Source organism: Coregonus lavaretus (assembly GCF_964263955.1).
Source record: "Coregonus lavaretus genome assembly, contig: SUPER_35_unloc_2, whole genome shotgun sequence".
NCBI lineage: Eukaryota > Metazoa > Chordata > Actinopteri > Salmoniformes > Salmonidae > Coregonus > Coregonus lavaretus.
Window position 1 is genome coordinate 5,011,664 of NW_028167180.1, and position 72,089 is coordinate 5,083,752.

The 72,089-nt window shown below is 42.4% G+C and overlaps 1 protein-coding gene across 1 annotated transcript; it reads left to right on the forward strand.

Annotated features, from left to right (window-relative positions):
• The first annotated feature begins 3,148 nt into the window (after positions 1 to 3,148).
• On the forward strand, positions 3,149 to 33,185 carry LOC311110120 (uncharacterized protein). The gene is made up of 11 exons (XM_084188689.1): positions 3,149 to 3,207; positions 7,546 to 7,591; positions 7,779 to 8,045; positions 8,171 to 8,437; positions 13,724 to 13,993; positions 14,576 to 14,845; positions 17,681 to 17,764; positions 17,853 to 17,999; positions 31,999 to 32,123; positions 32,209 to 32,318; positions 32,517 to 33,185. Exons 1-11 carry the CDS (start codon positions 3,205 to 3,207, stop codon positions 32,647 to 32,649), a joined length of 1,722 nt encoding a protein of 573 aa, XP_084044815.1. The 5' UTR covers positions 3,149 to 3,204; the 3' UTR covers positions 32,650 to 33,185.
• Positions 33,186 to 72,089: the final 38,904 nt, after the last annotated feature.

Below are 72,089 nucleotides of genomic sequence, written 5' to 3' on the forward strand. Positions count from 1 at the left end.
ACACTTTAGTTAATAGATAGAAAACAGTCGTTATCAGTAAAGTTATAGCAGTACCAGAATTGACCACTAGAAGGGTTGTGTCATCCATGGACATGTGACCAGAGCCCGTATTCACAAAGCATCCCAGAGTAAGAGTGCTGATCTAGGATCAGTTTTGTCTTTGACCTCTCTCTGGTAATGTTAGTTGTTTTATCTTTTTACTTAGCTTACCCAGTACAAAGGAACCGATGGGATAGTCCCAAAAGAGCAAACTCTGCCCAACTAGCAACACAATACTCCTGTTGGATGAAATATTCACATTTAGAACTTCTGTGCAGTATTCTGGAACTTGAACTTAAAACCTAGACATGTGCATCTTCTAAGGCTCGCAACCTTAGCTATACCCACTGGATACCATTATGGACCTATAGCGTTCACATAATAATGGAGTCAGATTGATAAATGTAGGTTATTATTATATTCAACATAATTTCTACACATCTACACCTTAACAGGTGTCTTGAACATACTGAAGTCTGAGATTTCTGAGTTCCCAGGTGTTTTGAATGCAGCATTAGGGGATCTGTTCTCCACCACCCACAACCTATCTGGGTACATCATTAGGGGATCTGTTCTCCACCACCCACAACCTTCCTGGGTACATCATTAGGGGATCTGTTCAGATATGTTATGATATGATATGAGATCAGATCAGATATGATACTGTATGAGATCAGATCACATATAATTTATTAGATATGATATGGTAATTTATTAGCTCAGATATGATATGGTACTGTAGGAGATCAGATATATGGTAATTTATGAGATCAGATTTGATATGGTAATTTCTGTTTGGTTAAATTTGAAGACATCTTCTGCAACACAAGTTAAATATCCAGTAACAATTTCTATGACGCATACACATATAATTCCCTGTAAAACATTTATAACGCCTTAATATTCACTATAAGATATTAGAATTGCTCATAAGTAAATGTGTAACATACAACAATAAATGTAAATAAATATGGTAACAGGGATCCCTTTTAACAAACATTAAACTTTTTGCCTCTGTCTCAAAATCCGCATCAGCCAATTAAAATTGTGAATGTAGTTGTACACTGTCAAACACTACATACAGTGCCTGCAGAAAGTATTCACACCAATTGATGTTTCCACATTTTGTTGTGTCACAGCCTAAATTTAAAATGGATTAAATTCAGATTTTGGGTCACTGGCCTACACAAAATACCCCATTATGTCAAAGTGGAATTATGTTTTCAGAAATGTTTTAAAATTAATTAAATGAAAAGCTGAAGTATTCAACCCCTTTGTTATGTAAAGCCTAAATATGTTCAGGAGTAAAAATTTTCTTAACAAGTCACATAATAATTTGCACGGACTAACTCTGTGTGCAATAATAGTGTTAACATGACTAATAGTGTTTTGTCATCTCTGTACCTCACACATACAATTATCTGTAAGGTCCCTCAGCCGAGCAGTGAATTTAAAACACTGATGTAAGCACATAGAAAAGGGACGTTTTCCAATTCCTCACAAAGAAGGACACCTATTGGTAGATGGGTAAAAAAAAAAGAAGCAGATATTGAATATCCCTTTGAGCATGGTGAAGTTATTAATTACACTTTGGATAGTGTATCAATACACCCAGTCACTACAAAGATACAGGCTTCCTTCCAAACTCAGTTGCCGCATTCAGAGGGGTTGGGTTAAATGCGGAAGACACATTTCAGTTGAATGCGTTCAGTTGTACAACTGACTAGGTATCCCTTTCTGTTTGCAATAAGGCACTAAAGTAAAACTGCTAAAAATGTGGCTAAGAAATGAAATGTATGTCCTAAATACAAGGTGTTATGTTTGTGGCAAATCCAACACAACACATAACTGTATACCACTCTTCATATTTTCAAGCATGGTGGTAGCTGCATCATGTTATGGGTATCCTTGTCATTGGCAAAGAAGTACAGAGATTGTTAGGATAAAAAGAAATGGAATACAGCTTTATCACAGGCAAAATCCTAGACAAAACCTGGCTGTCTGCTATCCAACAGACACTAGTTGTCACGATCGCTGACAGATGCGGACCAAGGCGCAGCGTGATAGGCGTACATACTTTATTGTGTACACACCAAGAACCAAACAACAAACGAAACATGAAGTCCTAGGTTAACACAAACCTTCCGGAACAAGATCCCACAATGACTAGTGAAAACAGGCTGCCTAAGTATGGTTCCCAATCAGAGACAACGAGCTACAGCTGCCTCTGATTGGGAACCACCCTGGCCAACATAGATCTAAACGATCTAGAATGAAAACATGGAACAACTAAACATAGGAAAATCCACACCCTGGCTCAACATTTAAGAGTCCCCAGAGCCAGGGCGTGACACTAGTAGACAAATGCCCCTTTCAGCAGGACAATAACCTAAAACCCAAGGTCAAATACACTGTAATTGTTTACCAAGATGCCACTGAATGTTCCCGAGTGGCCTAGTTACAGTTTTGGCTTAAATTGGCTTGAAAATCTATGGCAAGACTCGAAAATGGCTGCCCAGCAATTATCAACAACCAACTTGACAGCACTTGAATACAGTGGTGCGCGTCGTCAGCCTGTTCCTGCTCCCCGCACCAAGCCAGTGGTGCGCGTCGTCAGCCCGGTCTGGCCTGTTCCTGCTCCCCGCACCAAGCCAGTGGTGCGCGTCGTCAAATGTTGCAACTGTGGTGGGGATCATATTTCCGAATTCCCTGAGTGCCCTGTTAGGGTGAAAGAGGTTGAGCTATCAAGCAAATCTCCTATGTGGAGGCGGTGAAGAACGTTGAAGGGGAAAGAGGCCACAGTTCTGAAGAAGATATGGCGGTGGATCCACCACAACCAGTTGCACATGTTATACATCAACCAAGTGATCTGGATACACTTATTGTGAAGAAGGTGTATTTTGTAGTATTTATAGCCACAGTTCTTAATTGTACTGCACAAGTGTCCAAGAAGCTGGACAGCATTATATCTGCAGCCGATAAGTTTTTGGGCCTCCAAGACTTAACAGCAGAAGCACTGCAAGGATCCTTATTATCCACATGTACAGTAGGTGGCAGAATGCAGATACAATTGTTGCGAATGCCATTATACCAAAGAAGAAGAGGAAAGTCAATTCGACAACTTTTTTATGTGGCTTCACCCGAGGCTTCTCGACAGCAGGAGAAATGGTAGGTTAATATTTGTATTTTTAAAAAGGTCAGGTGTAAGATTCTTTAGGAGTCTATTCTTATTTATCCCAACAAAACGTGAACATAATAAGTCCCGGTTTTTAACTTCTCTTTCTAATAAATGGCAGGTAAAAATATCAAAAACCCAACTAGACCCACTATGGCGGAGTGCGCACAAGGAAGTCTACGAAAGGTGTTCTCTTTTACACAGCGATCTGACGCTACGATGTAATCTATTAAGCCGATATATTTATCCTAAAATAATACATGCTGATGTTGAAAGAAACAATAGGCAATCGTGCGTATACAGTGTATTTCTTTCAAACTTTGATAGGTGGTCATGTCGATGAGTGCTCTGTAGGCCTAATTGACTTGCAGTACATTTTTACAGTGGTTGTGTCCGAATACTTGCGTTTAATTTTAGGTATGCGAAAATAGTCAGTTTTTTATATTATGTGAAATTTCGAAAATAATGAGTGCTTTAACTACTAGGATTGTATACTCATTTCGGCTTTGGTAGAATTCGCTCCACACTTAAGGAAGATAATCGTCTTTACAGATTCCGTTGTTTGACAGATGGTTATTAGCTGAGGGGATGCAGTGTACTTAGTGCATTCATTTTTACAAAACAGTAGTTTCTAAATAGTATGTATTACGATTAGTACACTATGTAGTTTTAGTAAGTAGTGGGCAATACAGATTTCAGACATGGCCTATGACTTCCCGTCGCAGCTGCACCCAGTCAAACCGGACAACATGGACGGGTAAAAACGCATCCACTTTCGGTTTCAGTTGGGACCATAGAGCTAGATAGAGGACTCACCCTTGTATCTATTCTATTTAGCATCTCTGACAGCGTGGGCAGCGCCGATGAGGCTATCTCCATTTTAAAGGAGTACATTTTCTTCTTCAGCCAGTGATGTTGGAAGTCCCACCCAGTTCACTACATTAATATGATGGCATCCCTCAATGGCGCTGCCCATTCTAACGTGGCCTTTTGGCCGCTAGAGGCCTCTATCATTCTCTATGGTTGGGGCGTTTGGGCTAGAAGGGATACCATTTGTCAGAAATGACCAGGTTTGACTTTTCGTAGCAGGTTGGTTAGGATAAATTATGCAGCAAGTTAGGATAATTAAGGTTAAGGTTAGGAAACGGGTTAGGGTTAACTTAAATGCAAAAGGAAATTATCTTTTGACGTCAAATTCGACATAAACTGTATCAGGTTAGGTCGAATTGGTGTCCAGCCTAGGCCTGGATCATTTCTACAATGCGTTTTCTGTCTCCAGGAAATATCAATTCTTATTTAGTTTAACATGTGGATTCCAAAAGGCTTTAAATTAAGGTCCGGAGTCCTTAAAAACACCAAAATAATGATCTTGAAAGGGAAGTGTATGTATTTTGAACACTTTTCTTCAGTGGATGTTGGTGTTTTTGCCATGTCCCCGGGTGTGATTCATCAAGTTCCACAAGAAATATAAGCTATAAAATATTTGATCTTTCTTCATTATTTTACAGTCCAAGTAAAATTTTCTCATCAATAATGTTTTTTATTAATTATTATTGTATTTAAGATGTTATGTGTGTCCCTGATATCACTTTCCACCCTGTTAGTTTGTAAATCTCCATTTAAGAAAACCACCCTTTCCTACAATGACCCCACATTCAGGAATTGTCATCATTTCTTTGGTGGGAAAACAATGGTCTAAAGCTACATGAAACTGTACCACATTTCAAAATGTTAAAATATGTTTGATAGAGAAGTTAAAATCATGTTCAAGGGTCCAACATTATGCTAGCTCAAACTTGATCACTCACAAAACTATGGCTAATTTAGCCAACAAATGTCCACCCCGTTAGTTTCCACCCTGTTAGGATTATGCACCTAACAAGTTGGAAAATGCACCAAAAAAATTAAGTGCCTGAGTTTGACCAATATATTTTTCTGAAAGTCAGACATGTCATTTTTCTGATAGAATACTACACTCAATTATTATTGTTTTCTCCAATAGTTATGAGGTCCAAAATGCACCACATTTGTAGGAATGACACGGCTAATCCAATTTCCTAAAAGATGGCCGACATGACAAAAGACAACGAAATAACCTAATTACATATTGACTATAATTATTTATATGAAGTGGGCTAAACTTGCACATTTATTTCAACTTTGGCTACCGTTACAAGATGGCCTAGGTTGCCATTACAAGATGGCCTAGGTTGCCATTACAAGATGGCCTAGGTTGCCATTACAAGATGGCCTAGGTTGCCATTACAAGATGGCCTAGGTTGCCATTACAAGATGACCTAGGTTACCATTACAAGATGGCCTAGGTTGCCATTACAAGATGGCCTAGGTTGCCATTACAAGATGGCCTAGGTTGCCATTCCAAGTTGGCCTAGGTTCCCATTACAAGATGGCCTAGGTTGCCATTACAAGATGGCCTAGGTTGCCATTACAAGATGGCCTAGGTTGCCATTACAAGATGGCCTTGGTTCCCATTCCAAGTTGGCCTAGGTTGCCGTTAGAAGTTGGCCTAGGTTGCCATTACAAGATGGCCTTGGTTGCCGTTACAAGATGGCCTAGGTTGCCATTACAAGATGGCCTAGGTTGCCATTACAAGATGGCCTTGGTTGCCGTTACAAGATGGCCTAGGTTGCCATTACAAGATGGCCTAGGTTGCCATTACAAGATGGCCTAGGTTGCCATTACAAGATGGCCTAGGTTGCCATTACAAGATGGCCTAGGTTGCCATTACAAGATGGCCTAGGTTGCCATTACAAGATGGCCTTGGTTCCCATTACAAGATGGCCTAGGTTGCCATTACAAGATGGCCTAGGTTGCCATTACAAGTTGGACTAGGTTGCCGTTACAAGTTGGCCTAGGTTGCCATTACAAGTTGGCCTAGGTTGCCATTACAAGATGGCCTAGGTTGCCGTTACAAGTTGGCCTAGGTTGCCATTACAAGTTGGCCTAGGTTGCCATTACAAGTTGGCCTAGGTTGCCATTACAAGTTGGCCTAGGTTGCCATTACAAGATGGCCTTGGTTGCCGTTACAAGTTGGCCTAGGTTGCCATTACAAGACAGGTAGCTACTGGGTTTCATCTTGTTTCATTACTCAGGGTTGTACAGTACAGTTCTGAGGACGCTGAAAAGTTAGATCAGGTACAGTATCAGCAGAACTATTGTTGCAATGTGTGACGGCACCGTCAGTGTTTTATCCGAACATGTCTTTTTCTTTTAATGCAATGAAATGTGCAATTGTGCTTGTTTCTTTCACCGTGGCAAAACGTTCAGGAGAACTTCAGTGCCCGTATAAGTCGGGACGCTGTGAAGGAATATGTATGAAAATGTATGCACTCACTAACTGTAAGTCGCTCTGGATAAGAGCTTCTGCTAAATGACTAAAATGTAAATGTAAAGTGAATATACAGGTATCTGCCTAAATAAAGTATCTTAATAGGGAGTTGGGCCCCCACCAGCTGCCAGAACAGCTTCAATGCACCTTGACATAGATTCTACAACTGTCTGGAACTCTATTGGAGTTCTTCCACAATAAATTCTAGAATTTGGTGTTTTGTTGATTGTAGACCTCCCGAGTGGCGCAGTGGTCTAAGGCACTGCATCGCAGTGCTAGCTGTGCCACTAGAGATCCTGGTTCGAATCCAGGCTCTGTCGTAGCCGGCCGCGACCGGGAGATCCATGGGGCGGCGCACAATTGGCCCAGCGTCGTCCAGGGTGGGGGAGGGAATGGCCAACTGCATTCATATCCAACTGCATTCCAGGAACAGACCCCCTCGCAGCCATTACAGGGATGTAGCTCAGTTGGTAGAGCATGGCGTTTGCAACACCAGGGTTGTGGGTTCGATTCCCACGGGGGGCCAGTATGAAAACTAAAAAAAATAATGTATGCACTCACTAACTGTAAGTCGCTCTGGATAAGAGCATCTGCTATATAAGTGTTCCACCCTGGCGACAGACACACACCCTTTAAAGCCCCTGTGCGCCGTTGAGACCCCTCTTTCAAAGTCACTGAGATCTCTTCTAGCCATGGTAGCCAAAATAATGGGCACCTGGGCATTTTAATACATGACCCTAAGCATGATGGGATGTTTTAATCACTTAATTAACTCAGGAACCACACCTGTGTGGAAGCACCTGCTTTCTAAATACTTTGTTCCATCATTTACTCAAGTGTTTCCTTTATGTTGGCAGTTACCTGTATGTCAAAAGCAGTTGATGTATCTTGATTTTAAAATATCTGTTGTACATTTACCAAAGTAACAAGTTCTGTGTTTTTAAAGAAATGACTGATTCATATTTTGTTCTCACACTTTAAGAGTTGTGTTGGCGACCATCACACAATGCTGGCCTCATATGATGATGGTAGGTATATGTGGAAACACATAATAAACTGACCCAAACAATATTATTTAATTTAAATCTCAATTTAAGAGGATACATTTAGTAAGATATCAATTGTTGTCCCTTAACTGCTGGGATGAATAATACACATGTTTATGTAATTTTATTGTCAATAAAGTTTGTTTCTCTCTCATTATTCCTTCACCAGTGCTGCCCCCTCCTGGGGACATCCAGGTCCTGTTGCTGACATTAGATTCAGTGTCTCTGAGCTGGAGTTCTCCTCAGGGGCTGACAGGACCACAGACATTCAGAGTGACCTGGGGGTGTGACGGTGAAACAAGCTCAACAAGAGTGAAAGGTGGGCATCATCTTGAAATAAGCAGTCTCCAACCTGGTAAAAAGTACCAGTTCAGTGTGGCTATAGAGGGAGAAGATGGAAGCCAAAGCAAATGTGTCTCAGCATCCCTATCCACAGGTACAGTAGGCTAACTTGTGTTTTTATTCAGACTACATCATTAATTCATTCCTAGAGACATTTTTGGACTCTCTGTCAAAAACAGCACATCCTCTATTCTAAACAAATCTTGATTTTTGTTCCAGTGGTCCCACCCATAGATTTCAAGATAGACCATTTGGAAGAGTCCTCCTTCACTCTCCACTGGTCCAAGGCTGAAGGGATGGAGAAAGTCCCACAGCGCTTCTTCATATCCAACTGTATCCCAGGAACAGACCCCCTCGCAGCCATTACTGACGACTGCCACAAAACCTTCTCAAACCTGCAACCCGGCACCGAGTACACTGTTAGTGTTGCAACTGTGCTGAGCAATGGGGAACAGAGTGAACCTGTCTCTACAACAATCTGCACTAGTAAGAGATCTTCCCCCAATTACAGCTCATCATCTCTTTACTAGAAACTACAGTGATTTTGTTGCATTACAAATAACATTTTTGTTTTGTTGTTAGTGTTCTGTTCTGTTTTTTCTTTGTTTCGTTTTTTCCCCATATCAAAAGCCCTGGATTTTTGTACTTTTCCACCTGTAAGGCTATAAACATTTTATTAAATTTTTTGAAAATGAGGTGAGCTAAAATTTAAGGTAGAACTAGGGCTTGCATGTACAGTAACAAACAGTTACATGACCTTTCAACATCTTCATATCAGAACCATGGACAGTGTCGTGACTTGACTTCAACATTAACCTGAGGACTGTTATTTATCTAATCAACTATGATTAATTGTTACCCGATTAAATTAATAATGTAACAATTAACTCATAGGGATCTGGGGCACCATGAGAGGAGTTCTTTAAAGTCACCATCTCCCAAATTAAACTCTAAAAGGTCTTTACCTATCACATCTATAAACAATCAACGTATTATTTTTTTTATTTTTTTTATTTCACCTTTATTTAACCAGGTAAGCCAGTTGAGAACAGGTTCTCATTTACAACTGCGACCTGGCCAAGATAAAGCAAGTAGTGCAATAAAAACAACACAGAGTTACATATGGGTAAAAAAAAACATAAAGTCAGAAATACAACAGAAAATATATATACAGTGTGTGCAAATGTAGCAAGTTATGGAGGTAAGGCAATAAATAGGCTATAGTGCAGAATAATTACAATAGTATTAACACTGGAATGCTAGATGTGCAAGAGATGATGTGCAAATAGAGATACTGGGGTGCAAAAGAGCAAAATAAATAACAATATAGGGATGAGGTAGTTGGGTGGGCTAATTTCAGATGGGCTGTGTACAGGTGCAGTGATCGGTAAGGTGCTCTGACAACTGATGCTTAAAGTTATTGAGGGAGATAAGAGTCTCCAGCTTCAGAGATTTTTGCAATTCGTTCCAGTCATTGGCAGCAGAGAACTGGAAGGAATGGCGGCCAAAGGCGGTGTTGGCTTTGGGAATGACCAGTGAGATATACCTGCTGGAGCGCAGACTACGGGTGGGTGCTGCTATGGTGACCAATGAGCTAAGATAAGGCGGGGATTTGCCTAGCAGTGATTTATAGATGGCCTGGAGCCAGTGGGTTTGACGACGAACATGTAGTGAGGACCAGCCAACAAGAGAGTACAGGTCACAGTGGTGGGTAGTGTATGGGGCTTTGGAGACAAAACGGATGGCACTGTGATAGACTACATCCAATTTGCTGAGTAGAGTGTTGGAGGCTATTTTGTAAATGACATCGCCGAAGTCAAGGATCGGTAGGATAGTCAGTTTTACGAGGGCATGTTTGGCAGCATGAGTGAAGGAGGCTTTGTTGCGAAATAGGAAGCCGATTCTAGATGTAACTTTGGATTGGAGATTCTTTATGTGAGTCTGGAAGTTGAGTTTACTGTCTAACCAGACACCTAGATATTTGTAGTTGTCCACATACTCTAGGTCAGACCCGTCGAGAGTGGTGATTCTAGTGGGGTGGGCGGGTGCTAGCAGCGTTCGATTGAAAAGCATGCATTTAGTTTTACTAGTGTTTAAGAGCAGTTGAAGGCTACTGAAGGATTGTTGTATGGCATTGAAGCTCGTTTGGAGGTTTGTTAACACAGTGTCCAATGAAGGGCCAGATGTATACAAAATGGTGTCGTCTGCGTAGAGGTGGATCTGAGAGTCACCAGCAGCAAGAGCGACATCATTGATATACACGGAGAAAAGTGATAAACTCCTTTCATCTGCAAAAACCCGAGCCTTACTTATGATTCAGTACTACAGAAATTAGTTTATAAATGTAATGTAAATGTAATTGACTGGAAACTTAATGTGATGAAAACAGGTCCCTAGTGGAATGACAACAACATTGATGCTTGTTAAAGAAGAGAGGGAGAGAATCACTTAACATTGCCACATTCGGAAACTACTCTCCTCTACTGTAACCATATACTTTGCACACGAACCGCCGCCCTCTTTGATATGCCTGGTTCGCCATGTACCTCTCTCGGTGGACAGGGCCGCCTTGGAAAGGTAGTTGGGCCTTTTCGCGGCACGTTTGTAAGGCTTTGATTGTCCAAAAGGGTTCCAACAAGTCTTGTTTTTCTCCTCTGTAGTTGTCTGGTATCCGGTGACTTGTCATGTAGTCCTGAACAGAACTACAGAATTGATTCTCCTTCCATACGCTCTTGAAGTTGCTTCTTTGAAGATAGGCTAGCCAGCCGTATCGATGGTTCCCCAGTGGGGTGATGAGAGTAGCGTAATACGGTGGTTTGAGCAGGGTAGCAGATGGTCCTACTTAAATTCGCTTTCGAAGATGCCTTAATTAGGGCAGCTAATCAGCCGTACTAGTGACTGTCCGGGAGGTGAGTATATTTTCTTCACCTCGTGTTGAGATTCAAAGTTCCAACCATTTGAAACATGTAGTGGCTGCTTCACATTTTTCTGGTCTAGTATGTTCATTTATTTTCCCACCATTTATACACTCTGCTCGAAAGGGGCCGTTCCGTCAGGCTGACACGCTCTCTGACCTCACTTCGGGCGGTGACTAGTAACTGCGAAGTTGTGAAAAACATTTATCTCTCAGAGCTTCTCAAATCACATCCCTCTCTTAACACAAATACTTTCATCATTTTTCATATTACATGCACAACGCATATGATGGACACTTCGTAAATGTAGTGGGTATACTTTCCAAGTTACAGTATTTCCTTTAAAATAACAAACAGAATGACCTTAGTGTCCATCATATGGATCGCCTCTGACCATTCCCCACGTTCTACGTTCTAAATATTGTTCCAGTATTCACTTTTGAAAGTGTTAAAGTTTCAGCTGGAAAAAGTCTGTTGAAACAGACATTCCTTTGGTGAATTTTGAGAGGGAGAGCCTGAATGTTCTCCTTTGATTTACTACAGGGCGTGAGCTGTTAACCCCTCCTAGTTCTTTCCTTCCCCCTCTACTGGTGATTGGTCTGATTGAAGTTATTCATTTCAAACCTGATCTGACCTATTTGTATTCTCATGGACAGTCATTACAACAACCACATCATATTTAGCTTACGTTGATTGGACAAAATCGTTTTTTGGTATCTTTTAGTTGTCACTGTATTCAACTAAGCAGAGGTGATTTGATGTTGAAGTTGAAATGGTGCTGGAATAGTGGATGCAGCTCCTGTTTTCTTTGCAACTTGCGGTAACTCTCCATGGTTCTAAATCAATAGTTGTTTAGCGGTCCTAAAATGTTAAACATTAACTTGCTTGACCACGCTGTAGGTCATGTCTGTTACTGTACATGCAATATGCTTTGTGGACTTCACTGGACAGAGGTTGCTCTTTGGGGGGGGGGTTCTCCTGTGATTTTACACACCACAGCTACATATTATACTCAACAAAAATTAAATGCAACAATTTAAACAATTTTACTGAGTTAAAGTTCTTACAAGAAAATCTGTAAATTGAAATAAATTCATTAGGCCCTAATCTATGGATTAGGCCCACCCACTGGGGAGCCAGGCCCAGCCAATCAGAATGAGTTTTTCCCCACAAAGGGCTTTATTACAGACCGGGTGGCTGGTCTCAGACGATCCCGCAGGTGAAGAAGCCGGATGTGGAGGTCCTGCGCTGGCGTGGTTGTGAGGCCAGTTGGAAGTACTGCCAAATTCTCTGAAACAATGTTGGAGACGGCTTATGGTAGAAATATGAACATTCAATTCTCAGGCAACATCTCCGGTGGACAGTCCTGCAGTCAGCATGCCAATTGCACAATCCCTCAATACTTGAGACATCTGTGGCATTGTGTTGTGACAAAACTGCACATTTTATAGTGCCCTTTTATTGTTTCCAGCACCTGTGTAATGATCATGCTGTTTAATCAGCTTCTTGACATGCCACACCTGTCAGGTGGATGGATTATCTTGGCAAAGGAGAAATGCTCACTAACAGGGATGTAAACAAATTTGAGAGAAATAAGCTGTTTGTGCGTATGGAACATTTCTGGGATCTTTTATTTCAGCTCCTGAAACATGGACCAACACTTTACATTTTACGTTTATATTTTTGTTCAGTATAGTAAAGACAAGATTAAATTGAGACTAGTCTGATGGGTAAAAATGTGATTACTTGATGAGAGAACAGTGTGTGCAGCCTGAAGCTTTTTTTGCTTGCACTCTGTCCCTATAGTCCCATCATGCAGCCCATATGTTTTAGTTTGTAAGACATTCTAAGGTTTCTGTAATTCACAACTAAAGTTGCCAAATAACTTTAAATCTAGCATATAGGATCTGTTTCAAATGATCACTTTTACACTCAGCATAGCCACTTCATATGCGCATGGGCTCTGGATTGGGAGAAATATCCTTTCTATTTTATTCACATAAATTCAATTATATTCTTCTTACTATAACATAATTGCACGGGACTTGAGCATATCTTGTCTGCTAAATGAACAAGCCTACAACCTATGGCATGGTGCATAGCCAGATAATATACAGTAGGCCAACTCTTCTGTTCTTCCGAAATACATTTTCTTCATATCATGTTTCTTTAGTCCTGCCTAAAATAAATCATTGATTTATTGTGGTGGTGTATATTAAATCATTTAGACTTCTTAAAATTGTTGATGTTTCAAAGGCACACATCATAGCCCAGGTGTTTATTTGCATTAATCACTGGACACAACAGGCGATTTTTAGAGACATGCTTCTATTTCCTTAATGCACACAGCTTTTGCTCATTTGCATAGTCAATTTTTGAATTCCACAGGGATGCTGGCCAATGTTGACTCCAATGCTTCCCACAGTTGTGTCAAGTTGGCTGGATGTCCTTTGGGTGGTGGACCATTCTTGATACATACGTGAAACTGTTGAGTGTGAAAAAAACAGCACCGTCGCAGTTCTTGACCCAAACTTATGCTCCTGGCACACACCATACTCCGTTCAAAGGCACTTAAATATTTTGTCTTGTCCATTCACCCTCTGAATGGCACATGTATAAAATCCATGTCTCAATTGTCTCAAGGCTTAAAAATCTTTCTTTAACCTGTCTCCTCCCCTTCATCTACACTGATTGAAGAGGATTTAACAAGTGACATCAATAAGGGAGCATAGCTTTCAACTGGATTCACCTGGTCAGTCTTTCATGGAAAGTGCAGATATCCTTAATGTTTTGTAAACTCAGTGTATATCTGGAGTTAAACTGTAGCCCTGACAATAATGTATTTATTTCCCCTTAGTACTTCCTGCTCCAGAGCAGCTGAATGTTGACTCAGTGGACACCACATCAGCTGCTGTTAGCTGGAGCCAGCCACCAGGATTGGACCAAACCCAACATCATTACCAGATCTCCTACCGCTGTCCAGGGACAGAACCCCACATCACTACCACATCTTCACACAGCATCACTCTCTCTGACCTGCAATGTGGGACTCAGTACTCTGTCACTGTCTGCACTGTGCTGGAAAATGGAAAGAAAAGTCAACTGGTGTCAACAACCCTCACCAAAGGTAACGAAGTACCCAACTAAAGTATTATATCTAGTGTCAAAGTTAATTAAACTTTAACTAGTTATCAAAATAACTATGATCTAATCATAATGGATGTGTCAGCATGGGATGTAAAGGTACAGTATCTTCCCTGATGAGAAATATATGATGGTGAATTCCCTGGATCTCATGGTGCAGTTTGGTGCTGAAATCATTAATGCTTCCCATTAGTGAGAGTCAATATATCAAGTAGTTGCTCTGCCTCTGCTTGCTTTAACTTGATCAGTACTACAGTGTGAAACACTTGTTATTGTGGAGAGGATTTTTAATCACATTTTAATTTCTATTTATATATTTTTTGGAGTGGCGGCAACAATTTAGCAGCACAGCACCATTGCTAAATGAATACAGCAGAATCCCTTTATTTTTGTTATTTTACGAATTCATCTTTTGTTGTGTGACTTCTGTTTTTAGCTTATTTCTTCCCAAACCTAAAATAATTGCAAGGCTGGCTTTTCTACTTTGACTACTATTTTACTTTTCTTAGTGCAGTTTATTTCTGGAGTTAAACTGTAACACTGACAATAATGTGTTTTCACTTAGTACTTCCTGCTCCTGACCAGCTGACTGTTGACTCAGTGGACACCACATCAGCTGCTGTTAGCTGGAGCCAGCCACCAGGACTGGACCAAACCGAACATCATTACCAGATCTCCTACCACTGTCCAGGGACAGAACCACACATCACTACCACATCTTCACACAGCATCACTCTCTCTGACCTGAAACCTGGTACTGAATACTCTGTCACTGTCTGCACTGTGTTGGAAAATGGAAAGCAAAGTCAGCTGGTGTCAACAACCCTCACCACAGGTAAGGAAGTACCCTACTAAAGTATTATGTCTGGTGTCAAAGTTTATTTAGTTTTATCTAGTTATCAAAATGACTGAACTAATCATAATGGATTTGTCAGCATGGGATGTAAAGGTACAGTATATTTTCTACTTTGACTAATATTCTACTTTTCCTCCTGTTAAAGATGATAGAAATCCTCATCATTTGAGCGTAATTATTTCTCTATAGCCTTTACTTTCTCACTCTGAACGCGAATGGGTGTGACTTCTTGACAACGATCACAATGGCTCCAATGCACAGCGCCCCTGGAGCAATTAGGATTAAATGCCTTGCTCAAGGGCAGAGCAACATATTTTTCACCTTGTCTGCTCCGGCATTCGAACCAGCAACCTTTCGGTTACAGGCCCAACACTGTAACCTCAAGGCTACCTGCCTCTACCTTACCCCTACCTAGTGTCCTCTGTTAATATTGAGGCTACCTGCCTCTACCTTACCCCTACCTACAGTGTCCTCCGTTAATATTGAGGCTACCTGCCTCTACCTTACCCCTACCTACAGTGTCCTCCGTTAATATTGAGTCTACCTGCCTCTACCTTACCCCTATCTACAGTGTCCTCCGTTAATATTGAGACTACCTGCCTCTACCTTACCCCTATCTACAGTGTCCTCCGTTAATATTGAGACTACCTGCCTCTACCTTACCCCTACCTACAGTGTCCTCTGTTAATATTGAGGCTACCTGCCTCTACCTTACCCCTACCTACAGTGTCCTCTGTTAATATTGAGGCTAACTGCCTCTACCTTACCCCTATCTACAGTGTCCTCCGTTAATATTGAGGCTACCTGCCTCTACCTTACCCCTACCTACAGTGTCCTCCGTTAATATTGAGGCTACCTGCCTCTACCTTACCCATATCTACAGTGTCCTCTGTTAATATTGAGACTACCTGCCTCTACCTTACCCTTACCTAGTGTCTTTCGTTAATATTGAGACTACCTACCTCTACCTTACCCCTACCTACAGTGTCCTCCGTTAATATTGAGGCTACCTGCCTCTACCTTACCCCTACCTACGGTGTCCTCTGTTAATATTGAGGCTACCTGCCTCTACCTTACCTCTACCTAGTGTCCTCCGTTAATATTGAGACTACCTGCCTCTACCTTACCCCTATCTACAGTGTCCTCCGTTAATATTGAGACTACCTGCCTCTACCTTACCCCTACCTAGTGTCTTCCGTTAATATTGAGACTACCTGCCTCTACCTTACCCCTATCTACAGTGTCCTCTGTTAATATTGAGGCTACCTGCCTCTACCTTACCCCTATCTACAGTGTCCTCCGTTAATATTGAGACTACCTGCCTCTACCTTACCCCTACCTAGTGTCTTCCGTTAATATTGAGACTACCTGCCTCTACCTTACCCCTACCTACAGTGTCCTCCGTTAATATTGAGGCTACCTGCCTCTACCTTACCCCTATCTACAGTGTCCTCCGTTAATATTGAGGCTACCTGTCTCTACCTTACCCCTACCTACAGTGTCCTCTGTTAATATTGAGACTACCTGCCTCTACCTTACCCCTACCTACAGTGTCCTCCGTTAATATTGAGACTACCTGCCTCTACCTTACCCCTACCTACAGTGTCCTCCGTTAATATTGAGACTACCTGCCTCTACCTTACCCCTACCTACAGTGTCCTCCGTTAATATTGAGACTACCTGCGTCTACCTTACCCCTACCTACAGTGTCCTCTGTTAATATTGAGGCTACCTGCCTCTACCTTACCCCTATCTACAGTGTCCTCCGTTAATATTGAGGCTACCTTCCTCTACCTTACCTCTACCTACAGTGTCCTCCGTTAATATTGAGACTACCTGCCTCTACCTTTCCCCTACCTAGTGTCCTCCGTTAATATTGAGGCTACCTGTCTCTACCTTACCCCTATCTACAGTGTCCTCCATTAATATTGAGACTACCTGCCTCTACCTTTCACCTACCTACAGTGTCCTCCGTTAATATTGAGACTACCTGCCCCTACCTTACCCCTACCTACAGTGTCCTCCGTTAATATTGAGGCTACCTGCCTCTACCTTACCCCTACCTACAGTGTCCTCCGTTAATATTGAGGCTACCTGCCTCTACCTTACCCCTACCTACAGTGTCCTCCGTTAATATTGAGGCTACCTGCCTCTACCTTACCCCTATCTACAGTGTCCTCCGTTAACATTGAGTCTACCTGCCTCTACCTTACCCCTACCTACAGTGTCCTCCGTTAATATTGAGGCTACCTGTCTTTACCTTACCCCTACCTAGTGTCCTCCGTTAATATTGAGGCTACCTGTCTCTACCTTACCCCTACCTAGTGTCCTCAACAGTGCAGCATTTCTTCTTATGGCTCTATACTCCAAAAGTTTGGATTTGAAATCATGACTATGAGGTTAAAGTGCAGACCGTCAGCTTTAATTTGATGGTATTTTCATCCATATCAGGTGAACCATTTAGAAATAACATCATGTGTAATACAGTAGTTAAAAGTTTAGTATTCTCAGAATATCAGGCGCGGGCTGATAAATGTACGTTTTCACATTGCATTTTCTTTTAGGGGGCAAGAGAATTAACGAGGATACTTTGAGCGCTTTAATCATAATTTTTACATTGCAAACATTAACTATCATTTTTCATGCTACGAAAGGTAGTGGATCCGGCCAAATAGGTTCTGTAACGCATCAGTCCAAACTGGAGAGGTGCCGGATCCTGTTCCCGAAGGATCCAGCTCAAATAAAGCACTGATGATACAAGTAAAACACATTAACACATTACCAAAGATCTTACTTTAATAATTTGTGATTCAGTACATTTCCAGTGGTGGAAGAGACCCTCCAGAGTTGCTGCAGTGTGTGTTCTACTGGCTGTGATCATAGGCCTGTGGGATTCCTGTAAGTTTTTTATATATTTTTTTTACTAAAACATTTGTAGTCAATGTTGTGACAGTTACACATTTTGATTGACTTTTCCCTTTTACAGATGCCACTTTAGAGCGAGACCAGCTACAGAATAGTCTAAATACCAGGACCACCGAGAGAGACCAGCTACAGAATAGTCTGAACACTAGAACTATGGAGCGTGACCAGCTACAAAAGGAGATAGAAAGGCTGAACTGGAAGATCAAAGGTAAGGACAGCCCTGTTTTAAATACAGAGAAATAAACACATACAGTTGAAGTCGGAAGTTTACATACACCTTAGACAAATACATTTAAACTCAGTTTTTCACGATTCCTGACATTTAATCCTAGTAAAAATTCCCTGTCTTAGGTCAGTTAGGATCACCATTTTATTTTAAGAAATAATAATAGTAGAGTGATTTATTTCAGCTTTTATTTCTTTCATCACATTCCCAGTGGGTCAGAAGTTTACATACACTCAATTAGTATTTGGTAGCATTGCCTTTAAATTGTATAACTTGGGTCAAACGTTTCGGGTAGCCTTTCACAAGCTTCCCACAATAAGTTGGCTGAATGTTTGCCCATTCCTCCTGACAGAGCTGGTGTAACTGAGTCAGGTTTCTAGGCCTCCTTGCTCGCACACGCTTTTTCAGTTCTGCCCACATATTTTCTATAGGATTGAGGTCAGGGTTTTGTGATGGCCACTCCAATACCTTGACTTTGTTGTCCTTAAGCCATTTTGCCACAACTTTGGAAGTATGCATGGGATTATTGTCCATTTGGAAGACCCATTTGCGACCAAGCTTTAACTTCCTGACTGATGTCTTGAGATGCTGCTATATCCACATAATGTTCCTTCCTCATGATGCCATCTATTTTGTGATGTGCACCAGTCCCTCCTGCAGCAAAGCACCGCCACAGCATGATGCTGCCACTCCTGTGCTTCACGGTTAGGATGGTGTTCTTCGACTTGCAAGCGACCCCCTTTTCCTGCAAAAATAACGATGGTCATTATGGCCAAACAGTTCTATTTTTGTTTCATCAGACCAGAGGACATTTCTCCAAAAAGTACGATCTTTGTCCCCATGTGCAGTTGCAAACCGTTGTCTGGCTTTTTTATGGCGGTTTTCGAGCAGTGGCTTCTTCCTTGCTGAGCGGCCTTTCAGGTTATGTCGATATAGGACTCGTTTTACTGTGGATATAGATACTTTTGTACCTGTTAACTCCAGCATCTTCACAAGGTCCTTTGCTGTTGTTCTGGGATTGATTTGCACTTTTCGCTTGAAAGTACATTAATCTCTAGGAGACAGAACGCGTCTCCTTCCTGAGTGGTATGACGGCTGCGTGGTCCCATGGTATTTATACTTGCGTACTATTGTTTGTACAGATGAACATGGTACCTTCAGGCGTTTGGAAATTGCTCCCAAGGATGAACCAGACTTGTGGAGGTCTACAAAAAAATGTCTGAGGTCTTGGCTGATTTCTTTTGATTTTCCCATGATGTCAAGCAAAGAGGCACTGAGTTTGAAGGTAGGCCTTGAAATACATCCACAGGTACACCTCCAATTGACTCAAATGATGTCAATTAGCCTATCAGAAGCTTCTAATCATTTTCTGGAAATTTCCAAGCTGTTTAAAGGCACAGTCAACTTAGTGTATGTAAACTTCTGACCCACTGGAATTGTGATACTGTGAATTGTAAGTTAAATAATCCGTCTATAAACAGTTGTTGAAAAAATTACTTGTATCATGCACAAAGTAGATGTCCTAACCGACTTGCCAAAACTATAGTTAGTTAACAAGAAATTTGTGGAGTGGTTGAAGAACGAGTTTTAATGACTCCAACCTAAGTGTATGTGAACTTCCGATTTCAACTGTACATTGCCTTCGGAAAGTATTCAGACCCCTTTTTCCACATTTTGTTACGTTACAGCCTTATTCTAAAATGGATTAAATAAAGAAAAAATCATCAGCAATCTACACACAATACCCCTTGACAAAGCAAAAACAGGTTTTTAGATTTTTTTTTTTCAATTTATAAAAAATAAAAAAACAGAAATACCATATTTACATAAGAATTCAGCCCCTTTGCTATGAGACTCGAAATGTATCCTTGAAATGTTTCCACAACTTGGTTGGAGTCCACCTGTGGTAAATTATACTCATTGGACATGATTTGGAAAGGCACACACCTGTCTATATAAGGTCCCACAGTTGACAGTACATGTCAGATCAAAAACCAAGCCATGAGGTCGAAGAAATTGTCTGCAGAGCCCTGAGACAGGATTGTGTCGATGCACAGATCTGGGGAAGGGTATCAAAAAATGTCTGCAGCTTTAAAGGTCTCCAAGAACACAGTGGCCTCCATCATTCTTAAATAGAAGATGTTTGGAACCACCAAGACTCTTCCTAAATCTGGCCACCCGGCCAAACTGAGCAATCGGGAGAGAAGGGCCTTGGTCAGGGAAGTGACCAAGAACCTGATGGTCACTCTGACAGAGCTCTATAGGTCCTCTGTGGAGATGGGAGAACCTTCCAGAAGGACAACCATCTCTGAGGCACTCCACCAATCAGGCCTTTATAGTAGACGGAAGCCATTCCTCAGTAAAATGCACATGAAGACAAGATTACCTGGTCTGATGAAACCAAGATTGAGCTCTTTGGCCTGAATGCCAAGTGTCACATCTGGAGGAAACCTGGCACCATCCCTACGGTGAAGCATGGTGGTGGCAGCATCATGCTGTGGGGTTGTTTTTCAGCGGCAGGGACTGGGAGACTAGTCGGGATCTGGAACGAACTGGAACGAATTGCAAAAATCTCTGAAGCTGGAGACTCTTATCTCCCTCAATAACTTTAAGCATCAGTTGTCAGAGCACCTTACCGATCACTGCACCTGTACACAGCCCATCTGAAATTAGCCCACCCAACTACCTCATCCCTATATTGTTATTCATTTTGCTCTTTTGCACCCCAGTATCTCTATTTAAACATCATCTCTTGCACATCTAGCATTCCAGTGTTAATACTATTGTAATTATTCTGCACTATAGCCTATTTATTGCCTTACCTCCATAACTTGCTACATTTGCACACACTGTATATATATTTTCTGTTGTATTTCTGACTTTATGTTTTTTACCCCATATGTAACTCTGTGTTGTTTTCTATTGCACTACTTTGCTTTATCTTGGCCAGGTCGCAGTTGTAAATGAGAACCTGTTCTCAACTGGCTTACCTGGTTAAATAAAGGTGAAATAAAAAAAATATTAAAAAAAATCAAGGCAAAGATGAACAGAGTAAAGTGCTTATATCCTTGATGAAAACCTGCTCCAGAGTGCTCACAACCTCAGACTGGGGCAAGGTTCACCTTGCAACAAGACGACGACCCTAGGCACACAGCCAAGACAATGCAGGAGTGGCTTCGGGACAAGTCTCTGAATGTCCTTGAGTGGCCCAGCCAGAGCCCGGACTTGAACTCGATCGAACCTCTCTGGAGAGACCTGAAAATAGATGTGCAGCGACACTCCCCATCCAACTTGACAGAGCTTGAGAGGATCTGCAGAGAAGAATGGGAGAAACTACCCAAATACATGTGTGCCAAGCTTGTAGCATCATACCCAAGAAGACTCGAGGCTGTAATCGCTGCCAACGGTACTTCAACAAAATACTGAGTAAAGGGTGTGAATACTTACGTAAATGTGATATTTCTGTTTTTTATTTTAAATAAATTAGCAAAAATGTCTAAAATTTTTTTTTTTCCTTCCCTTTTGTCATTTATGGGGTATTGTGTGTAGATTGATGAGGTAAAAAAAAACAATTTAACACATTTTAGAATAAGGCTGTAACGTAACAAAATGTGGAGAAAGTGCGAAGGTATATGCACAACTACACAGACACAAGACATACAGTGCTGCTTGAAAGTATGTGAACCCCTTGTGCAATTACAGATTTTTTCTGTTTTTACCATGAAATCTTCATTTAATCAGAACCAGTCTTTTTTCATCTGACATAACAGGTTTATATTTCCCAATACCATATGTTGGTGTAGAGGAAATCATGCCTGTAGTAGAAAAACACAATTTAAAAGGAATTAGTGCAGGTGCAAAAATAAGTGAACCCCAAGTTGCATTGATTAAATCAAGTAGGTAAGTAGAATCAGGTGGGTAAATAATTAGCAACCAAATGAACCAATCAAAGGAGAGATCATTAGGAAAGAGTTTGGGCGGGTTTCTGATAAATAGAAACCTGGTCAGTTTGGTGTTACTCATCCAGGTGAATGCAAAGCACTCCATGCCGAGAGGAAAGGAGATCTGAGGACATCAGGACGAGGGTAGTGAGAGCACATTAGTCTGGGGAAGGCTATAAAATCATCTCAAAAAGATTTGAGCTCCATCAGTCCACTGAGGCAATCATTTACAAATGGAGAGCATTTAACATGACAGCAACTCTGCCTAGGAGTGGATGGACTTATCCCCAAGGTCCACAAGAACAATCATAAATCAGGTAAAAGCCAACCCAAACATCTTAGAGATTTGCATACCTCCCTTGCTGCTTCTCAGATAACTGTGCATGCTTCAACAATAAGATTACTGAATCGAAATGCCATTCATGGGAGGGTTTCTAGGAAGAAGCCTCTGCTGTCAACAAAGAACCAAACTGCCCATCTTAACTTTGCCATGGACAACTTGGACAAACCTGAAGGTTTCTGGAAGTCCATTCTCTGGACCGACAAGTCCAGAATTGACCTTTTTGGTCACAATCAACACCGCGATGTTTGGTGAAAACCCAACACCTCCTGCCACTAAAATAACCTTAACCCAACGGTCAAGCATGGTGGTGGGAATGTCATGATATGGGGCTGCTTTTCCTCCTCTGGACCTGGACGACTCCACATCATTAAGGGAACCATGAATTCTGAGGTATACCAGGAGATTCTTGAACAGAAGGTCAGGCCATCACTCAAGGATCTAAAGCTGGGCCTAAAATTGATCTTCCAACAAGACAACGACCCAGAGCATAAAAGCAAATCTACCAAACAATGGCTCAAGAGAAAGAAGATTTGTGTTTTGGATTGGTTCACCCCTCAAACCTCATTCAATTGGCTGAGTTCTGTAAGGAGGACTGCGCAAAAATCCCTCATGAGATGTCAGAGATTAATTACTGGCTATAGGAGACATTTAGTACAAGTTATCACTGCTAAAGGAGGTGCCACAAGCTATTGACTGAAGGAGTTCACATATTTTTGCACACAATAAATCTGAGTTTCTGTTACAGTGAGGGAAAAAAGTATTTGATCCCCTGCTGATTTTGTACGTTTGCCCACTGACAAAGACATGGTCAGTCTATAATTTTAATGGTAGGTTTATTTGAACAGTGAGAGACAGAATAACAACAACAAAATCCAGAAAAACGCATGTCAAAAATGTTATAAATTGATTTGCGTTTTAATGAGGGAAATAAGTATTTGACCCCTCTGCAAAACATGACTTAGTACTTGGTGGCAAAACCCTTGTTGGCAATCACAGAGATCAGACGTTTCTTGTAGTTGGCCACCAGGTTTGCACACATCTCAGAAGGGATTTTGTCCCACTCCTCTTTGCAGATCTTCTCCAAGTCATTAAGGTCTCGAGGCTGTCGTTTGGCAACTCGAACCTTAAGCTCCCTCCACAGATTTTCTATGATATTAAGGTCTGGAGACTGGCTAGGCCACTCCAGGACCTTAATGTGCTTCTTCTTGAGCCACTCATTTGTTGCCTTGGCCGTGTGTTTTGGGTCATTGTCATGCTGGAATACCCATCCACTACCCATTTTCAATGCCCTGGCTGAGGGAAGGACGGTACATGGCCCAGTCCATCGTCCCTTTGATGCGGTGAAGTTGTCTTGTCCCCTTAGCAGAAAAACACCCCCAAAGCATAATGTTTCCACCTCCATGTTTGACTGTGGGGATGGTGTTCTTGGTGTCATAGGCAGCATTCCTCCTCCTCCAAACATGCCGAGTTGAGTTGATGCCAAAGAGCTCCATTTTGGTCTCATCTGAACACAACACTTTCACCCAGTTCTCCTCTGAATCATTCAGATGTTCATTGGCAAACTTCAGACGGGCCTGTATATGTGCTTTCTTGAGCAGGGGGACCTTGCGGGCGCTGCAGGATTTCAGTCCTTCACGGCGTAGTGTGTTACCAATTGTTTTCTTGGTGATAATGGTCCCAGCTGCCTTGAGATTATTGACAAGATCCTCCCGTGTAGTGCTGGGCTGATTCCTCACCGTTCTCATGATCATTGCAACTCCACGAGGTGTGATCTTTCATGGAGCCCCAGACCAAGGGAGAACGTTATTTTGTGTTTCTTCCATTTGCGAATAATCGCACCAACTGTTGCCACCTTCTCACCAAGCTGCTTGGCGATGGTTTTGTAGCCCATTCCAGCCTTGTGTAGGTCTACAATCTTGTCCCTGACATCCTTGGAGAGCTCTTTGGTCTTGGCCATGGTGGAGAGTTTGGAATCTGATTGATTGATTGCTTCTGTGGACAGGTGTCTTTTATACAGATAACAAGCTGAGATTAGGAGCACTCCCTTAAGAGTGTGCTCCTAATCTCAGCTCATTACCTGTATAAAAGACACCTGGGAGCCAGAAATCATTCTGATTGAAAGGGGGTCAAATACTTATTTCCCTAATTAAAATGCAAATCAATTTATTACATTTTTGACATGCGTTTTTCTGGATTTTTTTGTTGTTATTCTGTCTCTCACTGTTCAAATAAACCTACCATTAAAATTATAGACTGATCATTTCTTTGTCAGTGGGCAAACATACAAAATCAGCAGGGGATCAAATACTTTTTTCCCTGACTGTAAATAAACCACTTTTGTTAAAAAATAAATTTAAAAAAACTGTCATTTGCTTGGAATGTCTTTATTTCTGATTTGGGCTTTAGATAAGGATTTATGTTTATTTTTAGCAAAAAATAGCCAGCCCCGTAGGGTTCACATACTTTCAAGCAGCACTGTATATGTCTTAAGAAAAACTATGACAATTAACATACACAAAATAAAATTTTGGGGGGCATCTGAAGTGTAATGTAACTAATTGACCTCGTTTTATGATAAGTAATTCTAGAAGAGATTAGAGGTCAGATACATTGGAAGTTTTTACTTGTACATCAAGCTGCCTCAGGCTACAGAAACAGGAGCAGGAGCCTAGATCCTATGAGCTGTTCCGGACTCTCTCAAGCCAAGGCTCGTGCAAAGCTACTCACTTATTGAATGTGTGATTTAAATAGTAGTTGCAAAAGTTACATTTAATGTGAAAATGTCACACATACACTGAAGAAAAAATATATAAACGCAACATGTAAAGTGTTGGTCCCATGTTTCATGAGCTGAAATAAAAGATCCCAGAAATGTCCTGTATGTACAAATTTGTTTACATCACTATTAGTGAGCATTTCTCTTTTGCCAAGATAACCCATCCACCTGACAGGTGTGGCATATCAAGATGCTGATTAAACAGCATGATAATTACACAGGTGCATCTTGTGTTGGGGACAATAAAAGGCCACTCTATAATGTGCAGTTTTGTCCACTACACAATGCCATAAATGTCACATTACATTTACGTAATTTAGCAGACGCTCTTATCCAGAGCGACTTACAAATTGCTGCATTCACCTTATAGCCAGTGGGATAACCACTTTACAATATATACAGTGGGGGAAAAAATTATTTAGTCAGCCACCAATTGTGCAAGTTCTCCCACTTAAAAAGATGAGAGAGGCCTGTAATTTTCATCATAGGTACACGTCAACTATGACAGACAAATTGAGAAAAAAAATCCAGAAAATCACATTGTAGGTTTTTTAATGAATTTATTTGCAAATTATGGTGGAAAATAAGTATTTGGTCACCTACAAACAAGCAAGATTTCTGGCTCTCACAGACCTGTAACTTCTTCTTTAAGAGGATTCTCTGTCCTCCACTCGTTACCTGTATTAATGGCACCTGTTTGAACTTGTTATCAGTATAAAAGACACCTGTCCACAACCTCAAACAGTCAAACTCCAAACTCCACTATGGCCAAGACCAAAGAGCTGTCAAAGGACACCAGAAACAAAATTGTAGACCTGCACCAGGCTGGGAAGACTGAATCTGCAATAGGTAAGCAGCTTGGTTTGAAGAAATCAACTGTGGGAGCAATTATTAGGAAATGGAAGACATACAAGACCACTGATAATCTCCCTCGATCTGGGGCTCCACGCAAGATCTCACCCTGTGGGGTCAAAATGATCACAAGAACGGTGAGCAAAAATCCCAGAACCACACGGGAGGACCTAGTGAATGACCTGCAGAGAGCTGGGACCAAAGTAACAAAGCCTACCATCAGTAACACACTACGCCGCCAGGGACTCAAATCCTGCAGTGCCAGACGTGTCCCCCTGCTTAAGCCAGTACATGTCCAGGCCCGTCTGAAGTTTGCTAGAGTGCATTTGGATGATCCAGAAGAGGATTGGGAGAATGTCATATGGTCAGATGAAACCAAAATATAACTTTTTGGTAAAAACTCAACTCGTCGTGTTTGGAGGACAAAGAATGCTGAGTTGCATCCAAAGAACACCATACCTACTGTGAAGTATGGGGGTGGAAACATCATGCTTTGGGGCTGTTTTTCTGCAAAGGGACCAGGACGACTGATCCGTGTAAAGGAAAGAATGAATGGGGCCATGTATCGTGAGATTTTGAGTGAAAACCTCCTTCCATCAGCAAGGGCATTGAAGATGAAACGTGGCTGGGTCTTTCAGCATGACAATGATGCCAAACACACCGCCCGGGCAACGAAGGGGTGGCTTCGTAAGAAGCATTTCAAGGTCCTGGAGTGGCCTAGCCAGTCTCCAGATCTCAACCCCATAGAAAATCTTTGGAGGGAGTTGAAAGTCTGTGTTGCCCAGCGACAGCCCCAAAACATCACTGCTCTAGAGGAGATCTGCATGGAGGAATGGGCCAAAATACCAGCAACAGTGTGTGAAAACCTTGTGAAGACTTACAGAAAATGTTTGACCTGTGTCATTGCCAACAAAGGGTATATAACAAAGTATTGAGAAACTTTTGTTATTGACCAAATACTTATTTTCCACCATAATTTGCAAATAAATTCATAAAAAATCCTACAATGTGATTTTTCTGGAATTTTTTTTCTCATTTTGTCTGTCATAGTTGACCTGTACCTATGATGGAAAATTACAGGCCTCTCTCATCTTTTTAAGTGGGAGAACTTGCACAATTGGTGGCTGACTAAATACTTTTTTCCCCCACTGTATATATTTTTTTTTTCTATTTTGGGGGTGGGGTAAGGGGGGTTAGAAGGATTACTTTATCCTATCCCATGTATTCCTTGAAGAGGTGGGGTTTCAAGTGTCTGCGGAAGGTGGTGAGTGACTCCGCTGTCCTGGCGTCGTGAGGGAGCTTGTTCCACCATTGGGGTGCCAGAGCAGCGAACACTTTTGACTGGGCTGAGCGGGAACTGTGCTTCCGCAGAGGTAGTGGGGCCAGCAGGCCAGAGGTGGATGAACGCAATGCCCTCGTTTGGGTGTAGGGACTGATCAGAGCCTGAAGGTACGGAGGTGCCGTTCCCCTCACGGCTCCATAGGCAAGCACCATGGTCTTGTAACAGATGCGAGCTTCAACTGGAAGCCAGTGGAGTGTGCGGAGGAGCGGGGTGACGTGAGAGAACTTGGGAAGGTTGAACACCAGACGGGCTGCGGCATTCTGGATGAGTTGTAGGGGTTTAATGGCACAGGCAGGGAGCCCAGCCAACAGTGATTTGCAGTAACCCAGACTGGAGATGACAAGTGCCTGGATTAGGACCTGTGCCGCTTCCTGTGTAAGGCAGGGTCGTACTCTCCGAATGTTGTAGAGCATGAACCTACAGGATCGGGTCACCGCCTTGATGTTAGCAGAGAACGAAAGGGTGTTGTCCAGGGTCACGCCAAGGCTCTTCGCACTCTGGGAGGAGGACACAACGGAGTTGTCAACCGTGATGGTGAGATCATGGAACGGGCAGTCCTTCCCCGGGAGGAAGAGCAGCTCCGTCTTGCCGAGGTGCAGCTTGAGGTGGTGATCCGTCATCCACACTGATATGTCTGCCAGACATGCAGAGATGCAATTCACCACCTGGTTATCAGAAGGGGGAAAGAAGATTAGTTGTGTATCGTCTGCGTAGCAATGATAGGAAAGGCCATGTGAGGATATGACAGAGCCAAGTGACTTGGTGTATAGCGAGAATAGGAGAGGGCCTGGAACTGAGCCCTGGGGGGCACCAGTGGTGAGAGCACGTGGTGCGGAGACAGATTCTCGCCACGCCACTTGGTAGGAGCGACCGGTCAGGTAGGACGCAATCCAAGAGTGAGCCGCTCCGGAGATGCTCAGCTCGGAGAGGGTGGAGAGGAGGATCTGATGGTTCACAGTATCAAAGGCAGCAGACAGGTCTAGAAGGACAAGAGCAGAGAAGAGAGAGTTAGCTTTAGCAGTGCGGAGAGCCTCCGTGACACAGAGAAGAGCAGTCTCAGTTGAATGACCAGTCTTGAAACCTGACTGGTTTGGATCAAGAAGGTCATTCTAAGAGAGATAGCAAGAGAGTTGGCTAAAGACGGCACGCTCAAGAGTTTTGGAGAGAAAAGAAAGAAGGGATACTGGTCTGTAGTTGTTGACATCAGAGGGATCGAGTGTTAGTTTTTTGAGAAGGGGTGCAACTCTCGCTCTCTTGAAGACGGAAGGGACATAGCCAGCGGTCAAGGATGAGTAGATGAGCGAGGTGAGGTAAGGGAGAAGGTCTGGAGAAGAGAGGAGGGGATAGGGTCAAGCGGGCAGGTTGTTGGGCGGCCGGCCTTCACAAGTCGCAAGATTTTATCTGGAGAGAAAGAGGGGAGAAAGATGTCAAAGCATAGGGTAGGGCAGTGTGAGCAGGACCAGCAGTGTCATTTGACTTAACAAACGATGATTGGATGTCGTCAAGCTTCTTTTCAAAATGGTTGACGAAGTCATCCACAGAGAGGGGGGAGGGGGAGGAGGATTCAGCAGGGAGGAGAAGGTGGCAAAGAGCTTTCTAGGGTTAGAGGCAGATGCTTGGAATTTAGAGTGGTAGAAAGTGGCTTTAGCAGCAGAAACAGATGAAGAAAATGTAGAGAAGAGGGAGTGAAAAGATGCCAGGTCCGCAGGGAGTCTAGTTTTCCTCCATTTCCGCTCGGCTGCCCGGAGCCCTGTTCTGTGAGCTCGGAATGAGTCATCAAGCCACGGAGCAGGAGGGGAGGACCGAGCCGGCCGGGAGGATAGGGGACATAGAGAGTCAAAGGATGCAGAAAGGGAGGAGAGGAGGGTTGAGGAGGCAGAATCAGGAGATTGGAGGGAGAAGGATTGAGCAGAGGGAAGAGATGATAGGATGGAAGAGGAGAGAGTAGCGGGAGAGAGAGAGCGAAGGTTGCGACGGCGCATTACCATCTGAGTATGGGCAGAGTGAGTAGTGTTGGAGGAGAGCGAGAGAGAAAAGGATACAAAGTAGTGGTCGGAGACATGGAGGGGAGTTGCAGTGAGATTAGTAGAAGAACAGCATCTAGTAAAGATGAGGTCAAGCGTATTGCCTGCCTTGTGAGTAGGGGGGGAACGGTGAGAGGGTGAGGTCAAAAGAGGAGAGGACTGGAAAGAAGGAGGCAGAGAGAAATGAGTCAAAGGTAGACGTAGGGAGGTTGAAGTCACCCAGAACTGTGAGGGGTGAGCCATCCCCTGGAAAGGAACTTATCAAGGCGTCAAGCTCATTGATGAACTCTCCAAGGGAACCTGGAGGGCGATAAATGACAAGGATGTTAAGCTTGAATGGGCTAGTGACTGTGACAGCATGGAATTCAAATGAGGAGATAGACAGATGGGTCAGGGGAAAAAGAGAATGTCCACTTGGGAGAGATGAGGATTCCTGTGCCACCACCCCGCTGACCAGATGCTCTCGGGGTATGCGAGAACACATGGTCAGACGAGGAGAGAGCAGTAGGAGTAGCAGTGTTTTCAGTGGTAATCCATGTTTCCGTCAGCGCCAAGAAGTCGAGGGACTGGAGGGTAGCATAGGCTGAGATAAACTATGCCTTGTTGGCAGCAGAACGGCAGTTCCAGAGGCTGCCTGAGACCTGGAACTCCATGTGGGTGGTGCGTGCAGGACCACCAGGTTAGAGAGGCAGCAGCCATGTGGTGTGAGGCGTTTTGTATAGCCTGTGCGGAGAGGAGAGAACAGGGATAGACAGACACATAGTTGACAGGCTACAGAAAATGTCTACAATAATGCAAAGGAGATCGGAATGAAATGAACTAAACATCTGGGAAAGGAGAGAGCGGGGCCTCTCCCAACTTCCACCTCAAACTATAATTGTTGTAAACTACAGCGGTTCAATGTTTTCTAGGAATAGACTAACTTAGTTTATTCAGCTAGCTAACTTGGTACAGTATTCTTCCGTGAAAATCGTCCAGGGCACCTAGTCATATGACGCCACAGCCAACTAGCATGCCAGACTCCAACAACACGGTTTAGCACCAATACTCGGCCACAACAAACCACCAGTGTGTCAACACGCCAAGCAGATCATTCGTGTCCGTGTCTAACGTTGTGGGTTAGTCCCGACAGCTTGAGCAAGTCCGTTGTCAACTTATTCAGCCAGTTAGTTAGCTAGAATAGTTAGCATACTAGCTAGCCATTACTTTCAGACCGAAGAAACCCCTCCTCCCACGGCACGAACACACAGAGAGAGCCAAGCTAACGTTAACTAGTCACAAATGTCCTGAATTCCCTTGAACGACTCTGGCTACCAGTATGTAAAAACAAAACACAAATATAGGTTATAACTTACCCCTAGTAGCTACTGTTAGCTAGCCAAGTGCAAAGCTAGCCACTGAATTGACTCAGCCAGTTCGCGTCTGTTCGCTAGGTCGTTCCAGCTATTGTTTAGTAGCTATCCAGGTAGCAACAAGCTAGCTAAATTTCAAGCACAGTAGCCACTAACGCTTCAGACAATGAGGTTAGAAAAACAGCTGAATGGTAGGCATTATTGTATGTAATTATTGTAGGCAGCTAGCTGGCGTAATTACAGGTACTCTCAGGCGTGAAACAACTATCCACAGTTGCTAATAGTTACCAGTAACTACCCGCTAGCTAGTCCAGGTAGTGGGTTAGCTAGATTCGTGCTTCACCGGGCTCAGCCGAATATAATACTAACCTACAATAATTACATACAACAACCCACGATAACTACCTACAATACCTAACTACAATCTAAATACATAGTTTAAGCTTTACTCGACAAAGCCCAAACTATGTATATAAGCCATATAAGCTAAGCTTACCGCCCGCCAGAGAGAGACACAACCTCACCCGACAACGACGACTCTTCACATGTTTTGAGGGAGCATGCAGTTGGCATGGTGACTGCAAGAATGTCAACCAGAGCTGTTGCCAGATAATTGAATGTTCATTTCTCTACCAATGTCGTTTTAGTGAATTTGGCAGTACGTCCAAACGGCCTCACAACCACAGACCACGTGTAACCACGCCAGCTCAGGACCTCAACATCTGGCTTCTTCACCTGCCACCCAGACAGCTGATGAAACTGTGGGTTTGCACAACCAAATAATTTCTGCGCAAACTCTCAGAAATCATCTCAGGGAAGCTCATCTGCATGTAGCAAGGATCTGTACACAATTCCTGGAATCTGAAAATGTCCCCGTTCTTCCAAGGCCTGAATACTCACCAGACATGTCACCCATTGAGCATGTTTGGGATGCTCTGGATCGACGTGTGCAACGGCGTGTTCCAGTTCCCGCCAATATCCAGCAACTTTGCACAGCCATTGATGTGGAGTGGGGCAATATTGACTGATTGCCTTATAAACTGTAACTAAGTAGAATCTTTGAAATTGTTGCATGTTGCGTTTATATTTTTGTTCAGTGTAAAAGCTATAGGCAAACAGGCAATTCACAGAAACAATTGCTCTGTGAAATCCCCAGAACATTTGAATTATTACCTAAAGCTGCAAGGTGACATCTCAATCAGCTCATTGGAAGAGTTTATTAGAATATTTTATTTAAATATTTTTACTTTTCTATGTCATGTTCTTTTTTTATTTTTCATACATTATTTTTTGTAACATTCGAGTGTCAAAGATAGCAAAAATGTTAAACTTCTAGGGTCCTGTCATGAAGGATGGAGAAGGTTTGGCTCCAGATGTTACTATCTCTCTACTGAGAATAAATCCTGGACTGAGAGTAGACAGGACTGTCTGGAGAGAGGAGCAGACCTGGTGATCATTAACAGTGAAGAGGAACAGGTGAGAGACAGAGACAGAGAGAACTACTGTATTTATTTGTCCATCATGTATTATTAACAATGCTTTTTCTGTGCCACCACAACAGGCATTCATCAATGGGTTTGAATCAGTCCATTATGTCTGGATTGGTCTGACTCACTCTGTTACTGAGGGGACCTGGAAATGGGTGGACGGCACCCCACTGACCACCCCAAGGTAAGAGACTACTGCTCTATAATAACACTGACCACCCCAAGGTAAGAGACTACTGCTCTAATAACACTGACCACCCCAAGGTAAGAGACTACTGCAATAACACTGACCACAGTGTAAGGAGTAGGACTGATTCTCTGTGTTGTTCATACTCTAGGTTCAGAGAGAGTGGCCAGTCTAACTCTGTTGTTTCTACTGCAGCTATTGGAGGAGTGGAGAGCCTGGTGGTGGTGGAGTGGAGAACTGTGTGGAAATCTCTTACCTGTCATCAGGCCAAAGAGTATGGAGGGATTATAAATGTTCATTTCCACAACAATGGATCTGTGAGAAATAGGCTTCTCATAGGTAATTTCTCTGCACTGCTGATTAATCTACTTTATGTTAATGATGGTCTGAAGACTGGTGTGATTTGGTAGAATGGTACTCTGAACTACAGGTAGGAGACAAACACACATTCAGACGCGCACACACACACACACACACACACGCTGATCTGAACCTGAGTCTCCAACGGGAGAAAACAACCTCTTAGTTAGAGGAAATTCCCTTTTGGGCCGAGACACTGATTTTGAAGTTGCAGGCGGGGCTACTTCATCACGTGACCATGAGCAACCAATCATGACCAACACATGTCCTCTACACAAGCTGACACACAATCATTTATTAATATGTCAAACAATGAGTTGTATAATAGGGGTATATCATTCAATAGCCGCTGTCAATCAATTACTGTTAAGTTTTACAGTACTAAATACATTTGAAATGACTGTATATGTTTCAGATATACTGTATGTTTGCTTCTTGTGCTTTTATCATACAGAACATAAACAATGTCTACGTCCTGCTATTTTAATAAATCATTTAACCCAGATTAAAGACACTTCCTGTCTAGTACATTATTGTTCTGTACTCTGTTTTATCTTACATGGAATCTAGAAGGACCAGACACCTCTCTGTTTTATCTAACATGATATCTAGAAGGACCAGACACCTCTCTGTTTTATCTAACATGATATCTAGAAGGACCAGACACCTCTCTGTTTTATCTAACATGATATCTAGAAGGACCAGACACCTCTCTGTTTTATCTAACATGATATCTAGAAGGACCAGACACCTCTCTGTTTTATCTAACATGATATCTAGAAGGACCAGACACCTCTCTGTTTTATCTAACATGATATCTAGAAGGACAAGACACCTCTCTGTTTTATCTAACATGATATCTAGAAGGACAAGACACCTCTCTGTTTTATCTAACATGATATCTAGAAGGACCAGACACCTCTCTGTTTTATCTAACATGATATCTAGAAGGACAAGACACCTCTCTGTTTTATACTTTATTTAATATTAACATGGAATCTAGAAGGACAAGACACCTCTCTGTTTTATACTTTATTTAATATTAACATGATATCTAGAAGGACCAGACACCTCTCTGTTTTATCTAACATGATATCTAGAAGGACAAGACACCTCTCTGTTTTATCTAACATGATATCTAGAAGGACCAGACACCTCTCTGTTTTATCTAACATGATATCTAGAAGGACCAGACACCTCTCTGTTTTATCTAACATGATATCTAGAAGGACCAGACACCTCTCTGTTTTATCTAACATGATATCTAGAAGGACCAGACACCTCTCTGTTTTATCTAACATGATATCTAGAAGGACCAGACACCTCTCTGTTTTATCTAACATGATATCTAGAAGGACCAGACACCTCTCTGTTTTATCTAACATGATATCTAGAAGGACCAGACACCTCTCTGTTTTATCTAACATGATATCTAGAAGGACCAGACACCTCTCTGTTTTATCTAACATGATATCTAGAAGGACCAGACACCTCTCTGTTTTATCTAACATGATATCTAGAAGGACAAGACACCTCTCTGTTTTATCTAACATGATATCTAGAAGGACAAGACACCTCTCTGTTTTATCTAACATGATATCTAGAAGGACCAGACACCTCTCTGTTTTATCTAACATGATATCTAGAAGGACAAGACACCTCTCTGTTTTATACTTTATTTAATATTAACATGGAATCTAGAAGGACAAGACACCTCTCTGTTTTATACTTTATTTAATATTAACACGATATCTAGAAGGACCAGACACCTCTCTGTTTTATCTAACATGATATCTAGAAGGACAAGACACCTCTCTGTTTTATCTAACATGATATCTAGAAGGACCAGACACCTCTCTGCTTTATCTAACATGATATCTAGAAGGACAAGACACCTCTCTGTTTTATACTTGATCTAATATTAACATGATATCTAGAAGGACCAGACACCTCTCTGTTTTATCTAACATGATATCTAGAAGGACCAGACACCTCTCTGTTTTATCTAACATGATATCTAGAAGGACCAGACACCTCTCTGTTTTATCTAACATGATATCTAGAAGGACAAGACACCTCTCTGTTTTATACTTGATCTAATATTAAAATGGAATCTAGAAGGACCAGACACCTCTCTGTTTTATACTTGATCTAATATTAACATGATATCTAGAAGGACAAGACACCTCTCTGTTTTATACTTGATCTAATATTAACATGCAATCTAGAAGGACAAGACACCTCTCTGTTTTATACTTGATCTAATATTAACATGGAATCTAGAAGGACCAGACACCTCTCTGTTTTATACTTGATCTAATATTAACATGATATCTAGAAGGACAAGACACCTCTCTGTTTTATACTTGATCTAATATTAACATGGAATCTAGAAGGACAAGACACCTCTCTGTTTTATACTTGATCTAATATTAACATGATATCTAGAAGGACCAGACACCTCTCTGTTTTATACTTGATCTAATGTTAACATGGAATCTAGAAGGACAAGACACCTCTCTGTTTTATACTTGATCTAATGTTAACATGGAATCTAGAAGGACAAGACACTCTGTTTTATACTTTATCTAATATTAACATGGAATCTAGAAGGACAAGACACTTCTCTGCCACTTATGGATAGAGTGTGAATGTTACTGTTTCCATTTTAAATCATATCTTTTTAACCTCTTTGCGGTGACATCACCAGAATGAAGGGTTGGGTCATAAATAACCATCAGTTATGAAAACAGTGTCTATGATTTTGTTACTAAACTAACTGGGACTAATCATTGACTACAGTAGGACAGGTGGCAATGACCTCCAGATATCAGAGAGACAGCCTTAGGCATGGTGTGTGTGAGATTCATGTATGATTCATGTAAAAGTATATACATCAGTGGAGGCTGCTGAGGGGAGGACGGCTAGTAATAACGGCTGGAACAGAGCAAGTAGAATGGCAAACACATAGAAACCATGGGTTTGATACCAATTCTGCCAAGAGTGTGCAAAGCTGTCATCAAGGCAAAGGGTGGCTATTTGAAGTATTTCAAATATAAAATATGTATATATATGTTTATATTTTTTTAACAGTGTTTTGGTTACTAGATGATTCCATATGTGTTATTTAATGGTTTTGATGTCTTCACTATTATTCTACAATGTAAAAAATAAGATAAACCCTTGAATGAGTAGGTGTCCAAACTTTTGACTGGTACTGTACATTGTTACTGTTGTTGGTTAGATAGCAAATTTTACCCATATACAGTGAGGGAAAAAAGTATTTGATCATTCTGCTGATGTAGTACGTTTGCCCACTGACAAAGAAATGATCAGTCTATAATTTTAATGGTAGGTTTATTTGAACAGTGAGAGACAGAATAACAAAATAATCCAGAAAAACGCATGTCAAAAATGTTATAAATTGATTTGCATTTTAATGAGGGAAATAAGTAGTTGACCCCCTCTCAATCAGAAAGATTTCTGGCTCCCAGGTGTCTTTTATACAGGTAACGAGCTGAGATTAGGAGTACACTCTTAAAGGGAGTGCTCCTAATATCATCTTGTTACCTATATAAAAGACACCTGTCCACAGAAGCAATCAATCAATCAGATTCCAAACTCTCCACCATGGCAAAGACCAAAGAGCTCTCCAAGGATGTCAGGGACAAGATTGTAGACCTACACAAGGCTGGAATGGGCAACAAGACCATCGCCAAGGAGCTTGGTGAGAAGGTGACAACAGTTGGTGCGATTATTCACAAATGGAAGAAACACAAAATAACTGTCAATCTCCCTTGGCCTGGGGCTCCATGCAAGATCTCAACTCGTGGAGTTGCAATGATCATGAGAATGGTGTGGAATCAGCCCAGAACTACATGGGAGGATCTTGTCAATGATCTCAAGGCAGCTGGGACCATAGTCACCAAGAAAACAATTGGTAACACACTACGCCGTGAAGGACTGAAATCTTGCAGCGCCCGCAAGGTCCCCCTGGTCAAGAAAGCACATATACAGGCCTGTCTGAAGTTTGCCAATGAACATCTGAATGATTCAGAGGAGAACTGGGTGAAAGTCTTGTGATCAGATGAGACCAAAATCGAGCTCTTTGGCATCAACTCAACTCACTGTGTTTGGAGGAGGAGGAATGCTACATATGACCCCAAGAACACCATCCCCAATTTCAAACATGGAGGTGGAAACATTATGCTTTGGGGGTGTTTTTCTGCTAAGGGGACAGGACAACTTCACTGCATCAAAGGACGATGGACAGGGCTATGTACTGTCAAATCTTGGGTGAGAACCTCCTTCCCTCAGCCAGGGCATTGAAAATGGGTCGTGGATGGGTATTCCAGCATGACGATGACCCAAAACAGCCTCAACCTTAATGACTTGGAGAAGATCTGCAAAGAGGAGTGGGACAAAATCCCTCCTGAGATGTGTGCAAACCTGGTGGCCAACTACAAGAATCGTCTGACCTCTGATTGCCAACAAAGGTTTTGCCACCAAGTACTTAGTCATGTTTTTTAGAGGGGTCAAATACTTATTTCCCTCAAAAATGCAAATCAATTAACATTTTTGACATGTTTTTCTGGATTTTTTGGTTGTTATTCATTGTTCAAATAAACCTACCATTAAAATTAGACTGATCATGTCTTTGTCAGTGGGCAAACGTACAAAATCAGCAGGGGATCAAATACTTTTTTCCCTCACTGTAAGTTGACGTGAAGTCAATCAAAACACCTCAAAACAAGACACAGTATGAATAACAAGATGAAACAAGCCACTTACAATTCCCCACATGGCAGTTTCTTGTAATTCTTACTAGCAATCTGACCATCCAGAATCCAGAACCACTTTTATATTCCCCAGCAAGAAAACCTAATAATGTAGATCAAATAGAAGGGGAACTAACAAAGAGTCACTGACCACAACCAAAAAGAAACCAGTGCTTTTTAGGAGGGGTTCTGAAAAACACTCATGGAGATGTCCACTGGAAGTTGACTAGCAACAACAACTGGAACCTAGAAGACACCCACCATGAGCGCCCACTAAAATTGCCCAAGAAGAGCCAAACAAAAGAAAACCCTTTTTGCTCCAAAAAGTGGAGCAAAATGAAATCAGGGAAGATCAGACAAAGGGATGTTTTCTAGATCTCAAATAGAGAGAGACATCTAAAGGTGTTTACTCTCAACACAACTGGAGTGCTGGGCCAGCCACTCTTAAATATCACCTGGGCCAACACCTTCGACTAACGAGATGGACAAGCCAGCACAGGTGTAACACCTACTGACTAACGAGGTGACACCAATCGGTGCGCACCACATGCTAAATGAGCTAACGTCTAACCTCAAAATAGAAATGGAAAAACCAAAGCCTGTAACACCTTCCCACTTAAGACAACAAATATATCTTATATTTTTGTTGGACAAGTTTGCTCACAACCAACAGAAAGTAACTTCCATCTCACAATATGATCAACTTATATGCGTCGCCTCCTTCAAAAGAAACAAGACAAAACAGCCACTTTTTTTTCGTATAATCTTTTATATTTTTTGTATATATAGTTGCCTAAAACAGAGGTAAAATCATGTACATTTCTATAACTCTCAACCAAAACAAAACTCATCTCCAAAACAGCAAAACGTGCAGTCAAAATAAATTGTGAGCCAGGGCTACACACTGGCTAAACACAAAACACAAAACATATTGACTGCCCACCCTTGAAAGACAATCAGCAACCAAGTTGTCCTTACCGCAGATATGTCTGATTTCAAGGGGGAAGACTCCTGCAATATGAGACTCCAGCGAAGGAGTCGGCTGTTCGTGGAGCTCGTCTTTTGCAGGAAAACTAGAGGGTTGTGATCGGTATAGACCACCATAGGGGTAGAGAACAATACATGAACCTCGAAATGCTGAAGAGACAGTACCAAAGCAAGCGTCTCCTTCTCGATAGTCTAGTAGTGTTTTTTGCGCTCTGAGTTAGAGGGACCTGCCAATATCCCTTCAGCAGATCAAACTTTCTAACGTATTTAGCAGCGCCAACATGGTCCAGACAATCGTCGACCCTGGGCAAAGGGTACGAGTCAGACTTAGTAACGGCATTGAGTTTCCGAAATTCTGAAATAAACCGCGGAGACCCATCCGAATATACACTGCTCAAAAAAATAAAGGGAACACTCAAATAACACATCCTAGATCTGAATGAATGAAATAATCTTATTAAATACTTTTTTTCTTTATATAGTTGAATGTGCTGACAACAAAATCACACAAAATTATCAATGGAAATCAAATTTATCAACCCATGGAGGTCTGGATTTGGAGTCACCCTCAAAATTAAAGTGGAAAACCACACTACAGGCTGATCCAACTTTGATGTAATGTCCTTAAAACAAGTCAAAATGAGGCTCAGTAGTGTATTTGGCCTCCACGTGCCTGTATGACCTCCCTACAACGCCTGGGCATGCTCCTGATGAGGTGGCGGATGGTCTCCTGAGGGATCTCCTCCCAGACCTGGAATAAAGCATCCGCCAACTCCTGGACAGTCTGTGGTGGAACGTGGCGTTGGTGGATGGAGCGAGACATGATGTCCCAGATGTGCTCAATTGGATTCAGGTCTGGGGAACGGGCGGGCCAGTCCATAGCATCAATGCCTTCCTCTTGCAGGAACTGCTGACACACTCCAGCCACATGAGGTCTAGCATTGTCTTGCATTAGGAGGAACCCAGGGCCAACCGCACCAGCATATGTTCTCACAAGGAGTCTGAGGATCTCATCTCGGTACCTAATGGCAGTCAGGCTACCTCTGGCGAGCATATGGAGGGCTGTGCGGCCCCCCCCCAAAGAAATGCCACCCCACACCATAACTGACCCACCGCCAAACCGGTCATGCTGGAGGATGTTGCAGGCAGCAGAACGTTCTCCACGGCATCTCCAGACTCTGTCACATCTGTACCTGCTTTCATCTGTGAAGAGCACAGGGCGCCAGTGCCGAATTTGCCAATCTTGGTGTTCTCTGGCAAATGCCAAACGTCCTGCACGGTGTTGGGCTGTAAGCACAACCCCCACCTGTGGACGTCGGGCCCTCATACCACCCTCATGGAGTCTGTTTCTGACCGTTTGAGCAGACACCTGCACATTTGTGGCCTGCTGGAGGTCATTTTGCAGGGCTCTGGCAGTGCTCCTCCTGCTCCTTCTTGCACAAAGGCGTAGGTAGCTGTCCTGCTGCTGGGTTGTTGCCCTCCTACGGCCTCCTCCACGTCTCCTGATGTACTGGCCTGTCTCCTGGTAGCGCCTCCATGCTCTGGACACTACGCTGACAGACACAGCAAACCTTCTTGCCACAGCTCGCATTGATGTGCCATCCTGGATGAGCTGCACTACATTTACATTTACGTCATTTAGCAGACGCTCTTATCCAGAGCGACTTACATGAGCAATTAGGGTTATGTGCCTTGCTTAAGGGCACATCAACAGATTTTTCACCTAGTCGGCTCGGGGATTAGAACCAGCGACCGTTCGGTTACTGGCACAACGCTCTTACCCACTAAGCTACCTGCCTCCCCACTACCTGAGCCACTTGTGTGGGTTGTAGACTCCGTCTCATGCTACCACTAGAGTGAAAGCACCGCCAGCATTCAAAAGTGACCAAAACATCAGCCAGGAAGCATAGGAACTGAGAAGTGGTCTGTGGTCACCACCTGCAAAACCAGTCCTTTATTGGGGGTGTCTTGCTAATTGCTTATAATTTCCACCTGTTGTCTATTCCATTTGCACAACAGCATTTGAAATGTATTGTCAATCAGTGTTGCTTCCTAAGTAGACAGTTTGATTTCACAGAAGTGTGATTGACTTGGAGTTACATTGTGTTGTTTAAGTGTTCCCTTTATTTTTTTGAGCAGTGTATATAGGGTGAATTCCACGGACTGTTGCCATGTTCTGCAATGCCATGCTCAAGCATGAACTCTACCTCACTGCGGAGCTTCTCTCTCTTTTCAGGGTTCACTCGATAGGCATGTTGTTTGATTGGGGCAGAGTCCACAACGTCAATGTCATGCTCTAGTACATTTGTCTGAGTTGGCACATCTGATAATAAACCCTGATATTCTAAAAGCAGTGCAACAATGTCCCCTTTTTCCTCTGGAGACAAGTATGCCGAAAAGACATCAAGGTTTTCTAGAATCTCTGAGTTACTCAACCGTCCAATAGGAACAGGGTGTAATGGGCTTGCTTCATGTTCTTTAGGAAGACTACAGTCTGACTTCTGTCCCATGAAAGCGTGCACATTGTTTTAGTGAAGTTGTCAGATAAACCATCTATATAAAAACATTCCTTAAAATATATTTTAGAGTACTAATGTTACTGTCCCCACTACAACAAAGAAATACTTAAATGCAGTGAGGGAAAAAAGTATTTATAATAATAATATGCCATTTAGCAGACGCTTTTATCCAAAGCGACTTACAGTCATGTGTGCATACATTTTTACGTATGGGTGGTCCCGGGGATCGAACCCACTACCCTGGCGTTACAAGCGCCATGCTCTACCAATTGAGCTACAGAGGATCCCCTGCTGATTTTGTACGTTTGCCCACTGACAAATAAATGATCAGTCTATAATTTTAATGGTAGGTTTATTTGAACAGTGAGAGACAAAAAAATCCAGAAAAAAAAATGTTAAAAATATTATAAATTGATTTGCATTTTAATGAGGGAAATAAGTATTTGACCCCTCTGCAAAACATTACTTAGTACTTGGTGGCAAAACCCTTGTTGGCAATCATAGAGGTCAGACATTTCTTGTAGTTGGCCACCAGGTTTGCACACATCTCAGGAGGGATTTTGTCCCACTCCTCTTTGCAGATCTTCTCCAAGTCATTAAGGTTTTGAGGCTGACGTTTGGCAACTCAAACCGTCAGCTCCCTCCACAGATTTTCTATGGGATTAAGGTCTGGAGACTGGCTAGGCCACTCCAAGACCTTAATGTGCTTCTTCTTGAGCCACTCCTTTGTTGCCTTGGCCGTGGGTTTTGGGTCATTGTCATGCTGGAATACCCATCCACGACCCATTTTCAATGCCCTGGCTGAGGGAAGGAGGTTCTCACCCAAGATTTGACGGTACATGGCCCCGTCCATCGTCCCTTTGATGCAGTGAAGTTGTCCTGTCCCCTTAGCAGAAAAAAAACCCCAAAGCATAATGTTTCCACTTCCCATGTTTGACGGTTGGGATGGTGTTCTTGGAGTCATAGGCAGCATTCCGGCGAGTTGAGTTGATGCCAAAGAGCTCGATTTTGGTCTCTTCTGACCACAACACTTTCACCCAGTTCTCCTCTGAATTATTCAGATGTTCATTGGCAAACTTCAGACGGGCATGTATATGTGCTTTCTTGAGCAGGGGGACCTTGCGGGCGCTGCTGGATTTCAGTCCTTCACGGCGTAGTGTTACCAATTGTTTTTTCCTTGGTTACTATGGTCCCAGCTGCCTTGAGATCATTGACAAGATCCTCCCATGTAGTTCTGGGCTGATTCCTCACCATTCTCATGATCATTGCATCTCCACGAGGTGAGAACTTGCATGGAGCCCCAGGCCGAGGGAGATTGACAGTTATTTTGTGTTTATTCCATTTGCGAATAATCACACCAACTGTTGTCACCTTCTCACCAAGCTGCTTGGCGATGGTCTTGTAGCCCATTCCAGCCTTGTGTAGGTCTACAATCTTGTCCATGACATCCTTGGAGAGCTCTTTGGTCTTGGCCATGGTGGAGAGTTTGGAATCTGATTGATTGATTGCTTCTGTGGACAGGTCTCTTTTATACAGGTAACAAACTGTGATTAGGAGCACTCCTTTTAAGAGTGTGCTCCTAATCTCAGCTCGTTACCTGTATAAAAGACACCTGGGAGCCAGAAATCTGATTGAGAGGGGGTCAAATATTTATTTCCCTCATTAAAATGCAAATCAATTTATAACATTTTTGACATGCGTTTTTCTGGATTTTTTTGTTGTATTTCTCTCTCTCACTGTTCAAATAAACCTACCATTAAAATTATAGACTGATAATTTCTTTGTCAGTGGGCAAACGTACAAAATCCGCAGGGGATCAAATACTTTTTTCCCTCACTGTATTTCCCCGGGTGCCTTGTATTTTCCAGTGCACCTGTTTTGCCCACTGGAGTGTTTTTAATGCATTACCGCGTAACTCTGTATTCGCAGAATAAAGCCTGTTATTCTGTGATTTACCCTCCTGCGCCTGACTACTTCAACATCACCTCATCACACATACTGCTAAAGCAACACTTGAGTGGTTTAAGGGGAAACATTTAAATGTCTTGAAATGGCCTAGTCAAAGCCCAGACCTCAATCCAATTGAGAATCTGTGGCATGACTTAAAGATTGCTGTACACCAGTGGAACCCATCCAACTTGAAGGAGCTGGAGCAGTTTTGCCTTGAAGAATGGGCAAAAATCCCAGTGGCTAGATGTGCAAAGCTTATAGAGACATACCCCAAGAGACTTGCAGCTGTAATTGCTGCAAAAGGTGGCTCTACAAAGTATTGACTTTTTTTTGGGGGGGGGGGGGGGGGGCTAAGTTGTAGGCATGTTGTGTAAATCAAATGATACAACCCCCCCCAAAATCCATTTTATTTCCAGGTTGTAAGGCAACAAAATAGGACAAATGGATTTTTGGGGGGTTTGGCTAAGTTGTAGGCATGTTGTGTAAATCAAATGATACAACCCCCCCCCAAAAATCCATTTTATTTCCAGGTTGTAAGGCAACAAAATAGGAAAAATGCCAAGGGGGGTGAATACTTTCGCAAGCCACTGTATGTAATGGTAAATTGATCCAAAATAAACAAAGGCAAACAATTCATACAATTAAACAATGAATGCTCACGAATTGGCGGGAGACAGCTGAATTTTTTTTGTGGCGAAGTCAGGCTCTCTGGTGAAGTATTTTGAATGATTTTATTGGATGCTTCTTTCTGTCGGCACGCAACTGGGTCAAATAAATGATCAATATTTTAATATTTTATTTGGACGGGCAAGGCGGTACGGTAGGGCGGGCCAGGCTTCCTAAGGCCCGCCCATAACGCCGGCCCTGTTGCCAGGAAACAAAACCAAACATTGATTGCTGTCATAAAAAAAAAATATATACTATGTCCATAGACTGCTTACAGGGTAAGGAAACCAATATGTAATTTTGTAATTTGGGTGAACTATCCCTTTAACACATTTAGATTTTAGATACTGCTCTTTGCGTTTGCATTACCCATATAGTTGTTTAAGGTGATACAAAGGCAGAGTGCAGTATCAACATTTTAGGGGTCATAGGTCATGTGTTCATGATTGATATGCATACAAAATTACTTCATAATAAGATAATAGTCCCTCGGTGCATTATCTCTTATCTACCTACAATATATTTTTCTGCACAGCCAAAACACTTTAAAAGGGCCAATGTTGAGGGATGGGCCTGGAGAAATGTAGCCACTCTCAAATTCATAGACATAGCCATGGATGCAAGGACTGACCATTCATGATATCAACATGATAGTTTTAACAGTGTTTTGAGGCTATACAGTGTTTGTTTACAATTACGTTGTTTAAAAACATTGGAGTAAAACAAGCTTTTATATTTTGGGTTCTGATCTAAGCTCATGAGGTATTTATAAATTATATTATTCTAGAATAAATAGTATATATCATTGATAAAAATAAAAATAAACGATGTAGCAACAGCCCTATGAAGCTATTTTTCTCAGTTTCGCTGGTTGCATAGTTACTGCTCTTTGCCTTTGTAGGGCAGTTATTGACCTCAGGTGGCTGCCCTTCCCTTGTCCCTAGTCTGCCTCCTTTCCCTCCTATCACCATGGAGACAGCTTCCTGACAACAATGGCACTGTACTTCGCTTAAACCTGTTCTGTCAGTTCATGTACTTAAAGATTAGAATGTTCCAATGTGGTTAGCCAAAAAGATGACAAGACAGTAATCCTGGATGATGACTGTGTGAACTGTCTAACAGATATGTCACATTTCTGGTTCGTCCATAACATCTTTCCTGCTTGTAGAAGGGTGCGTTTACATGATTTCATGAAAATGTTTCTTCAGTGAGGGTGTGTAATGCAAGTCAAGGTATCCTTAGATGATTGTTTTAAGATGGTCATACCAAGGATCATTTATCTATTTGATTTAGAATTTTAAGACCCCTGTAGGTATATAAAAAAAATGAATTTAGCGTTACTGCTATTAGCCCATAGAAACACACTGAATAACAAACCAGATAGTTAAACATTTATTAAAAAAGGAAATATGTTTTAAATTGTCTGTCCTATATCTGAGATATAAGAAAGCTCAGGAAATTATTATATATTTATTTTACCCATATTTAACCCCTTTTTTGTCATTAAAGTAATTCAATTATATTTTTTAAACTGGTACCTGGTTCAGACGAGTCCTGTGAGGCTTGTGTTCATCGCAGAGCAAAACAACTGACATGTATGTGTTCATGTGAGTCTCAGCTTTCGATGGTGGGGTTTGTGGTTTGAATTGAAGAGGGCAGTCCATAAACGCAGATGAAGGATATCAAGGATAAGGAAATATTCTGTATGGAGGAATGGTCTAAGATCCCTCCTAATATGTTCTCCAATCTCATATTTTGTTGTGGTTGAAAAAAGGCTCAGCGTTGTTATGCTTGCAAGGGGAATGTGATAGGGTATTGAAAACAGGGCATCCAATAATTTTGACACCTATCTTTTTGATATTGCTTTTTTTATTACTTGTTATACTAAATCTCTTTCTCTGAGCAATTGTATTAGTATATTTATATAATTATGTATTGTTTTGCATACAATATTTGTTTGATTTATTTTATAATATTTTTTGCTCATCTTTATCAAGGGATCCAATAATTCCGACCCCACTGTATGTGGGTGAGTCAACTTATTTGAATAACGATATTATGATATGATTTAATACATGTTCTCCATTTGAAGAATACATTGAAAGTAAACTTTATTAGATTAAACAAAATGTTTAATCATTTTGAGACTACAGGAAATAGGTAGACTGCTATGTTAAACAACTGCATTCACGGTTGCCAACAGCCTTGTGGCTGTTGTAGTCTTTTGACCGTAGAAAAACAGGACTCTCTACATTTGTCCCAGGTGAGGCAGGAGGCATGCGAGGGAGGGGCAACTGCTCCTGCACCTGAACTAGACAGACTGGAACAACCTTCATGATTTACAAGAAATCACCTGACTGACTACAAAAGAAAAACCTTCAAGCTAAAGGTGACCAATAACATCATGAAGTACAACTAGGCCCCACATCGCTATAAAGCGTCAGCTGCATCTCCACTTGTAGACATATGATTCTAGATACCAACTCAACAGGCAAAGGTAAGGACATCTATAAAGTTACTATTACAAGACACAAGCCTGAAACAATACATGGGTGTTTTGTCTTTCAAAATGGACATATAAAATGAAGTATGACTTTTGTAAAGACATTATGTAATTTATTTTATACAAAGCCTTCCGTAATAAGTTTATTGTTACGATAATAACAATGCATACATTTAATTAGTAAATATAGGTATTATATAAAAGGCATTATGATGTGGCATAATGATAAAGAAATGATGATGATGACATTATGCACATTCCTAAAAAGGGACTAATATGGACTTAAATATTTAATACACATTCTGCTGTCTGGCAATGAATTCAACAATTTCAGCCTCCACTATAAACGCTCTCTCACCCTTTTAACTGTGCATTGGATATGCTAAGGGAATCTTTGGAAGACAGTTTTGTAATATACTTACAGTACTGCTGAATATTTAAAGGAGGGTTCAGCTCTTCTTCCCGAGCAGTAGCGTCTGAGCGTTGTCGACGTGTCCCCCGTGGCTGTGGTCTCGGGGACACAAAACAGGCAATTAGAACGTACACTCAGTGGCGGCTCCTGAAAAAATTCTCAGGGGGGGCAATTTTTCTGATGATTTAGGTGACCTACACACATTTTAAAAAAGATATGTCCAGCAACAACATGAAGACAGGGGCAGCATATAAGTCAATACCAGAAGCATTTATTGACTGATCCGGGGAGATGGATTCCAGTTTCTGTGACAGATTATAAATAATCTCTGATGCCTTTGTTATATTAGCTTTTGGTTGAATGTACACAACGGTAACAAACAATTGGGGGAACTCACGGGGCAGATAGTAAGGTCGCAGTGACACAGAAAGCAGTTCAATGTCGGGGGTACAGAGTCGCTCTCTTACCAGGATCGATTTTCCCTGTGACTGTCAGATCGCGGTCCGCTCTGACCAGGGTGATGCCGGCCGGCTCCACTTCTCTGTCCGGGACTCTGTCATCCAGCCAAGTCTCAGTAAATGCCAGCAAACAGGCCTCCCGATATTCGTGTTGGAAGCGCAGATTCGCTGACAACTCATCCGCTTTCCCCCTCAGTGACTGGGCATTAATCAGCAAGGTGGTGGGTAAGGGAAGTTTGTTCTTAATTTTTTTTAAGTCGTTGTCTGATTCCCCCGCGTTTTCCACGTTTGCATTTGGGTTTGTAATCCACTCGCAGACAATCAGGTATTAGATGGGCCATTGGGATATCCATCGCGTTCGTATTTGAGTTGCATTGTAGTAAAAACTCCCTGCTGTATTGGATTCCGCTGCCAGCAGCGTTTTCATTATTTAGTCCGTTCGTAGCGGGTATGTACACGATCAACAAGATCAGTCCAAAACCCACCACTGGAAATCCATGGTTGGCAGAATGTTTGTAAACTAAGTGTACAAATTAAAAACATAAAATAACGCCACTAAGTGTACAAATTAAAAACATAAGATAACGCCACACTGCAGGTCGCAACAGAGACGCTGCTACCCGCTCTTTTCTTAGTTACGTTCATGGTTACGTTACGTATGACGAAAGCGCGTAAGTGCAAGCCCTCAGAAACCCATAGAGATTGTATTGAAAGCTCTGATATTTGAAAAAAATAGATTTTACATGGGAGTCTATGACAGACTTCTGGGCGATTTTCAACCTGACTGAAATCGCCCCAAAAGGGGGGGGGGGCATTTGAAGCACGACTTTAGCCTGATTGGACATTTAGTGGCACTGTGGCAGATCAGCCGTTTAGATTAGAACACTGAACTACTGTTGCCGTGATATAATTGATTAGAAAAAAAATCCCTTCCTTTTCCCGTTTGTCAGTGCGTCGCCCATATCGCCCTAATGAACACACCGCCCCTGCGTACACTGAACAATTGGGTTTAGACTCTCACTTTAGGAATACAGCCAGATTGATGTCAAAATTGGACATCTAACCATGTCCCGAGGACGTCAGAAAATGCTTTCAAAACTGGCCACTAGGGACAACAGTGAGCACTATTACCATAAATTAGGCTTTCGTTTTGCAGAAGGTTGCGTGTTCAATCCCTTGTTTTAAATTGTTTGGTTTTAACCATGTCCCAAAATGTAACCCTTACCTTAACCATTTGGAATGAGTGCCTAAAGGTAATGTTTAATCCTTATCCCAAAACGTACCTTAACCCAGGGCATCCAAACTTATTGGGCCCACGACCCAATTTTGATATCTGAAAATTCTCGCAACCCCAACCATGTGAAACATTTGAAACATTTATGTAATTAACTGTCAATGTTTACTTTTTTAATTGGAGCTATGGCAGTCAATTGCAAATTGGTCTGACAATGTATCTCAATCAATCAATCAATTTTATTTTATATAGCCCTTCTTACATCAGCTAATATCTCGAAGTGCTGTACAGAAACCCAGCCTAAAACCCCAAACAGCTAGTAATGCAGGTGTAGAAGCACGGTGGCTAGGAAAAACTCCCTAGAAAGGCAAAACCTAGGAAGAAACCTAGAGAGGAACCAGGCTATGAGGGGTGGCCAGTCCTCTTCTGGCTGTGCCGGGTGGAGATTATAACAGAACCATGCCAAGATGTTCAAAAATGTTCATAAGTGACAAGCATGGTCAAATAATAATCAGGAATAAATCTCAGTTGGCTTTTCTCAGTTGGCTTTTTTATCTCATCTCACCCCCACTAATGACATGGGTGTGCTTGATGCATGACGCGTTGGAGCTTCTCAAAGTCAGGGGGCGTGGTCAACAGTGCCCACCTCATCGCTCCTGGATGGATATTTGTTTTTAATACAGACGAGAGCACTGAATCAGCGTAGCATGAGTTGTAATGTTCTGAGGGAGACGGCACAGTATTCCCTCTGAGTCAGGAATCAAAACTCCTCCATAGTGACTCGTGAATGAGTTGTCTGTTGCATTCAAACACATGACAGCTCCATCAGCTGTTCAATTTCACTTACTGGCACGTCAACTGAGCCAGGATTACAGTCAAACGGATTTCGCTGATTCGGTCACTCATCTGTAGATTTTTTTTATTTCCCCTGCATGCCTGCGTTTAGTTCGTTCAGTTTTCCAAATATCTCTGTTACCTTCGGCAAGGAGACACATTTTATTTTCATTAGAAAGTCAACAAAGTCTGTTTTTTATATCCATTGCAAATAACAGTTCCTGTCTCAATTTGAAAAATTGTTCCAACACTACCCCTTGATAACCACCAAGCCTGGTGTGAAAAGAACATTATCATGCTCTGATCCCATATCTCCACAAAGTTTTGCGAACAGGCATGCGCGATGTAGTTTACAATCAAAGTTACCTGCTGCATATCTCTGAGTTCTACGCTCAGCTCTTTTGCTGCCAGTTGCTCTCGGTGTATCCATTATAGCTTAGTGGGTGTATCATACAATGGTCCATATGGCAGAGGGAGACACATTCATAACTAGAGTGCAGAGGTCTGCCCGCCGTCCCGTGATAGATGGAGCCCCATCTGTGCAAAAGCCCACCATTCGATCCCATGGAATCTGTTTTTTGTCAATACAGCCTCACAGCACACTGAACATCCCCTGTGCCGTTTCATGCTCGGGAATCGTTTCGTGCTCGGGAATCGTTTCATGCTCGGGAATCGTGAGACAGAACAATTATGTCCTCATGAATAGCAGCCCCTGACATGTAGCGAACAGAAGTCAATACATCTCGCCCCTCACAGCTAACATCTATTTGGAGAGCTTAAGGCGGAGCTCCCGAGTGGCGCAGCCGTCTAAGGCACTGCATCTCAGTGCTTGAGGTGTCACTACAGACCCCCTGGTTCGATTCCGGCCGTGATTGGGAGTCCCTAGCTAAATAACGGTTAAATAAACATTTTAAATTGTTGAGTAGTTCAGTCAGTTTCCTCTTGATTGCTAGTTATAGCATAAATTCTTAGTTTCACAGTGTTATCTGACAACGGTATTGATGTGAGTTTCTGTGCCTCCCCAGGTCCCACACATTGTTTTCACCATATCAATTGCGGCCAGTAATATCAAAGTCACTGCAATAGTGTGTGGTTTCATAGCATAGTGGGCCTAGCCATTCACAGTGGGAATGATTCAAATGCAACGGTCAAGTGCTGCCTTTTCCCACGATCTGAGGGTGCTCTCTGGTTGAATTAGAACTTTTAGATTTAATGAATTTTCATTTAGATTTGTTATGGTTAACCACATTACAATGATTTTGAGAGACAAAGATGATATAAATATACCAGGATTTTTTTAATTCTCCCGCGACCCCATTTTCATTTCAAGCGACCACACATAGAGTCTCAACCACTAGTTTGGGAACCACTGCCTTAACCATTCAGAATGAGTGTCTAAACTTAACCCTTAACTTTGAAATGTGACGTTTGGAGAAATGGAACGATACAGAACAGCAGAAGCAACAGAAACACTTAGACATTTGACGTTTGGGGTAACTTCCAAAATGTAACGTTTGCAGAACGTGGATGACCGTCTAATTCTGCAGCGAGACAGAGCTTGTTGAGGAATAAGCACTTTCCTTTAGTAGTGCTATAGAAAGCGTTGAATGAGTTGAGCTCTTGGCAGCCTGGCTCGGTTTTCGGTTGCTGCTTGCTGGGCTGTTTCTCTGTCCGCGACGAGCCTGCTGGGTTGTAGCGTTGGGTGTAGCCTCTCGCAGCTGCGTCGGGCCTGTCCCCGGTGTCTGTACACTAAACATAAAATCAGAGCATGTACTGGCCAAAAATTGGAGTCACTCACACACTGGAAATTAGTGATGTTACGTTTACTACTGGAGCTCCGACACATGCGTCGAAATCGCTAAGCAGCTAACTTCGAAGCAGTGTGCGGATACGTGTATCACTTTATCAGAAGTATGTCATCAATGACGTCTGAAGCTTCGTTTGATCACATGCTTTTCACAGTGTTGCAAAATGCGAGATCCCACTGATTTCACCATGGTTCTGGTGCTTTCTCCGATTTTAAGCTACTTTCAAACACCAACCTCTATTGGACACCATACTTCGAAATATAGTTAGGATTTTGTACATGTAGTTTCACCTGACTGGTAGCTTAGCAGGTAGAGTAGGGAACTATGGAACATTCAGGTACATAAGGGTATGAGGTCCAATCCTGTCAAAGGCTAAATATTGTAGATTTATCTTTTCATGGGAAACCACACTTTCTGCATAATTTGTTTTATTTAGTATAGTATAAGATTCTGTCTTAAGCATCCTAAATATTGCCATAGATTATTTTTCTTTTTTTAAATAGTCAACTTGAAGGCAAAAAAGGGAAGCGTGATGTAAAGCAAACGACTTCCCTAGTTCTGATGAATACAGTGGAGATAAGAGAAAGGTTATCTGATATTCACAGGCTGCTATTTATTACTGACCAGCAGATGTCACTAATGTGCATTGTGAACCAATAATGAAGCTGAAGTAATGAACCGTTTTTTCGCCACAATTTGGTGAAAGCTCCGAAGCCTTCAGAAAGCCTCAGTTTCCCATCACTACTTTGATCATGTTGATCATTTGTTGGAGGGTATTTTATACTTTGAAACAGAATACATTTTGATGTATCTTTGCCCAGCTGTCTTGAGTGAATGATCAACCAACACTAATTGTATTTGTTGTGAGAATAAACCACTAACAATGTTTATTACTTTACTTTGACAAACTCTGAAAAACATGTTTTCTTTAGAAGACTGCTGCAGCCCATCCATCTTTAGGTGTTGGGATTCCCCACCAGGTGGGGTTATAGTCATGGAGAGGCCTGATGATGAGGAGTCACCAGGTGGGGTTATAGAGGTGGAGAGGCCTGATGATGAGGGGTCACCAGGTGGTGTTATAGTCATGGAGAGGCCTGATGATGAGGGGTCACCAGGTGGGGCTATAGTCATGGAGAGGCCTGATGATGAGGGGTCACCAGGTGGGGTTATAGTGATGGAGAGGCCTGATGATGAGGATTCACCAGGTGGGGTTATAGTGATGGAGAGGCCTGATGATGAGGAGTCACCAGGTGGGGTTATAGTGATGGAGAGGCCTGATGATGAGGGGTCACCAGGTGGGGTTATAGAGGTGGAGAGGCCTGATGATGAGGGGTCACCAGGTGGGGTTATAGTCATGGAGAGGCCTGATGATGAGGAGTCACCAGGTGGGGTTATAGTCATGGAGAGGCCTGGTGATGAGGAGTCACCAGGTGGGGTTATAGAGGTGGAGAGGCCTGATGATGAGGGGTCACCAGGTGGGGTTATAGTCATGGAGAGGCCTGGTGATGAGGGGTCACCAGGTGGGGTTATAGTGATGGAGAGGCCTGATGATGAGGAGTCACCAGGTGGGGTTATAGTCATGGAGAGGCCTGATGATGAGGGGTCACCAGGTGGGGTTATAGAGGTGGAGAGGCCTGATGATGAGCGGTCACCAGGTGGAGTTATAGTGATGGAGAGGCCTGATGATGAGGAGTCACCAGGTGGGGTTATAGAGGTGGAGAGGCCTGATGATGAGGGGTCACCAGGTGGAGTTATAGAGGTGGAGAGGCCTGATGATGAGGGGTCACCAGGTGGAGTTATAGTCATGGAGAGGCCTGATGATGAGGAGTCACCTGGTGGGGTTATAGAGGTGGAGAGGCCTGATGATGAGGAGTCACCAGGTGCAGCAGGTGGTGAAGGTGGTGGCAGAGACACCACACCTGTTCACAGCACTGGCACTCCTGATAGCACACCAGAGATGTTAGCAATGCTACAGGGCTTCATGTTGAATCAACAGCAGCAGCAACAGATGCAGCAGATACAGCAGCAGATCAGCCAGCTACAGGAGGAGGTGCAGAAAGGAAAGACAAAGCAACAGTGTGTTTAGCAGAAGTTGCACCACAGGTTCAAAAGTGTAGTCGCAAATGTGTACATGTCTTTTCTGGGGCCTGGGGTTTTTCCTGACCTCATGACCTGGTCAGCTAAAACCATGGGTCCCATTCATAGGCTATGAGTATCAGTTGGCCAAAAATGTACTGTCCCGAACCAAATTTCTACTGGCCCAGACATGGTGTAGTTTCTAAATGCATTAGGGTCATACAGGGTCATAGGTTGGTATGCTTTCTCTCTATATTAATAGGCTATATTTGGTTATTGTGATATGTATTAAAAAGCTGTTTAATATAATTTAGCAATGTAAAGTCGTCTATTCTTTAGAATTGCATTGCATTTATTTTTGTAATTTAGAGATTTTTTTATACATCTCAAAATAGGACGCTGCCCCTTTAAGCGAACTGCGTTCCAAAAAAGTATTCCAGAAGGCTAGGCAAGATGAAAACTGGAATGTATTTTTTTAGATTTATTTTAGCAGACTATCAACAGTAGCCAGCATATTGGTAGTATGTTCAATATTGAAGATCACTAAACCTCAAATAAATAAACTCAGAGAGTAGATTGATTATTTTTGCTCAGGACAGCTTGCGTGTGCTGTGTGAATGTATCAACTGCTGTACTGCTCGAGAAGTTGTGGCTTGCGGGAGCATAATGGCGTTTGAATGAATGGCCAATCATATACACGGGTTGGTTGTTTAGCAACAAAACCGACTCGTGCACAACCATGGGGCAAAACAGACGGGGTTGGTTTAGATTGTTGACAACAAGTAAGCTACATACCTGCCATCTTTTCAAAAAACCTTGGAGTGAGATTTTGTCCTGGGTCCGCCTGGGTCCTGCAGTCGGTGAAAAGCAATTGCACTGCCTGCGTCTCAGAACTGCGGCCGCCTTGATCTCATGAGGTTATCGTTGCCCACGTGTGCATGACGTCAGAGAAAGTCGGGATCAAGTCGGACACAAATCTAACCAGCATGCATTGGGCGGTGATCGCCGGTGATCGATTCTGCGAAGACCTGGCTCATCTCAAATGAGCCTCTTGTCTAGGATCTGTCGGCATGGTTATACTGGCCTGTGGCCTTCTTGGAGGCCTTGATGATATCGGAGGGGGGCTCCCATTTGAAGCAGGGCTCCAGATTGGCCATCTTTATGGTCATTATTGAGGACAGGGTGCCATCCAATGCTAGGCTGTTTCTTCTCTTGGTTTTGTTCAGTCCCACAACTGAAAACACCCTCTCAGCATCTGCGTTTGCATGGGGCAACACCAGGACAAGCTTGGCGACGGCAGCAAGCCTCTCAAATTCTTAGGCTCCTGTCACCTATGGAAAATGCACCAAAACACAATGGAAAAACATACCTTGATTTTTGATTGATTAATACTGTAAGTATACTGTAGGTTGATCCATTAACAAAGTTCAGATAAAAACATGCATAATTTGCTACATGCATGACACATATATGCATGCAACTATTTTAAGCAACAGATGTAGCCAAGCCACACCTGCCAAAAGGAAAGACAAAAAAGGAAAAAATGTTTACCTTGTGCTTCCGGGTTGCCATTTCAGCCCAGAAGCTTTCCATTTCAGTTTAGTCCTGCAGGGATATCATTGGCATGGTTTGATAATTTAGAAACTCCTCACCCAGAAGGTCATGCTCCTATGGCCCATGGTATGGGAGGAGATGGGGAAACCTATTTATGAAAGTAGAGTTACAAGTTGTTACGTTTGAGGTATATAGTCATCAACCAGCAGCAGTTCATACACATCTTTGAGGAGAAGCCACATAAGAATATATCATGTGCAGTTTAGGAGTGAACACACCTCATCATAAAACACAGGGTATTTTAGCTAAGATGATAGACAATAATTAGAGAGAAAAAACTAACCTTTCAACAAAGTACAGGACATCTTCGATGTCACTTTCAGCCCTCTGCCGTACATCTACAAATTGTGCGTGCTTGATCAGTGGCTCTTCCAGTGGCAAATTCTTAAGTGCATAGTCCACAGCACTTGTCAGGAAACACAACACAGCTTCATGGAATGAATCCACCTGCTGTGGTGTGATGTCACCCTCATCAAGTAATCTGTTAAATTTAGCCCTGGTTGTGAACCTAATATTCAACTTTCTTCCTGTCACAGATACAGCATATCGGTATAAGGTACAAGGCTAAATATCACATATCACAGTGTTTGATCATAATAATAGTCAAATACTAACCTGGTAAATGGTTTGCCTTTTCTTTAAAGGCAATTTTACAAGGCTCCTCATGGCACTGCAGAGCTGCTGGAACCATAAACTTCGAACATAGCTTGCGTTCGAATTTCACCATCTATAACAGACATTTACAAAAATAGTAGGTGAAACCTGTTTTAGAGGATCCCTGCAGATATCAGCAAGAAACACAGAATGGAAAAAAACAACAAAATCCAATCCCACCTCATCATGTAACAAAAATATTGATGACTGCTCTCTCTGAAGCAGCGAGTTGAAAGAAGTTAAAGTTGGTATGGTGGCTTAGAAGAACAGCAGGTATACTTCTATTGCACACATTTCCTGTATTTATGTTAAATTCTTTGGAATACATCTTACCTGTTCGAAATCAGCTGAGTTTACATTCACCACACTAAATCATGTTCACAAGCACAAACAAATAATTTCTTTCAAGATTTAAAGTTTAAGAGAGTGAGTACTCAATTGGACGACATTTCATTGTTACATACCTAGTCTCAGCTCAGCTTCTTATCAGACTTCTTGAGGTAGTGACCGATAGCACAACTTTTCTGCGTGTAGTCTTCAATGGTTTTCAATGGTAGACTGCGGAACTGAGGCTTCGCAAAGGTCAATGTGGATCTTGAATCTAATGGCGGTGGAATCAAGGAGAATTGGACTATTGTCCAAAAGAATGGACAACGGAGCAAAGTGGCATACAGTGCTGAGAATGTCCCTTCGTGTCTTGTAGGAGTACAGTTTGTTAATGAGGAGCAGCTGATTGGATTACCAATCTTGGAGAAACCATTTGAGATATCCAAACTGGTGGAGAGAGTACTGGGTACAGTGAAGGCTGTGAGGATCACTAGAGGCGGGCTTGTTTCGACTTTTTTGTACTTCTGAGGATCAGAAGGAATGTGTGTTGCGTCTCACCCGATTTGAGATGTTTGACTTGTCGTGTGTCTCTTCGGAACAGGGCACCCCTCAAGGGGGTAACATCTGACATCTCGTGGGAAGTCGATGTTGCAGAGATTAAAAATATTCCTGTAGTGATTGATGTACGTCGGATGAATCATGTGGTGAATGAAGAAAAAGTGTATCTGTTCTTTTGTTTTTTTGATATGGAGTCTCTCCCTACTCAAGTGCAGTTGGGGTATATAAACTACAGAGTCAGAGCATTTATCCCAAGACCAATGCAGTGTGATCACTGTAAAGCTTTTGGACATGTTTCAAGTGTTTGCAGAAGGGAGAAGCCGAGATGTCCAAGTTGTGGAAAAGATCATATCATGTGTTTTAAAAGTGATGAAAATGTGACATGTTGCAATTGTGGTGGGAACCATGAAGCCACGTCTTTTGAATGCCCGACAAGGGTGAAAGAAAATGAGGTGGCCAAAGTCAGGGCTGTCCAGAGCATTTCATATGCAGCGGCTGTTAAAAGGGTTCAGGGTTGAATGGTGCTCCTAAAGAGTCCATGATGGTGGATAGGCCTTCACTGAAAGCTGCAGGGGTTGCCTTTCACCAGCAGGACCCAGATATTTTAAAGGTTAAGAAGGTGGACTTTGTGGCCTTTATAGCTATGGTGATTAATGGTACTGCCAAGGTGGAGAGGAAGTCCAGGAAAATATATATAATTGTGGATGCGGCGGAGCAGTTCCTGGGACTGAAAGACTTCTCAGCGGAGGAGTTGCATGGATTATTGTCACAATCCGTACCAGCCTCTCAGGCCCCAGAGCCTGAGAAGGGAGATGTGAAGGAAGGAAGAAGTGGGAGTTTTGTGTTTGATTTTTGTTTTGTCAATGTACTGTTTTTATTTGGGTGGATTAAGTTACTTTTCCCTATCAAGTATGGATGTTTTTTCAATCCTGTCCAGTTGGTGGTGGCAATACACCTTTTGGGGTTGTAGTCCGCCATAAAACCCACAGAAGAAGAATGGTAGACTGCGACAGAGCAGGTAAACGTTGAACTGTCTCGGTTGGTGCTGCTGCTCTAAAAGTGGTGTAGCAGGACCACACCAGATTGAAATGTACTGGAGCAAATGTGGTCTCGCCACACGCTTTCCGGCAGCTCTGGTGTTTAGTATTTAGTATTTTATTAGGATCCCCAATTAGCTGCTGCCAAGGCAGCGGTTACTCTTCCTGAGGTCCAAACAGGAAACAGCACAACAAATAAAATACATAACATACATAGCACTACATGTACATTTCTACTGGCAGAGGGGTCACGACCTGGCTATCATAAGGTTGTCTCGCCTGGCTATCGTAAGATGAATGCATTAGCTGTGGGACGCTCTGGATGGGAGCGTCTGCTAAATGACTCAATTGTAAGCTTCAGTCACCAGATGAGTTGTTCAACATGCAGCTCTTTAAAGATAAAGACACAATACACAACAATGAAACTCTGCATATGTTCATTCTGCATAAGAACCACTTTCTGCATGTATGCTGATGTACAATACTATATCTCACCCTCCATTCTAGGCCCAGCAGAGGAGGAATTAGGTGAACACCTTGACAAGAAAGGCCCAGCAGAGGAGGCATTAGGTGAACACCTTGACAAGAAAGGCCCAGCAGAGGATGAATTAGGTGAACACCTTGACAAGAAAGGCCCAGCAGAGGAGGTATTAGGTGAACACCTTGACAAGAAAGGCCCAGCAGAGGAGGAATTAGGTGAACACCTTGACAAGAAAGGCCCAGCAGAGGAGGAATTAGGTGAACACCTTGACAAGAAAGGCCCAGCAGAGGAGGTATTAGGTGAACACCTTGACAAGAAAGGCCCAGCAGAGGAGGTATTAGGTGAACACCTTGACAAGAAAGGCCCAGCAGAGGAGGTATTAGGTGAACACCTTGACAAGAAAGGCCCAGCAGAGGAGGAATTAGGTGAACACCTTGACAAGAAAGGCCCAGCAGAGGAGGTATTAGGTGAACACCTTGACAAGAAAGGCCCAGCAGAGGAGGTATTAGGTGAACACCTTGACAAGAAAGGCCCAGCAGAGGAGGTATTAGGTGAACACCTTGATAAGAAAGGCCCAGCAGAGGAGGTATTAGGTGAACACCTTGACAAGAAAGGCCCAGCAGAGGAGGAATTAGGTGAACACCTTGATAAGAAAGGCCCAGCAGAGGAGGTATTAGGTGAACACCTTGATAAGAAAGGCCCAGCAGAGGAGGTATCAGGTGAACACCTTGATAAGAAAGGCCCAGCAGAGGAGGTATTAGGTGAACACCTTGACAAGAAAGGCCCAGCAGAGGAGGTATTAGGTGAACACCTTGATAAGAAAGGCCCAGCAGAGGAGGTATCAGGTGAACACCTTGATAAGAAAGGCCCAGCAGAGGAGGTATTAGGTGAACACCTTGACAAGAAAGGCCCAGCAGAGGAGGTATTAGGTGAACACCTTGATAAGAAAGGCCCAGCAGAGGAGGTATTAGGTGAACACCTTGACAAGGAGGAGGAAGCAGAGATGGTAAGACACACTTCCATCATTTACATCCTCAGTGGTCATGCTGATCATGCTCCTGTAATGTGTTATGTTTTTTCAGTTTTCTTTACATCACTCCGGCTTTAGAAATCACTCCTCCATTAACTGGTTGCTAAAATTCTAAACTGGCTCATTTCAGTTTATGTGACAAAGCAAGCAATATATAGTGTAGAGAATCATTGTAACATCTAAACTGCAGTGAAATATCTTTGGAATAACCAAAAATATTGTATTTTCAACTGTTTGAAGCTGGTGTACAAAACAAAAGTGAAATTATGCAAAAAAGGAAACTTAAGGATGGGAAGCATAGACATGGGCAGAGACATGATACTTGAGTCACGTGACTTGGACTTGAGTACTACTCGAGTTGCCCATTTTGTGACTTGCCATTCGACTTCGACTTGAGCATCTATGACTCGTGACTTAACATGGACTTGAGCTGTATGACTCGAGATTCGATTTGTCATCTCGCTCACAATATTGGAGTGCTGCAGATTCTGTGCGTTGTGATGATGTCCTGATGCAGAGGTGGCACCACAGGTCCCAGAGTGGTGGGGCAAATTGTTTTCCCTGGGACCCAGAGCTTTTCCTGATCTGGTAACCTAACCAGGTATAAATCCGGACCCTATAGGGTCTGACAGTGATTCATTAGTTGTAAAAAATATATATATGGGCAATGATGGGAGTGGGACCCGATTTACATTTTAGTCATTTAGCAGACGCTCTTATCCAGAGCGACCGACAGGAGCAAACAGGGTTAAGTGCCTTGCTTAAGGGCACATCGGCAGATCTTTCACCTAGTTCGAACCAGTGGCCTTGAGTACTCTAAACCCAAAATGAGGGGCTTGTGACTTAACTCGACCTGAGCTTAAACACTTCGAAGTTTGACGTTTGGATTTTTTTTTAAATGTGTTGTTTGAGAAACATGGATGAACGTCTAATTCTGAGGTGAGACTGTGAGAACTTGTTGATCTTTCCACCTGCTAAGAAGGTGAAATGTGAAATATCTAGATAAAAACAAAAAGCTTCCAGCAGAGCATCAGTTCTGAGTTCCGACACCTGTCAGATTGTAGTGTGATGTCTGAAGCTTCGAACGTCATCATCAGCATCAGTACATTATATCAAGTAGTAGGCATCATGCAAGACTACAAATCCCTGCATGCTCCATCACGTCATCTCTAGCTGTCAGCTAGCTAGATGGCTACAAGCTACAAAAGCAAAAATGTGTTTACATCCCTGTTAGTGAGATTTCTCCTTTGCCAAGATAATCCATCCACCTGACAGGTGTGGCATGTCAAGAAGCTGATTAAACAGCATGATCATTACACAGGTGCACCTTGTGCTGGGGACAATAAAAGGCCGCTCTAAAATGTGCAGTTTTGTCACACAACACAATGCCACCTAGAGGGATGGTTGGCCATGGAATAAACAAAATGAGGTGCTGGTGTGTTTCCCCTTTTAGGACTTTGTCACAAATATCTGGCCCTTGTCCAGTCATACTCAGGGTCTCATCGTGTGTCCCTCGAAGGCATTCTGTCTTAGTTGCAGCAGTCAAATCGTGCTCATCGTGTGTCTGTGAATCACAACATTAAAGACGATGAGTGATCACAGCATTTCCACAAATTGAGCCATACACAATACAACTTAAGCATTGGGGACAGAATTTTGTTGACAACATGATGGTTTACACTATGCCTAGTGTGTGTGAATGATGGACGAATCTTACCCCAGCTGTAGGTCCATTTGAGTGTGTGGTCACTTAGGCCTGAACATCAACCAGTACTGGGACCATTGGAGACATGGGATGCTTGCTCTCAAAATGCTGCTTGAATGTCTTCGACACACACACACTACATGTTAATGTTTTTAAATGTATGTCAATTGTAAAGTATTTTGTCTGTAATGTCGTGTTCGTTGTGTGTTGTAACCTAGTAAGACTAGCTGTTGCCATTGGCGTCTGCTAATGTGGATCCTAATAAATCAAATCAAAAGGCCAGTACACATGGAGAGGAACCTAAAGGCCCATACAGTACCAACCAATACTACTCAACCCACAGACAGAGCAGGTGTGGACCAGTGCTGCCTTGGCTGCAGTCTTCTGGTCCGCAGCTGCTCCCTTCATCTTGGCAGCTGCCGCCTTGGCATCAGTCAACAAGTTCAACTTCAACTTGAGTTGAAGGAGGGAAGGAGGGAGAGGAGAGGAGAGGAGAGGAGAGGAGAGGAGAGGAGAGGAGAGGAGAGGAGAGGAGAGGAGAGGAGAGGAGAGGAGAGGAGAGGAGAGGAGAGGAGAGGAGAGGAGAGGAGAGCCCATAGTACAGAATAATGACTTTAAAGGGTGGACAGCTCCAGATCTGAATGGCAGGAGTGTGTATAAGCTTTTGTTCCAGCCCAGCTCATACCTGATTACAAATCATAACTGTGATTTGTTATGTTCATTATTTAAATCAGGTGTTAGAGCTGGGCTGGGAAGATGAAAACAACTTGACACACTGGTAGCTTAGTGGTTAAGAGCGTTGTGCCAGTAACCGAAAGGTTGCTGGTTCTAATCCCCGAGCCAACTAGGTGAAAAATCTGCCGATGTGCCCTTGAGCAAGGCACTTAACCCTAATTGCTCCTGTAAGTCGCTCTGGATAAGAGCGTCTGGTAAATGTAATGTAAATGTATACTCCTGCTCTTCAGGACTTCCTGCAATGACTGAAACAGACCAAAAGAGGAGAATAGTGTTCCAGGTTGAAACAGTTTAGTTGAGAGGTGATGAGACTCAGGCCCACCCATTGGTTTGCAATTTGGCATCAATAACATGACAGTAATTCTACCTCAAAACCTGTGAATACCAATTAATTTATAACCCACCATAGCAGGTAGGACTAAATAAGGTTACATAACTAATGATCTGCTATCCAGGGGGTATCAGCAAACAGATCAACGTCTTCCCGCAGTAAAGTAAGCACACTTGACTCAAGAGAGGATGCTAATCAGTCCATCTAGGAAACCTTTCAAAAAGCCAGAGCAGAATAATACAGCTAGCTAGCCCTTTCCAGCCGGAGCATTCTAATTTCGAAATAATAGTTACGATGGTTTAAAGTTACACTATGCAGAAATTGCTCCGCCATTTCCTGGTTGCTAAAATTCTAATAGTTCACCTAATTTCACTTTATGTGACAAAATAAGCTAGTATAGAGTAGTGAATCATTGTACCATCTAAACCACTGTGAAATATATTTTCCATAACCAAAAATATTGTATTTTCTGCTTTTTGAAGCTGGTTTACAAAACCGAAAATAAAAGACACAAAACTAAATTTAACAACAGGAAGCATAGAAATGCCACACATAGAACAGGTCTACCACTTCTTAGACAGGCTTTCAATGAGAATTACAGATCTATAATTCACATTTCTATGTGAATTTGGTCAGGTCGCTCAAAAAGTTAAATACTGACACTTTAAAGCATTAATAACACTGACGCCCAATCACCAATTTTATTTCAGAAAATGGCCATTTACACATGACAACATGAGCTACACCCAGATATAATTGGTTTAAGGCTTTATGAGCGGGAACTTTTTTTTTTTACTTCAATGAAAAGTCACGGAGCAAATCCTCCATTTACCTCACTGACCACGTTTACATGCACACCAATATCCCGTTATTATTCGGGATACTCAAGTATTCTGTTTTTGAGTTGACGCATATAACACATCATATCCTGTTTAAAATAACCCGAAAAAAGCTTGTATTCCGATTACGAGAAATGCCTGGGATATGCTGATCTTAGGCGTGATACTATGGCATGTAAACATCTTATCCCGTTTATTGTTGTTTTTTGCGGTCTGCGTAGGCTCAGTTCCGCATATCATGAGTGTTGTTTGAGGATGTTTTCATCTGATTGTCAAACAAATCACTGCGCAGTTCAATTCACCGTAATTCCATAATAATATATTTTGCTGATACTCCGCACTGGACCGTATAGCCTACTGGCTACTTTCACCCCTAATTTAGTTTCTATTTATAGTTTCCAACATTTGGTAGGCCATTTGTTTGTCAACTATAGTCAGATACAGTGCATTCCGGAAGTATTCAGACCCCACTTTTTCCGCATTTTGTTATGTTACAGCCTTATTCTAAAACGTATTAAATAAACATTTTCCTCACCAATCTTCACGTAATACCCCATAATGACGAAGCGAAAACAGGTTTTTAGAAATGTTTGCAAATGTATTACAAATAAAAACTGAAATATCTTATTTACATAAGTATTCAGACCCTATGCTATGAGACTCTTTAATTGAGCTCAGTTGCATCCTGTTTCCATTGATCATCCTTCATATGTTTCTACAACTTGATTGGAGTCCACCTGAGGTAAATTCAATTGATTGGACAAGATTTGGAAAGGCACACACTTGTCTATATAAGGTCCCACAGTTGACAGTGCATGTCCGTAGAGCTCCGAGACAGGATTGTGTTGAGACACAGATCTGGGGAACTGTACCAAAACATTTCTGCAGCATTGAAGGTCCTCAAGAACACATTGGCCTCCATCATTCTTAAATGGAAGAAGTTTGGAACCACCAAGACTCTTCCTAGAGCTGGACGCCCAGCCAAATGTAGCAATTGCGGGAGAAGGGCATTGGTCAGTGAGATGACCAAGAACCCGATGGTCACTCTGACAGAGCTCCAGAGTTCCTCTGTGGAGATGGGAGAACTTCCTAGAAGGACAACCATCTCTGCAGCACTCCACCAATCAGGCCTTTATGGTAGGTTTTCTGACATGGTTTTCCTGCTTGACAGATATCTATTTATACTATTGTACCGTTAGATATAATTTAGCTAGATAGGATGCCATTATTTGCGCTTGGTCCACCATTACTGTACCTCATCATCTGATGGCACACAACCATGTGATGGATGAGCCTATCTTGAAACAAGCAATGTGTGAAAGTGTTTACTGTAAATCAGATAATGTCATTCTGGTTACCCTATAGCCCTTTAGTGACTCAAAATGTTTTTTTTTTATAGTATGTGTTATGGATTCATGAAATAATAAATTCTCTCTCTGTCTCTCTCGGTCTCTCTCTGTCTCTCTCTGTCTCTTTCTCTCTCTCCTTCTCTGTGTGGTGGACTGTCGGCTCTCAGACCATCGTGAGGAGGACACTAGAAGCTGTTCCCACGATGACAAGGACAGGCAGGAACTGGAGCGAGTGACTGGACAACATGCTGCTGAGGCTGCAGACAGGGCTGAGGGACAATCACACCCACAAAGGACACACCCATACAGGACACACCCTCACAGGACACACCCTCACAGGACAGTTTTACTAGCAGTGAAACAGAATGTGATCTTGCCAGATCAGGCTGGTTTAGGGAGGTTACAGAAATACAGTATGCTTGATGCCAACTGATGGCTGTCCCCCTCCCCCCAGGTTTAAGACACAGAATGCTTGATGCCAACTGATGGCTGTCCCCCTCCCCCCAGGTTTAAGATACAGTATGCTTGATGCCAACTGATGCCTGTCCCCCTCCCCCCAGGTTTAAGACACAGTATGCTTGATGCCAACTGATGCCTGTCCCCCTCCCCCCAGGTTTAAGACACAGTATGCTTGATGCCAGTCCCCATTTCCACAGGTTTAAGACACTCCCCTGCGTTGCACGCCGGCCTCCCAACGCCCCTCCCCAGACCCTTACCCCTCCCCTTCTTTCCCCCTCCTCACATCCTTCTGGTCACCTCTCTTACTCTGGCCCTGCCCCCTACTCCTGCCAGCCAACCAGCCACCGGCTGCTCACCCTCTTCCAGTTCCACCGCATATACTCTGTTTTAACCGGTACCGGTTACCCTCAGACGAGTTCAGTGAAACTTGTGTGGGTCGTAGAGCAAAGAAGAACACCATCGTGTTCGGGAGAATCTCCCCTTTCACAGTGGGCTCACATTAGTTTGTAGGTCAAACCGTTTGGGATGTTGTTAGATTAATTTGAATTTTAAGAATAATTTCTAAAGGATTTCACCCCAAATACAGTATAAATGTGTAAACTGTGTTAGAATTATCAACCCACTAACAGAGGGGGGCGGGACTAAACATTCCAGGGTGAAGGAGAAAGGTGGAAACTGTTTAAGAAAGCCTCCTAAAGGTGGGCGGAGCAAAGTGCCTTTGTGTGTCAAGAGGTATAAAACAGGAGTGTATGGGTTTTGGCGCCAGAGCTCTCCATGAATAAAAATACAGGTCATTCTTGCTGGTTGTGGACCTTGAATCATTTATGATTAAAACCAGAGCCTTACAACCTCTGGTAATGATTCAAGCTTAGGTTGAATTAGAGATAGAAATTCTCTTAAGAGATGTCTCATGGTCTGACAAACACCATTCTAGGTCTGCCACCCTTCACCGCATATGTGGAAGTGCGACACTGACGGATGCAGTGGATTGAGATGCATCCAATGCAAAAAAACATATCTCTAGCTTAAACTGACAGATATTGTTGTGGATTTTTTTGTTATGTAATTTAGATTGATGCACCGGTGCATCAATTGACTCTAGGGGGTTTTAACTAGCAAGCTAGACTGTTGGTTTTGAAAGCCAAAGAAAGCTCAACTATTTTTGGGGATTTTTTTTATGCATTTAAATGGCTAGACAAATAGATGGCTAATGTAGCCATTTAGCCAGGCTAATGTTGCTAACTAGCTAACAGGTATTGTGTAAATTTAAAACTTGCCCAAGACAGTTTACAGAATTATACATTTAAACAAATTTAGCCAATTCATTAATTACTACATTTAGCTAACATTAGATAGTTCATCCAGAGATTCTTACCTTTGCCTCGATTTGTCAGTATTGTCCAGATCATCACGGCACTGGTGAGTATCATGCAGCTTGAAAAAGGAATTTGTAGTTCTGTATGATAGCCACATTATCAGCTAACTAGCATTTACATTTTGGGGTTAAATACAGGCAAATAGATTGATAAAAGTCACCTTGTCCAAGATAGATTTACACGGTTATCAAAATGTCACGCCAGAGTAAGCCTACACGAAACACAGCCCTTATTTAAAGTTTTTCTAAAATCCCCTTTGGGAAAAATTAATGGTGAAAAAACTATTGGAACCATTTCTGTGTTTTACCGCTATTTGTTATGGGTGTTATGACTCATACTGTGGTACGTTATTTAGACCTAATTCCTGTTGTAGTGTGGAAATGCTTGTTTCATTCCACACTCAGAACACAAATGTATGTATCCATATAAATATTGATTAATCGGGCGTGCACATCTCCACCTTCCTCCTTGTGCTAATTGCTACGGAGCACAGCACAGTTAACGGAGACTATCCACTCTCCTCCTCCCTCTTCTGCAAAGGAATTGAATAATAATGGATGAATACAGAGTTTAGCGGTAATACTGGAGTTTTACCAGTGAAGCTAGGGGCTAGCTAACCTACTCCCTAGACCAATAAAGCTAGCTAGCTAGCTACCAGTAACTATTAGCAACTGTGGATAATTGGTTCTAAAGTTGTTTCAAGCATGGGTGTCTCATGGTGGGGGTCTTTTAGGTCCCAGATTCTTGTTGCTAGTCAACTTTCAGTGGACACCAAATGACCGTAACAAAATGGGGGCTCGTCCAGAATTTTGTTTCCAATGAGCTCTAATCACCTACTCTGAATCTCTACTGTGCCCAGATATTTGAGTGTTTAAAATACACTTTTGTGGTAGAGTTTCTGTCACTGACAATCACTCAGAGGGGCTATAAGATTGGTGAAATATTTTTGAAAGTTGCATAAACACACAGGATAATAAATAAAATATGGACATGAAGTTGGAAGCGTTTGTGGAAAATCCTACTTGGGAGATGCTTGATAAATGTATGAAGGTGAAACTGCTCATCACTGTAAGGCATTATGTCATCAAAGTGGCACATACCGATCCAAAAGCATTAGTCAGAGTTAATTGGTACTGCTTTGGTGGAGGAGGAAATCCTCCCAGAGAGGGAGGATAATGGAAAGGGTCCTACATGTGGTAGAGTCCCCGTAGACTTGCAACTGAGGGAGTTAGAACTAAAGGCAAAGTTGGAGCAACAGAAATAAGAGTTTGAGCACAATGAAAAACAAGAAGAACGTGAGCAGCCATTCGATTAAGAGAATTGAATCTGGAAGCACTCCGAATCCAGTCAGGCACCCTCAACAGAGTTTGATCTTGGTCAGAACAGCCGACTTGTACCACTTTTAAATGAAAAGGAGATGGACGTATATTTATATATTATTCTGTTTGAGCGGATTGCCACATCCCTAAAATGGCCGCATGATTTCTGGTCATTGCTCCTGTAATGTGTTCTTGTGGGAAATCTCATAAACTGTATGCCGCTTCATCTCTTGATCAGAGTAGTTCAGATTATGATATAAATGAAGCTGCTATCCTTTGGGTTTATGAGTTGCTCCCAGAGGCATACAGACAGCAGTTATGTAAATGACGGAAGACAGAATCACAACGCCATGTTGAATTTGTAAGGGAACAAGCGTGTCTTTTTGATCGGTGGTGTAGTTCTCAAGAGGTCAAAGACCTTGAGGATTTAAAGGCACTCTTACTAATCGAGCAGTTCAAGAATTTCCTTCACGAAAGGGTTGCTGCCAATATTTATGAGCACAAAGATTTCACACTTGAGAAAGCTGCAGTCCTTGCAGATGAGTTTGTTGACAAATAAACTACCTTGCCGATGCTTGGCATTGCTCATGGTGATCTTAGACTGCTCGGCCATGGAAATCCATTTTATGAAGCTCCCAACGAGCAGTTCTTGTGCTGATGTTGCTTCCAGAGGCAGTTTGGAACTCGGTAGTGAGTGTTGCAACCAAGGACAGACAATTCTTACGCGCTACACGCTTCAGCACTCAGTGGTCCCGTTCTGTGAGCTTGTGTGGCCTACCACTTCGCAGCTGAGCAATAGTTGCTCCGAATGAGCTCATGTTTGGACATCATATCAGAGGTCCTTTGAGCTTGCTAAAAGAGAAGTTGTTGCAGGAAAACACCTCAAAAAAGAAAACTAATTTGTTGGAGCACGTTAACACTTTTCAATACAGATTGCACCGCGCCTGTGAGTTTGCCAGTAAGAATCTGGAGAAGGCGCAAACAGAAATGAAAGTTTGGTATGATCGAAAGCCCTGAAGCCGTACTTTCGATGTGGGTTGCCATGTCCTGGTTTTGTTGCTAGCACAACTGATTCAACTTGTCAACTAATCATCAAGCCCTTGGTTAGGTGAACCAGTGAGCTAGTTCAGGTCTCCAACAAAATTGTGAAACGTCTGGGGGTCCCCGAGGAAAGGTTTGAATACCCCTGTACTATATGGTAACAGGCACGTTGCCCCTAATGGACGTTTGGAAATTGCCATGGAAATAAAACGGCTTGCCATAATGTTACTTTACTTTTCCAATAACGGGTTGGCAGCAAGGAATAGAGTTTGGGCTCATGTTAAAAATGTAAAGTAACTTTTTCCAAATGGATTTTGTGTGGAACTACTGCTTTTTTAATGGGAGTCATCTGTTGCTGGATGAATGACAATGGAGATGTAAGACAAAAAAACAAATCACAAACGCTCCGTCTTTTAAGGTATGCAACTCGTCAGGCATCAGAAAATATTTGACTTGACTTGATACACAAAAACTGACAATGATGTATGTTATATACGATTTCAGCCATGTTCATGTGACTCAGTCTGGCTGTACCCTTAGTGTGAATTAAACCGAATCTAGACATGCCAAACACGGCGTTAACTATCACTAATTCTGAACCTGTTGTGCTTTATTTTCAACAGACCCGGAGTTGTAGATTCAATGTCATAATGTATTAAACATGTTAATCTGTGAATTCAACTTTTTATAGAACATTGAAGAGGAAGTCAGAGATCAGTCGAAACCAGAGGAGGGATTCTCAAGTGAAAACATAAAAACAACCCAAGGTATTGTGTCCTGTTAAAGTTCTTCATACCAGCTCCTTTCATTGCCCTAACTCCTAATGTCTGCTAAATGACCCTAATTTAAATGTTTACCACGGTACACTCCACTTTCAATGACATAAGATTTGGTAACACTGTCATGAATTAATTAATACGCATCTCTAAACTATTTAAAGGTTAGGAGTATAGTCTGCTTTACAGTTGGTCTATCGACACGTATGTAGACAGTTGTCGCAGTGACATAATGAACATTCTATTGTCGTCCGATATCAAACTTGTCCTTGTCATTATGAAAAAGTTTAAAACACAAAAACTTTTACACTGAACAAAAATATAAATGCAACATCTAAAGTGTGCTGGGGACAATAAAAGGCCATTCTAAAATGTGCAGTTTTGTCACACAACACAATCCCACAGATGTCGCAAGTTTTGAGGGAACGTTCAATTGGCATGCTGACTGCAGGAATGTCCACCAGAGCTATTTTTTACTAGGCAAGTCAGTTAAGAACAAATTCTTATTTACAATGACGGCCAGATCATTTAATGTTAATTTCTTTACCATAAGCCGCCTCCAACTTTGTTTTAGAGAATTATGCAGTACGTCCATCCGGCCTCACAACCACAGACCACGTGTAACCACGCCAGCCCAGGACGTCCACATCCGACTTCTTCACCTGCGGGATCGTCTGAGACCAGCCTCCTGAATAGCTGATAAAACTGTGGGTTTGCACAAACAAATAATTTCTGTAAAACTGTCAAAAACCATCTCAGGGAAGCTCATCTGCGTGCATGTCGTCCTCACCAGGGTCTTGACGTGACTGCAGTTCGCCATCGTAATCGACTTAATTGGGCAAATGCTCACCTTCGATGGCCACTGGCACGCTGGAGAAGTGTGCTCTTCACAGATTAATCCCGGTTTCAGACAGCGTGTAGGTGTTGTGTGGGCGAACGGCTTGCTGATGTCAACGTTGTGAACAAAGTGCCCCATGGTGGCGGTGGGGTTATGGTATGGGCAGGGGGAAGCTATGGACAACGAACACCATTGCATTTTATCGATGGCAATTTGAATGCACAGAGATACCGTGACGAGATCCTGAGGCCCATTGTCGTGCCGTTCATCTGCCGCCATCACCTCATGTTTCATGATAATGCACGGCCCCATGTCACAAGGATCTGAACACAATTCCTGGAAGCTGAAAATGTCCAATTTCTTCAATAGCCTGCATACTCAACAGACATGTCACCCAGTGAGCATGTTTGGGATGCTCTGGATCGACGTGTACGACAGCGTGTTCCAGTTCCCGCCAATATCCAGCAACTTTGCACAGCCATTGAAGAGGAGTGGGACAACATTCCACAGGCCACAATCAACAGCCTGATCAACTCTATGCGAAGGAGATGTGTTGCGCTGCATGAGGCAAATGGTGGTCACACCAGATACTGACTGGTTTTCTGATCCACGCCCCTACCTTGTTTTCTTCAAAGCTATCTCAGTAAACGCTTTGCACCTGTGGAGCAGAACATTGGACAGTATGCTTATTAGCCTTTCCACATCAAATATAATTTAATGAATGTATCAAGAGGCTTTGAGAAGAGAATAAAACAAGGACAGTAATGGTCTGGGATAAAAAAATACAAAAACATAATATCGTAGGCCTATGCTTTAAACAAGGCTGGTGTGGTTACCTACTTTTTACATTTGGCTAAAATAGCTTTTTAGCTCTCGCAAGTAGACTAAGAATGTATATGCAGCTTTACATATATCAGTAAACTTGAACTTGAGCCTTATTTCTCTTTTGCATTCATCATTAACTTAAACAAATGAATGTATTATACAGTGTTGCTATTGCCTATAGCCTATACAGTACTGTCAATATATTTTAAGAATGCAACGATCAAGAATATTTTACACACAAGAATTCCTATGTGTGAATTCCCCTGTAATAATTCCCCTGTGTGAAGCGTTCCCTTTTTCCAGTTGCCTCTCCATTCAAACATTTGTGCCACATAGGATAACACTGATTCACCAGCACAATTGGTGCAGACCTTAATTACATTATTATTGAGATTAATAATTGAGATTAGTCATTCAAATATTCTGCCCATTTACTACGGTAGACATGACCTCCTGATGAAGTGCTAGAGGAAAATACTGAACTTCAAAGATTGCGTCTTTATGGGTAACAGGCGACAAAGAGCTGTGAGACATGAATGTGAATGGAACCTGTTTATGGCCAGTTCGTACTATCACGGCTCAGGCTAAGACCCAGATGCAGACACAGGAGGCGGATAGTACGAGTCTCAGAATTTATTACAGAACAAGGGGCAGGCAAAAAGGGTAGACAAGGCAGGCAAAGAGTCGTAATCCAAATCAGAGTCAGGCAGGTACAGGACGGCAGGCAGGATCATGGTCAGGACAGGCAGAAAGGTCAGAACTGGGAAGACTAGGAAAAACAAAACTAGCGCACAGGGAACACGCTGGTAGAACTTGATGGGACAAGACTAACTGGCAACAGACAAACAGAAAACGTAGGTATTAATACACATGGGATAATGGGGGAGATACACCTGGTGGGGGGTGGAGACAAGCACAAAGACAGGTGAAACAGATCAGGGTGTGACAGTCTTAAACGTTGTGTTCATCTGTGTGTTTAGACCAGTGTTAAGATGAGGAAAATGAAGCCCAGTGAATCACAGGAATGGTGAATTCAGATATGAGCTGCAAAACCATTGAGATATTTAAAGGGAAATTCCACCACTTTTCAATCTCATATGCATTATCTCCAGCACCATATACCAGTGTCTACATATGTGAAAACGTAATTTCTACATTCTGTAATTATAAAGAAGGTCCTAAGAAATAGCTTCTCAATGACATCATCTAAATGGAGCTATTATGAGATCAGATCAGATATGGTAATTTATGAGATCAGATATACAGTGGGGGGGGAAAGTATTTAGTCAGCCATCAGTTGTGCAAGTTCTTCCACTTAAAAAGATGAGAGAGGCCTGTAATTTTCATCATAGGTACACGTCAACTATGACAGACAAAATGAGAAAAAAATAATCCAGAAAAATCACATTGTAGGATTTTTTATGAATCTATTTGCAAATTATGGTGGAAAATAAGTATTTGGTCAATAACAAATGTTTCTCAATACTTTGTTATATACCCTTTGTTGGCAATGACACAGGAGAAACGTTTTCTGTAAGTCTTCACAAGGTTTTCACACACTGTTGCTGGTATTTTGGCCCATTCCTCCATGCAGATCTCCTCTAGAGCAGTGATGTTTTGGGGCTGTCGCTGGGCAACACAGACTTTCAACTCCCTCCAAAGATTTTCTATGGGGTTGAGATCTGGAGACTGGCTAGGCCACTCCAGGACCTTGAAATGCTTCTTACGAAGCCACTCCTTCGTTGCCCGGGCGGTGTGTTTGGGATCATTGTCATGCTGAAAGACCCAGCCATGTTTCATCTTCAATGCCCTTGCTGATGGAAGGAGGTTTTCACTCAAAATCTCACGATACATGGCCCCATTCATTCTTTCCTTTACACGGATCAGTC

Bases quoted from the DNA above. Each gene is read 5' to 3' on its own strand.
- LOC311110120 (XM_084188689.1), top strand. The intron at 14,846-17,680 runs GTAAGGAAGTAC...TTTGTGATTCAG, and splicing joins GTCAACAACCCTCACCACAG to TACATTTCCAGTGGTGGAAG. The intron at 32,319-32,516 runs GTAAGAGACTAC...TTTCTACTGCAG, and splicing joins ACCCCACTGACCACCCCAAG to CTATTGGAGGAGTGGAGAGC.